At 41.6% G+C, this 67276-nt stretch overlaps 3 protein-coding genes across 5 annotated transcripts; 1 reads left to right on the top strand and 2 right to left on the bottom strand.

Moving 5' to 3' along the window:
* Nucleotides 1-1318: 1318 nt before the first annotated feature.
* LOC136453110 (probable glutathione S-transferase GSTF1) lies at nucleotides 1319-3082 on the top strand. Its single transcript, XM_066453683.1, has 3 exons — nucleotides 1319-1498; nucleotides 1604-1652; nucleotides 2547-3082. Exons 1-3 carry the CDS (start codon nucleotides 1352-1354, stop codon nucleotides 2993-2995), a joined length of 645 nt encoding a protein of 214 aa, XP_066309780.1. The 5' UTR covers nucleotides 1319-1351; the 3' UTR covers nucleotides 2996-3082.
* A 25045-nt stretch (nucleotides 3083-28127) lies between these two features.
* LOC136450507 (NAC domain-containing protein 68-like) lies at nucleotides 28128-29760 on the bottom strand. Its single transcript, XM_066450971.1, has 3 exons — nucleotides 29376-29760; nucleotides 28889-29172; nucleotides 28128-28800 (listed from the first exon to the last, which is right to left on the bottom strand). Exons 1-3 carry the CDS (start codon nucleotides 29572-29574, stop codon nucleotides 28363-28365), a joined length of 921 nt encoding a protein of 306 aa, XP_066307068.1. The 5' UTR covers nucleotides 29575-29760; the 3' UTR covers nucleotides 28128-28362.
* Nucleotides 29761-38520: 8760 nt separating this feature from the next.
* On the bottom strand, nucleotides 38521-58152 carry LOC136450506 (protein MOR1-like). 3 transcript variants are annotated; one of them, XM_066450969.1, is made up of 53 exons: nucleotides 57777-58152; nucleotides 57517-57622; nucleotides 57306-57429; nucleotides 55777-55856; nucleotides 55521-55698; nucleotides 55376-55440; nucleotides 54512-54594; nucleotides 54334-54419; nucleotides 54131-54244; nucleotides 53756-53875; nucleotides 53522-53624; nucleotides 52956-53092; nucleotides 52806-52871; nucleotides 52594-52708; nucleotides 52463-52503; nucleotides 51879-51950; nucleotides 51679-51783; nucleotides 50991-51096; nucleotides 50587-50699; nucleotides 50419-50506; nucleotides 47410-47510; nucleotides 47091-47198; nucleotides 46877-46982; nucleotides 46711-46790; nucleotides 46475-46624; nucleotides 46306-46381; nucleotides 46095-46219; nucleotides 45750-46010; nucleotides 45587-45661; nucleotides 45417-45498; nucleotides 45051-45172; nucleotides 44885-44977; nucleotides 44735-44812; nucleotides 43412-43507; nucleotides 43208-43309; nucleotides 43000-43101; nucleotides 42735-42917; nucleotides 42543-42654; nucleotides 42138-42214; nucleotides 41958-42037; nucleotides 41800-41865; nucleotides 41585-41708; nucleotides 41301-41420; nucleotides 41157-41234; nucleotides 40919-41077; nucleotides 40689-40847; nucleotides 40477-40574; nucleotides 40245-40401; nucleotides 40043-40159; nucleotides 39840-39935; nucleotides 39480-39551; nucleotides 39163-39388; nucleotides 38521-39060 (listed from the first exon to the last, which is right to left on the bottom strand). In XM_066450969.1, exons 1-53 carry the CDS (start codon nucleotides 57937-57939, stop codon nucleotides 38819-38821), a joined length of 5988 nt encoding a protein of 1995 aa, XP_066307066.1. In that variant the 5' UTR covers nucleotides 57940-58152; the 3' UTR covers nucleotides 38521-38818. The 3 variants fall into 3 exon arrangements, with proteins under 3 accessions (XP_066307066.1, XP_066307067.1, XP_066307065.1); XM_066450970.1 differs by having other exon boundaries at nucleotides 38521-39063; nucleotides 51885-51950; XM_066450968.1 differs by having other exon boundaries at nucleotides 38521-39063; nucleotides 57777-58151.
* Between the last annotated feature and the right edge of the window lie 9124 nt (nucleotides 58153-67276).

Below are 67276 nucleotides of genomic sequence, written 5' to 3'. Positions count from 1 at the left end.
ATGATTACTTGATAAACTAGGTTAGCACTTAGGGTTTCATCAATTCATCAAAACCAAACTAGAGCTTTCAGTAACGTAGCTCGGCAACTTGGTAGTTGATTCTAGATCAGGGTATTGTCAAATTGTTTTACAGTATTCTCAGTTGTATAGATGGATGTGTTTGCCAATTTGGCACCGGTAGCTGAGTAATGGAATTTTCCACTTAAAAAAAGCTAGAATTTTAATGCCATCTATAATTCCTCCTTTATGAATGTGTTTTATTTTGATACTCACGTGCGTGTCGCAGAACGGGTGCGTGTATTCTAACAGATTTGTGCTTAGCCGTTTTTAGTTTGTGTTTTGCGTGGATTCTATCCCGGCTCAACCCAGCCTTTCCCCGTCACCCAAACCCGGAAAAACAAGAATCTTTTCCCTGTGTTCTCTGTATGCTATTATAAAAATTTCAAATTACATGCGTGTCATTAAAAAAGTTGAGCGGACACAGGTGCCATTGATTCAAACTTTTTTGCCCTCCACATTACTCCGTCCACTTTTACCTCTAACGGTATCAAGTTGTGGTGAAAAAAAGTCTAAATGCCTAGATGATGTGCAAAAGTTCATTGCTGGTACAAGTGAAAAGTTCATTGTTGGTACAAGTGTATGTGGTCTTTTAATCTTGGCCACCGCTCTAGAGATGAACGGTGGAGGTTTATTACTAGTATAAGTGTATTTTAAGTATTTTGAAATTATTTTTCTAAAGGAAAATGATCGTACAAGGTTTGAGCATGACCTCACGGTGAGGTCATCAAGCTAGATTGGTTTCACCATTGTTGCAGGAGTGACATATCTTGTGGTGCAGAAACATACGGCTTGATTGGTTTCTGTCTCGTCCCGGCCTACTGTAGTTCGTATCTGAGAGCCTGACCCACGCTGTACTGGCTCAAAGAATACAAACGCGTACTTAAACCAAACTTCCAACACTTCGTAGCTCATGCAGGGACATGGGCTTATGGACTGGTATACATAATCAGTACGTATTGGGCAGCCCTTTTGCTTCTTATCTTATTAATTAGAAACTGTTGAGATGAGTCACCACGAACCACCACCACCAGTGACACGCAATGCTAAAAACTATCTCTATTCATTATGTTGACGTTGACTTCAATGAGAGTAGGTACATTGGCCCCGAAGTTTTCCATATGATGATCTGATCCGTGTCCACAAGAGTTTCTTTAGTTAACGCAAACCCCAAGGAGTTGACTCATACAATGCATAGCTCAAATCTCTATTAAGCAAGGCTTCGTTTCCAGTAAGAGGTGCCATCGATCCACAGCAGGCTCCTACATTCATCTCACACTGCCAAGACGAAATAATGGCAATGAAGGTGTATGGGCCAGCAATGTCGACGAACGTGGCACGCGTTCTTGTCTGCCTGGAGGAGGTCGGCGCCGAATACGAGGTAGTCCCCGTCGACATGACCACCGGCGAGCACAAGAGCCCGGCGCATGATGCCCGCAACGTACTCCGTCCAACTCTTCTCTATTATCTCCCTGATCCTCCCGATTAATGATATCTGGTGGCCGTTTCTCATATATTGTTACTCTTTCTTTACTTGATTTTGCAGCCCTTCGGTCAGGTCCCAGCTTTCCAGGATGGCGATCTGATTCTTTACGGTGAGATTGTAACAAACAATGCTCGTTTCGTGCTTGGTTTGATCCAATATTATTGAAATAGATTCTCTCTTTTTTTTTCCAAAGAAAAAATGATAGATAGATTTTCCTTTTACCTGTGTCATTGCTTTGCATTATATAAAAGTTTTTTTCTGGCAAAAAAATATAAAGTTTTTTAAGGAAAATTACGATATGCATAACGTAAGAGCATCTCTAAGAGTCTTTCCAAATCTCACTCTCTAAATTATTATTTGAAGAGTCATTTGCATAAAATCGTTTTTTATATCTTCTCACTCTCCAACAGCTTTTCTACATCTCATGAGCCCTCTAAAGAGTCATTCCCGTCTTCTATTTTTGGCTAGCGAGAAATCCGGAAAATAAGATGACTATATTTGGATATCCATTTAGACGAGCTGTTGGAGGATACCTTTTCACCAAAATCTCTATTCCTCATATTTAGGAAGGATTTAGAGAGTTTCTTGGAATTACTCGAAGCAGCGGAAATCACATCGAATGCAATGCCTTCTCTACCGCGTGTTGATAAAAACAATTGTATTTAGCGCGCCTCAAGCCTTCTTCCTCGGGACCTACCCTCACCATCCTTTGAGAATCATAAGGACTCATTCCGGTAGTGCGAAATCTGTTGCACTGTCTTCACTGCCATGCTCTAGTAATAGAAAATAAAATCAACTATCTAATTGAGCATCAATCCTAAGTAATGGAGCGAGGTAGCTATGTTTAAAGAACGATGTGGTGAGGAAGTCAAGAAAGGCTGCTGTGCTGTGGTTAAACAAGCTCGTTGCATTCTTCCCTTTATACGTATCTATATAATATATAATAATTGCACACATATGACAATTTACTAGTACATACTTATACGTACGTATATCTTAACAGAGTCCCGTGCAATTTCAAAGTACATCCTTCGCAAAGGCGGGTCGGATCTCCTTCGAGAAAGCAACCTCGCTGAGTCAGCAATGGTGGACGTTTGGCTGGAAGTCGAGTCGGGGCACTTCAGCAGCACCATGTCGCCTATCATCTTCCAGTGCTTGGTCGTCCCCTTCCTAGGTGGCGAAACAGACACGAAAATCGTCCAGGAGAATCTGGAGAAGCTCAAGACGGCCCTAGGGGTTTACGAGGCACGTCTGTCCAGGTTCAAGTACTTAGCCGGAGACTTTGTTAGCTTGGCGGATATCAGCCATTTCCCAGCGGCTTACTACCTGCTTGGCGGGTCCCACGCGTCAGTGCTTGATGCATATCCACATGTCAAGGCTTGGCTCGCTGAGGTAATGGACAGGCCGAGCGTGAGGAAGGTCGTGGAGCTTATGAAGCTGCCATCAGCCTGACGCCCAGACCGCATGAAGCAATACTGCTTGGGTGTGTGTTCAGAGTCTACGTGATGTATTTGCGTTTCTCGTTTATCATCTTGCAAATCGCCGCGGTGTCCAGAACATTAGTGTCAGTTGAATAAATGAACAACATGTTTACACTATGTAAAGAAAAACACATCACAGATCCGCGTTTAGGCACATCACGTCTATAATAAGGGCTTGTTACAGACGCGCAAAAGCGCATTTGTAATAAGCATGTACTATAGACACGTATTGCTAACACGCGACTGTGACATACAAATACCAGTGGGAGTAAAGACACCTATGTAGTAACCCCTTCCCAGAGATGCGTGTTACGAACACGCATGTAGTAACCCCTTACAAGAGACGCGTGTTACAAACACACGTCTATGATAAGGTTAACACGTTTGTAGAAACTTTATGCTATAGACACGTGTTTTTATCACGCGTCTGTAGTAAGAATCATACTACAGACGGTATTTATAAATACGTCTATCGTAAGAACCATACTGTAGAATCATACTACAGACGTGTTTATATGAAGCACACTCATGTTCTTAATACGCGTATGTAGTAAGAAGCACACTACAGACGCCTCTAGTCTACACGCGTATGTAGTATTTTCCTTACTACCTAGAGATCTCACAAATATAACACAAATGACATCAGATCACTTCACAAATGACATATATACACATCTGTCATACTACATTGTTCATCACACAAACACAGATCAATAGTACTTTATTTGTTCATCAACACAGATCACATGTGTAGCTCCAAACTCACACAGCTCCAAACTTACACAGCACATGTGTTAAGCAGCAGTGTACCTCATCGCACAGCATGAACATGTATGCTTCCAATGCATCTAATCTTATTCATCACTAGTGGATATGCACATGTGGCACGCACGTGGAGGAGTACCAATAAAATTTCAAGGATATTTCTAAAATGCATGATGATACAATTACATTGCCCAAATATTAGCTTTGGAGATAGTTCGTTATTTATTGACATATATATATGGAGAGAGTGCAATTTCTCCATCATCCTCACTTGTCCCCCCCCCCCCCCCCCCCCCCCCCCCTCCCGCCAACTGGGTCTTCCGACCTGCAAGACAACCAGATGACATATATTTCAAACTAAAAAGCTAGATGAGTCTAATTAACTATTCTCAATAAATACTTGAGACATTTCTTCCATGTAAGATGTTTGTGCGCAATTGTGTTGTATACAATGGCAAATTTTTCTCAGTCCCAGCAATAGTATACAAAGAATTGTTTCATATACTGTTCAATTTAGAGAAAACAGAGATCCCACCTCAATTTCATTGTCATTAACGAATCACTTCACACCAAGAAAATGCAGAGAAATTGTATTCATGTGGTTAAGTTAGCAAAGCAAAAGCATGATTAGAAACTATAAGATGCACTGCTAGTGCTAGAAATACCTCTGGAAGATGAGACAACAGAAAAAGGCAGTACAAGAGGGTCGGGAAGGTTGTATCATCGACCTAATAAATACATTAATACATAATTGAGCTAGGCCTAAATACGTTTATTACAAGTGTGACCCCCATATCATAACATTTTACACAGAAAAAGAGACAACAGGAACGAGAACATCAACATACTGGAACTCCCCGAATGCCTGTGTGATGCAAAGTGTTTCAATCCCTCCATCAAGAATTTTAAAATGTCCATCTATTAGACTAATATGATGGCATGACTGATCACACAACAGATATATTACCGCCAAGCAGCTCATCAAGTGCCTGGCTCCTGGTTGTAATCCGAACAACAGAGTTCCACTTCAAATAAGCTAAAATAAATCAAACAGCCTTAAAGGACAATGCATATGAGAAGTAATTAAAAGTGCTCGACCAGATTCAGTAACTAATCAACATTTGTCAGTTAGTTTACATACTACAAGAAGTCAAGCATTGGTTATCACTCATCAGACACACCAAACCGATTTTCTTACCTTAAGGAGATCATTTCATGTCATTTAAGATATTACGATTTTCATGCTTAGATCATGAAATGTATGTTCTCAAATTAATTGATATTCATCAATGATTTTTTTTAATAAACAAGTGCGTGCTGCACATGCATGTCTATTATCATATATAAATTATTATGAACCTTGCCAATAGAAATTAGGAATATTTTATATGATATAGGAATACAGTTGCTAAACATTACTCATCCATCTTCATATATTTCTTTTATAGACACGTGGAGAAGACAGCGGAGACTGGTGATTCACGTGAAAGTCATACTCTGGCGGTGATGTCCGGTGGATGAACCCTTTCAGCGCGATCAACAATGAGGCTCCAGAAAATGACCATGCAACTATGCAAGCACTACAACAGAAAATGATTCAACTTTCAGAATTCTACATACCAAACAAACAGTGACCATATCCTGCGTGATGACCTCAAAAGGGTTCCTGTTTGAATTCTGATCAACTCCTTCACTGTGATAAAATTTGTCATCATGTTTATTTTCCTGACACTAAAATGCAGAAGATGAAAATAAATTAACAGACAAGGCACCCAAAACAATCACTATTTATATAGTAAATAAGGTTTCAGTGTTCATAGTTGTGCTTACCAAACAAGAACTAACCATATCGTGCGTGGCACCATGGTTCAAAATCAGAAGAAATGAACAGAAGGCACCTACAAGTCGCATTAAGGTTTCAGTTTCAACAATGTCGCATAGCAAACAAACACTAAGCAGATCGTGTATGGCGACCTCGACTGGATCTCAGTACACAAATAGCATTAAAGTTTCAGTTTCAACAATGTTGCATAGCAAACAAACACTAACCAGATCGTGTATGGCGACCTCAACAGGATTTCTGTCTAAATTTTCATCAATTTTCTCTTCATGTTTTCCTCAAAAAAAAATCTCTCCAGGTTTGGTTTGTGGTTCTGAAACCCTTTTTTTTTTTGCCCAAATCAAGCCATCTAAATAATCACCGTGCATGCAGAATACAATATTAATGTATATGTCGGTTCATAGCAATTCATTATTATCCCCAAGAACCTGTCAGACCTTCAGCTTCTACTAGCCCTGACGGGTGGCGCGCCACAGCCGCGCCACAGTCAGCGACCAGCGGGCCGGGACGTTGCCACGTACGCACCCCTACCGCGCCGCCATGCATGGCGCAGCAGCGTTGTTTCGCCGCGCCCTGAAAATATGCGTGGCCAAAAGTGTTACTTTTGAAGAAAAAAAACAAACAGTGTTAGAATTAAAAATAGTTTAAAGAAGTGTTAAAAATAAAAAGATACTCGTACTCAGAGCCGCCGGCCCCCACCTCTATATATAGCACAGTGTGACAGGGGCCCTCCAGCCATAGTGGGTTGGGCGCCCCCGATCAAAACACGGATCAAAGGCCCAACTGGGCCGCTGGGCTCAGTTTGAGATTAGAGATCAATCTAACAATCTCTCCCTTAATCTCCTACCATCTTTCAATTTCATATCATTTACTTCTGTTCATTCCATTACAGATTAGCGCATAGGGCATGTTTCATCGTCATAGTCAATTGTCGATAGATTTAACAACTATAACACACCACTTTGTTCTGAAATAGATACTTAACTTTGGGCCTTCTTTTATCTAGGAATTATAGGTTTTCCCTTAAACATATGTCGGCTACATGTTCTCTGAACACGTTGGGTGGTAAGCCTTTTGTAAGCGGATCCGCGAGCATCTTTCACAACATAATACTTTATGTCAATGTGTTTGGCAGCACCATTTGACTTATTATTGTGAGCATACTGTACTACTGAATTATTATCGCAGTATAACTTAAGTGGTCTATAGATAGCATCAACCACCTTTAAACCGGGTATGAACTTCTTTAGTCAGTTCACCTGCCCCGTTACCTCATAACACGCTACAAACTCGGCATACATTGTGGACGATGTAGTGACGGTTTGCTTTGAGATTTTCCATGAAATAGCTCCTCCTGCAAGAGTGAATACATATCCAGACGTGGATTTTCTATCATCTCCCGCATAATCAGAATCTGAATATCCCACTATATGGAGTGAATCTGATCTTCTATATGTCATCATGATGCTTTTCGTTTCTTGCAAATAACACAAGACTTTCTTTACTAATTTCCAGTGTTCTATTTTAGGATTGCTCTAGAATCTGCCAAGTAACCCGGTAACAAATGCCAAGTCAGGGCGCGTACATACTTGAGCAAATTGTAAGCTTCCGACAGCTGAAGCATATGGAACCGTTTTTATTTGATCGATCTCATACTGATTCATGAGGCATTGAAAATCCACATATCTGTCGCCCTTGACTATAGCAGTAGGTGAGGGACTACATTTGTGCATATTGAATTTCTTTAAGATCTTTTCTATGTATGCCTTTTGTGACAGTCCTAATACCCCTTTACTTCTATCTCGATGAATCTCGATACCTAGAACAAACAAAGCTTCACCAAGATCTTTCATATTAAATTTTGAGGACAAAAACTTCTTTGTCTCCAGTAGTAGACTGACATCACTACTAGTAAGTAAAATATCATCCACATATAGGACAAGGAAAATAAACTTCATATTCTTAAACTTTGCATAAACACAATTGTCCTCTACATTCTCTTTAAACCCAAAATTCCTTATTGTCTAATCAAACTTCAAGTACCACTGTCTTGAAGCTTGTTTTAATCCATAAATGGATTTCTTTTGTAACACCCTAGGTGTTTGCCACCAATTAAGCAATGGGTTTGAGCTCAAACATGGTATATTAAGTAATGATGAAGATGTCAAGGTCAAACCTATGGAAAGGAGCCACCACTTAAACTTGGACCACGCACCATTGCTTGCATGCTGCCCTTTCTTAAAGGTATGTTTGAGTAATGATGGATGTACTCATTTCATGTGTCTCGCATCAATATCCATCTATATTGATCCATGGAAAAGTTTCGTGAAGTTTAGAATCAAGAAGTCACATGAAATGACAAGTTATGTCCTTGCTTGGATCGTTTTATAAAGTGAATGGAATTCTAGATTGTTCACCAAACCTTGCAACCTTACCAAAATAACTCTAGATGAACTCTACAACAAAAGTCATGAAAGGTTCATGTTGGGCAAATGCCAAGAAAATGCTCTAATGGATCAAAAAGGATAATTTAAGCTTCATTGTGATCCTACTTTGGTCAAAGTAGAACAGTAGGTTCTATACCAGTTTTGAGGTTGGACCTTAAATAAAAGTTGTAGTACATATCATGTAGAACAAACTTTGTTTTTGGACCAAGAGCTAGATCAACTTGGAAATAAGTCAAACAGAGGCTCGAAGTTGGAACCTGCTGCTGATTTCAACACTTAGAATTATTCTAAGTCAGTTTCGCTAAGCAACGACGTTGGCATTCCGCGTTCTCCGAAATTCATTAAGCAACTTGAGTTGGTCCAAAAAGAGAAGTTGAAGGTTATACTATGGAGAAGAGCATGCAAAAAGTTGCACTGAGTTTGACCGAGTTTTGACCTCCGAAAGTGAATTTCCGTGACCGTTATCAAGGCGCTGACACTGATAGTTTGTGGCCTAATTATCCGCTGTTGAAGAGCTCTAATGACCTTGGTCTCTAAATGAAAAATGAAGAGCAGTTCGTGGGCTTCAAACTTCGTTTTAGGCCCAAAGTCTAATTCGGACCCGAGCTAGCCCAAAACGGCATCCCACCTTGTCCACCTCGCTGCACGCCACGTGCTCGACGTTTTGCCTTCGTGGCAACCATGCCGCTGAGCGCGCCCCACCATTGCCGAGCTTTGCTGCCGCGTGCATCCACGCCCCTGTGTCCCTATTCCGCCATAACTGAGCGCCTGAGGCTCCCCCTTCCACTCCCGCTCACTCCCTCTAGCTCCCCCTCGCCCTTTTTGCTCCAACCGCGCGCCTGCGCGCGTGCCAGCGCGCGGCAGCCATGGCCGTCGTGGCCGAACTCCATTACCGCCGCTGCTCCTTCTCCTGCTGCCCTCCAGCGCCACCACCAAGTACGCCTACGGCTCCGCGACCGACTCCCCAGCTGCGCAACCCTTCTCCACCGCCGTTCGCCGCTGGCTCGTCGCTACTGCCGGCGCGGCCACCGCTAGGTCGCCCGCGCATGTGGCCAGGAGGCCATGGGCCGTCACTGGCCACGCTAAGACCTTCTACGGGTGCGCCCTATCACCGCGCCTCCACAGCGCCTCTCCCTGGCCGCAGACGTCCTCCACCGCCGTCGGCACGGGCTGGAGCCCGACGTGCCCTGCTGCCGTCCTGAGGAAGAAGAAGATGGACCACGCGCGTGAATAGAGTGTCTTCCAGGGGGTTAAGTGATGAAGTGGTGACTCATATGAATAGCGCCGTTAAGGATCTGTTCGTTCGGGTTTTATTTGTGGAAACTACAGGGACCCTTATGCAAGTTTACATTCCTTTTCTTTTGCTTTTTACAGATTTGAATGATGAACTTTGAAAATTCGTATTAATTAGTAGAAAAATCATAAAATAGAAAATGAGGACTTTTTGGAATCCTTGTGAAATTCTCTATGTACTAGATCAATAATATTACCTGCTTTAGTTTAAAGGTTTAGCTGTAAAAATAGATTTAAGCAGTTAGGTTCTCAATGCTAGTCATGTCTTGTTCTTTTTATAACTGCAGTTATTTTACTCAAATAAATGTGAAATTTTTATGGAGTGTTACTGATGTGATTAGTGATGTCTGGTAAAAATTTCAGTATTTTAGGCTTGATAGTTTAAGATCTATAAAAATAACAAATTGCCTGTATTGCCTTACCCTTATTCTGAATAGGCCTGCAAGATTAAATTAATTGGCCTAGTTAGGTTATGAATCATGACTTTGTGATAATACATGAGTTGTAGTACTTTTATTAAGCTTTTCAAAAAGCTAAATATCATGATTTTTGGTTAAGTAGATCTTGAGTTATACTTGCTTAAATATCAGTGGTTGTTTCTGCCCAAACTCTGACAGGGTTACCTTGTTGGTATTGTGGGGCCTTCTTAATAGTAGAATTTGCTTTAGGTGTTTACAACAAAGTTGTTTAGAATTTGATAATATTTCTAAAAAGTCTAGAACCACATTTATTGGATATGTATAACTCCATTTATAGCTGTTTAAAGTGGCATGTCAGTTTCTGTCTATGTTTTGGACAGAGATGCAATTATTGGATTAATTGACCCTTCTAACTGTAGAATCATCTTAAGATGATAATAAGAAAGTTGTAGATAACTCACCTAACTAGCTTGTGTTAAATTTTCATGGCATGTGGCCAAGTAGTTTGTGAGTTATGACTGTTCTAAGTTGGTCTTCAGAAATTGTAGCTTTCTGGAATTTGCTGGACCAGCTTTGATAAATGTGCCTGTTTAACCTGGTTAACTTTGGAATCATGCTGATAGGTTTAAATATGAATTGTAGACAATTTCATAATATTTCCATAATGTCTTCTTGCAAGTCATTTGGATTTATGTAACTCCAGTTATAGCTAAATCTTGTAGCTGCTGTTTGCATGTCCAGAAATTGGCAGATTCCAATTATAGTGCTTGCTTGTATATTGTTAAGTGTGACGTATGCCTTGAATGATGACTGAGTTAGAGCATTTGAGATCTTGGGAAACTTGTGTCATGATTGGTGTTGTCATCTTCTTTGCCATCTTAGCATGATAGATTGTGTGATGTTTAAGTTAAGCATCGCAAAGTACTTAAGTGTGTTAGTGTAAACTATGCTTGTCTTGCTTGCTATTTTGTGATGTGTCTCATGGTACTATTCTTCATATTTATGTACTTGCATATTGCATCTCATCTAGGTGCGCTAGATGAACCACGTGAAGAATATGATGTTGGAGCCAAACCCGAAGACGGTGTATGGAGGATCTATCCCGAAGATGAAAGGACTAAGCAAGTGTTAGGACCTGTGATGTCACCAGGACGGTGCAAGCTAACTGAACTGACTTGTGGCGGATCCCAGGCAAGCCCCGGAGCATTATAAGTCTCCTAATTTATAAAAGCAATTCTTTCTATATATATGAGTTTATCTATATTGTTGCATTAAGTTGTAGGAGTTGATTGAAACCGTTGATGCATTTATTACTATCCTTGCCTACCTTACTACCTTGTTACCCTGTTAGGTCAGGATCGAATAACTGCTTAGCCTTGCTTAGACCGGTAGCGATCGGTGATATCCGGTCACCTACATTATAGGTGGTTACTGGAAGAATTTAGCTATGGAAAGAATGATATCCTGGAATTAACCATGTGTGATGGATAATTGGAGACCGGACGGAAAAAGTTGGAGGCAACCAGACAGGGTTCTGGGGTGCTGTTAGTTTCTGTCTGTGTCGATTAAGGACCGACCGTTGTTGGCCCTCGAGTCATGTTGAACGCATGCCTTACATTTAGCTGGCCGGATAAAGTACCTTCCGACCGCGAAGCTGGGAGATTTTTCGGGCCGAGTAGATTGCCCGCAGCGCACTGTGCCGGAGCAGGTGTGGTAGGACACGGGGGCGAGATGATAAAACCAAAGTGCAGTCGGTCGGCCCCCGGGTACATGTGGTTCCTGGCAAACTCGAGATTCCTGGAAAGTTGACTCGGTGATCAATATCTCACTTTAGCGGGTGAGTGAGGTTTGTGTAAGGAATAAATCACCAGCTGGTTAGGAATCGATTCGAATCGCCATCGCTCCTGGATAGTGAGCACTTGACTCGAGTTACTTCATCGTAGTAATTATTATGGGACAATGATGGTTATCTGGATGATATGGGATATGCTAAATCTAAATTGGTAACTGGATGTTATTGGTTAATCAAGTGATTGCTATAGTACAGGTGCTTACCTAGATGGATAGGTCATAATAAAGATGATGCAAAGTACTTAAAAAAATGGTTTCTTCATGATAGCTTATGCTTTTCGCAAATAAGTCAGCTAGCCCACTAAAGAAAGCCATGCATAATCCTTGGTGTCATTTATTTTGGTTTCCGACGGGTAAGTCTGGCTAAGTACATTCGAGTACTCAGGGTTTATCCCACCTTGTTGCAGGTGATGTTCTCGACCTGTTGATGATGGTGGCTAACCACCGGTGGGCTCGGTGATTCTATACTTACTTCTCATCTATATGCTTTTGTCGGATGATGTCACTTATGCTAGCACTATATTTGGAACTTATATTAATGTAATCATTTGAAAGCTATATTGTTTTCACTAAGCGGTTTTGAAACCCAAACTTGTACTATTAGTTGTTAACCCCTTTGTAATATTATTTCCGCTGCAACTCGATGTATGTGATGTGTATTTGTTTAATCACACGATCTTGGTTGTGATGTTGATTTACCGAGGTCTTTCGGGACACTCGGCGGACTACCGGGTTTATATGAGTGAAAGTATGGGTGTGTCAACGTGTTAGCGGGGACAACCGTACTTGATCTTGTATAAATTGGGCGGTTCTGTCACAGCTGGTATCAGAGCGAGATTAAGCATAATACTGTCAGGTACATAGTTTTAAAAGCTAAGTTTTGGTTTTAAAAGGTCTATTTTAACTAAAACTTTAGCTACAGGCAAATTTGTCAAAACTTATTTGCTAAACTATGCTAGCGACATCTTCCTTTATGCCCAGTTAAGGACTATTAGGTGACTATCTAAGTACTAACTTTGGGGATGTACTTTATTGAAATTTTTACTTTCGTCGTCCATACGGCGTGCTATTGTATGGATGCCATTCGCTTGAATGGTAATGTATGGATCAATTGCCTCTACGCCCAGGTAAGTGTGAGTTGTGAGAGCATGACCGCCCAACTGTCGGTCTAGGGGAAAGTTAGCTATGGTTACTGGAATATTTACATGTTACACCCATGTATATATGAAGGTACTTAATTGCGGGTATGTTTATCGGGTAGCTATGGATATCGAAGTATATACATCTAGGGATGTATATATGGAGAGTATCTTAGTTTACTGTTTTCATTGTGCGCTTATTTATCTCTTGTGGGGATGGGCTGCAATGAATTTGCCTACAGGTACGCTAACCACGAATGCGTAGATTGAATGTAGCTGACGACTAGCTATATATCGAGAGAGTACGTGTTATGCCACCGACATAGAACATGATTGCCACCTTAGGCTGGCAATTTCGTGAGGACGAATAGGACGAGCATGCATCATGATTGTGCTTGTGCATCAATATGCTTCCCTTCCTTTGTTCTAAGTACTAAGTAACTTGTGGTCGATGTATTGCACTATCTTCCTTGTGTGGAGTTAAACAAGAATGCCGTGTTCCATGTTGTTTGAATAGGAAGTGCTTGAGAAAAGTGTGTGCTTAGCCTTGCTAGAAATAATTGTGGTTACATGCTTAACCTATAATGTCCTCTAGTTTAGCCAAGTGGTGGGTATGTATGCTTGTGATCTAATTAGTGCCATAGTTATCACCCCTTTTGTCCTCGGTAAGCATACGAGTGTTGAAGAGCGCTATCCTAGGACCACGTCCAAGTTTTGGTAATCACTTGGTGGACACAAGACATATATGGAAATTTGGCAAGAAGTCCCCTGCTCAGTTGTCTTTGACAATTAAGCTATGCTCTCTTGCGTTGTGTTTTGATTTTCGGATCCCCTGCTTGTTGACTCCTAACCTTGTGACTACCTTTGTTTGCTATCCCTCCTTCACATAGTGCTTGCTCCTATGCAACCCAATTTGTGCCATGTGAGATTTCTTGTAGGTTATATGTTCAGTAATGGTGCCACGATTAGCGATCTATGGTGCCGCGACGAAACCGAGAGCCTCCTATGGGCGCGCACACAAGGTGGTGCTGCTCGGCACGCGCTGGTATCGAGGTTTCTAGTCATGATCCATTGCAGAACTGCACCGATATGTTATTCTCACTTGAGCTCTCCCTTGGTTATCTCTCCTTATTATGTCAAGAGATATATATGTCGAACTAGATGCAATAGGACTTCCTTGTGAAGTCGTCCAATGGTTAACCTTTGAAGAACAGGTCACTAACAGGAACATAAACAGACTGCAAGAGGGTAGACCAGTGACTCTGCTCGATGTGGCTGTCCCTATAATGACATCAGTCATCTAGTGAGCAACTTATGTCATTTTCATTGGATCAGAAAGGTGCACCACACTTAAGGTTGAACAAGTTATCAGTCGGATGATAAATGGACCAGGAGATTATGTGCTGTAATAGGTCACCTGGTATATATGAGATTCCTGTCCAAGTTTTCAATCTTTAGGTGCATAAGGATGACGTAGACGAACCGACCTCCTTTGGTGTGACCCTTTCTACTGACTTCAATGGCGACCATCTGTAGGCTTCGACTAAAATTTTTATTATCAAGAGTGAAGATTTGGAACCTTTTTAGTGTTGAGGGGCAACTGATTTGTTACCAGTAGGAAAGTTAGTCTTCAGTTAGGTAACGACTAATTGGTAACTATGAAGGCCAGATCTCATAGAACAATGTTGATCAAGGAAACAGCAGACCTGGCCCCACGATGCAAGTGCTACTTCTTCTCCAAATGTGCTATCAAGTCAATTCCATCTTGGACAATCACGTAGATAGTACAAGACGTGGTATTGGCTAGGTAGGAGCTAATGAAAGCACGTCCCTGATTTTAGTTAGCTTCTTTATGCCCCAAGGTGCCAATTACACATGTGTCCGGACTCTATTGGATGAAGTGCCGAAGGATATATAGGAATGGTTCCTTGTTAATGTAGAAATGCCCTACATATGGAATAATGTTTTGTGCCCTGTAAAAACAGCCCACAAGTCCAATGCTTGTGCATAGTCAAGTTGGTATCTAGATCAATGGCGGAAAATTGTTACCTGAGAAGCATGTGAGGAAAACCCTAGCCTCCATCCTCAGCGAGAAAGCTACCGCGGTTATAAAGGAAGAACGAGAAATCTGTTCAGATTTTGTGACACTAAACCGGTTATCTTCAAGTCGGCGATTAGTGACTCAAACGAAGTTGGATTGACCCCAAACTTGGTGATCTCATTCTTTGCTTAGGACCCTTCAATATCCTAAGTTGGTTTGAGTATTGGTTGAGTAAAACATCGGATTTGAGAGATACCTTGTCGGCTCGGTTGCTGCCATTTCAGAACACAACAGTTTTGGTAGATGAATTGTTTGGATGGACAAACGGTGTCCGTTTGAGTTGAATTTTGGTGAGTAGTTAGAAGACCCATGGATCTACATGCCCACCAAAATTTGTGCATATTGGATCAGTAGTTTGTGAGATATGAATATAAAACAAAAGGGTACAGAATCTGCAAGTTCGCGGCGACTGCGATCATCCTTCACATGAGAAAGTTGTGTTTGCAATTGATGCCAAGATTAGCAACACGATCATTGTATTGCCATTAGATAATCCTTTATATGCCCTAGAGAAGACTCCTTGCACCCATGTTTGTGCCGTACCTTTGTCCTCTCGTATCAATAATAGTTGAGCAGTCAAGATGTTCTACAAGTCAACTTGTGCCGTTGCAAGTCAAAAATAGATTGGAAGAGTGCCAAATCGTAGATTTCAGGTCATGGATTGGAGATATTGATTGACCCTAGAATGGAAGCCTCGATGTCAAATATAGTTTAAGAAGGCTGGTTTTACTACAATGCAAGTCAACCCAACTTGCAGTGCAACTACACCACGAAGGCAAATTGTACTTAACCTGCTTGATAGTGAACTAGTCCCTAGTTTTGTGAATTACTTGCAACTTGTGTTGTCCTCCAAGCCTTGCTAACATTCTTCTGCGTCAATGGTTCTCCAATGCTGATATGCCTTTAGTACCTTATATGTGTGTTTACCCAAGAGGTTGCATCAGATTCAACCCAGATCACTGTTGCAACTTGGATACGAAGGCTCCATAAGGAATGATCGTCGAGAACGTTGAGCCGACAGAGTCAACTATTACGTTTACCACTCACTCGACAGACTCAGACCATACAATATTGTTATCAGAGAAAGAGAACTGCACACATGGAACCCTTGCAACGAGTATCCTTCAGAAGATTATGATCTAGTGCAAAGTCCATATGGTATGTGCTGTATCCACTAGGGAAGTAGATGCTACAAGTATTTAATCTATGTTTGTAACGCTCTTCGTACATCGGGGACGAAGTACGTAGGACATTGCTATCTTGAATTCCTCCCAAAGTAACAATACATCGGGAAGGCCAACGAAGGAAATTCTTCAGACAAAACTTACTACAAAGGACAAGTATCAGAAAGTGTCTTGACCAAATTAGCCTCCCTTATGCTTGAAGCGATGTAGCCTAAATCTGTTGCTGATATTGGAAACTGGTAGCATGTCTCTCTTCCATAAAAGTCTTTCGTCCTGAATCTCGGGACGCGATTCTTTTAAGGGGGGAGGGCTGTAACACCCTAGGTGTTTGCCACCAATTAAGCAATGGGTTTGAGCTCAAACATGGTATATTAAGTAATGATGAAGATGTCAAGGTCAAACCTATGGAAAGGAGCCACCACTTAAACTTGGACCACGCACCATTGCTTGCATGCTGCCCTTTCTTAAAGGTATGTTTGAGTAATGATGGATGTACTCATTTCATGTGTCTCGCATCAATATCCATCTATATTGATCCATGGAAAAGTTTCGTGAAGTTTGGAATCAAGAAGTCACATGAAATGACAAGTTATGTCCTTGCTTGGATCGTTTTATAAAGTGAATGGAATTCTAGATTGTTCACCAAACCTTGCAACCTTACCAAAATGACTCTAGATGAACTCTACAACAAAAGTCATGAAAGGTTCATGTTGGGCAAATGCCAAGAAAATGCTCTAATGGATCAAAAAGGATAATTTAAGCTTCATTGTGATCCTACTTTGGTCAAAGTAGAACAGTAGGTTCTATACCAGTTTTGAGGTTGGACCTTAAATAAAAGTTGTAGTACATATCATGTAGAACAAACTTTGTTTTTGGACCAAGAGCTAGATCAACTTGGAAATAAGTCAAACAGAGGCTCGAAGTTGGAACCTGCTGCTGATTTCAACACTTAGAATTATTCTAAGTCAGTTTCGCTAAGCAACGACGTTGGCATTCCGCGTTCTCCGAAATTCATTAAGCAACTTGAGTTGGTCCAAAAAGAGAAGTTGAAGGTTATACTATGGAGAAGAGCATGCAAAAAGTTGCACTGAGTTTGACCGAGTTTTGACCTCCGAAAGTGAATTTCCGTGACCGTTATCAAGGCGCTGACACTGATAGTTTGTGGCCTAATTATCCGCTGTTGAAGAGCTCTAATGACCTTGGTCTCTAAATGAAAAATGAAGAGCAGTTCGTGGGCTTCAAACTTCGTTTTAGGCCCAAAGTCTAATTCGGACCCGAGCTAGCCCAAAACGGCATCCCACCTTGTCCACCTCGCTGCACGCCACGTGCTCGACGTTTTGCCTTCGTGGCAACCATGCCGCCGAGCGCGCCCCACCATTGCCGAGCTTTGCTGCCGTGTGCATCCACGCCCCTGCGTCCCTGTTCTGCCATAACTGAGCGCCTGAGGCTCCCCCTTCCACTCCCGCTCACTCCCTCTGGCTCCCCCTCGCCCTTTTTGCTCCAACCGCGCGCCTGCGCGCGTGCCAGCGCGCGGCAGCCATGGCCGTCGTGGCCGAACTCCATTACCGCCGCCGCTCCTTCTCCTGCTGCCCTCCAGCGCCACCACCAAGTACACCTACGGCTCCGCGACCGACTCCCCAGCTGCGCAACCCTTCTCCACCGCCGTTCGCCGCTGGCTCGTCGCTACTGCCGGCGCGGCCACCGCTAGGTCGCCCGCGCATGTGGCCAGGAGGCCATGGGCCGTCACCGGCCACGCTAAGACCTTCTACGGGTGCGCCCTATCACCGCGCCTCCACAGCGCCTCTCCCTGGCCGCAGACGTCCTCCACCGCCGTCGGCACGGGCTGGAGCCCGACGTGCCCTGCTGCCGTCCTGAGGAAGAAGAAGATGGACCACGCGCGTGAATAGAGTGTCTTCCAGGGGGTTAAGTGATGAAGTGGTGACTCATATGAATAGCGCCGTTAAGGATCTGTTCGTTCGGGTTTTATTTGTGGAAACTACAGGGACCCTTATGCAAGTTTACATTCCTTTTCTTTTGCTTTTTACAGATTTGAATGATGAACTTTGAAAATTCGTATTAATTAGTAGAAAAATCATAAAATATAAAATGAGGACTTTTTGGAATCCTTGTGAAATTCTCTATGTACTAGATCAATAATATTACCTGCTTTAGTTTAAAGGTTTAGCTGTAAAAATAGATTTAAGCAGTTAGGTTCTCAATGCTAGTCATGTCTTGTTCTTTTTATAACTGCAGTTATTTTACTCAAATAAATGTGAAATTTTTATGGAGTGTTACTGATATGATTAGTGATGTCTGGTAAAAATTTCAGTATTTTAGGCTTGATAGTTTAAGATCTATAAAAATAACAAATTGCCTGTATTGCCTTACCCTTATTCTGAATAGGCCTGCAAGATTAAATTAATTGGCCTAGTTAGGTTATGAATCATGACTTTGTGATAATACATGAGTTGTAGTACTTTTATTAAGCTTTTCAAAAAGCTAAATATCATGATTTTTGGTTAAGTAGATCTTGAGTTATACTTGCTTAAATATCAGTGGTTGTTTCTGCCCAAACTCTGACAGGGTTACCTTGTTGGTATTGTGGGGCCTTCTTAATAGTAGAATTTGCTTTAGGTGTTTACAACAAAGTTGTTTAGAATTTGATAATATTTCTAAAAAGTCTAGAACCACATTTATTGGATATGTATAACTCCATTTATAGTTGTTTAAAGTGGCATGTCAGTTTCTGTCTATGTTTTGGACAGAGATGCAATTATTGGATTAATTGACCCTTCTAACTGTAGAATCATCTTAAGATGATAATAAGAAAGTTGTAGATAACTCACCTAACTAGCTTGTGTTAAATTTTCATGGCATGTGGCCAAGTAGTTTGTGAGTTATGACTGTTCTAAGTTGGTCTTCAGAAATTGTAGCTTTCTGGAATTTGCTGGACCAGCTTTGATAAATGTGCCTGTTTAACCTGGTTAACTTTGGAATCATGCTGATAGGTTTAAATATGAATTGTAGACAATTTCATAATATTTCCATAATGTCTTCTTGCAAGTCATTTGGATTTATGTAACTCCAGTTATAGCTAAATCTTGTAGCTGCTGTTTGCATGTCCAGAAATTGGCAGATTCCAATTATAGTGCTTGCTTGTATATTGTTAAGTGTGACGTATGCCTTGAATGATGACTGAGTTAGAGCATTTGAGATCTTGGGAAACTTGTGTCATGATTGCTGTTGTCATCTTCTTTGCCATCTTAGCATGATAGATTGTGTGATGTTTAAGTTAAGCATCGCAAAGTACTTAAGTGTGTTAGTGTAAACTATGCTTGTCTTGCTTGCTATTTTGTGATGTGTCTCATGGTACTATTCTTCATATTTATGTACTTGCATATTGCATCTCATCTAGGTGCGCTAGATGAACCACGTGAAGAATATGATGTTGGAGCCAAACCCGAAGACGGTGTATGGAGGATCTATCCCGAAGATGAAAGGACTAAGCAAGTGTTAGGACCTGTGATGTCACCAGGACGGTGCAAGCTAACTGAACTGACTTGTGGCGGATCCCAGGCAAGCCCCGGAGCATTATAAGTCTCCTAATTTATAAAAGCAATTCTTTCTATATATATGAGTTTATCTATATTGTTGCATTAAGTTGTAGGAGTTGATTGAAACCGTTGATGCATTTATTACTATCCTTGCCTACCTTACTACCTTGTTACCCTGTTAGGTCAGGATCGAATAACTGCTTAGCCTTGCTTAGACCGGTAGCGATCGGTGATATCCGGTCACCTACATTATAGGTGGTTACTGGAAGAATTTAGCTATGGAAAGAATGATATCCTGGAATTAACCATGTGTGATGGATAATTGGAGACCGGACGGAAAAAGTTGGAGGCAACCAGACAGGGTTCTGGGGTGCTGTTAGTTTCTGTCTGTGTCGATTAAGGACCGACCGTTGTTGGCCCTCGAGTCATGTTGAACGCATGCCTTACATTTAGCTGGCCGGATAAAGTACCTTCCGACCGCGAAGCTGGGAGATTTTTCGGGCCGAGTAGATTGCCCGCAGCGCACTGTGCCGGAGCAGGTGTGGTAGGACACGGGGGCGAGATGATAAGACCAAAGTGCAGTCGGTCGGCCCCCGGGTACATGTGGTTCCTGGCAAACTCGAGATTCCTGGAAAGTTGACTCGGTGATCAATATCTCACTTTAGCGGGTGAGTGAGGTTTGTGTAAGGAATAAATCACCAGCTGGTTAGGAATCGATTCGAATCGCCATCGCTCCTGGATAGTGAGCACTTGACTCGAGTTACTTCATCGTAGTAATTATTATGGAATAATGATGGTTATCTGGATGATATGGGATATGCTAAATCTAAATTGGTAACTGGATGTTATTGGTTAATCAAGTGATTGCTATAGTACAGGTGCTTACCTAGATGGATAGGTCATAATAAAGATGATGCAAAGTACTTAAAAAATGGTTTCTTCATGATAGCTTATGCTTTTCGCAAATAAGTCAGCTAGCCCACTAAAGAAAGCCATGCATAATCCTTGGTGTCATTTATTTTGGTTTCCGACGGGTAAGTCTGGCTGAGTACATTCGAGTACTCAGGGTTTATCCCACCTTATTGCAGGTGATGTTCTCGACCTGTTGATGATGGTGGCTAACCACCGGTGGGCTCGGTGATTCTATACTTACTTCTCATCTATATGCTTTTGTCGGATGATGTCACTTATGCTAGCACTATATTTGGAACTTATATTAATGTAATCATTTGAAAGCTATGTTGTTTTCACTAAGCGGTTTTGAAACCCAAACTTGTACTATTAGTTGTTAACCCCTTTGTAATATTATTTCCGCTGCAACTCGATGTATGTGATGTGTATTTGTTTAATCACACGATCTTGGTTGTGATGTTGATTTACCGAGGTCTTTCGGGACACTCGGCGGACTACCGGATTTATATGAGTGAAAGTATGGGTGTGTCAACGTGTTAGCGGGGACAACCGTACTTGATCTTGTATAAATTGGGCGGTTCTATCACATCTTTAGGCGGCATCCCATTCGTTCTTTTCCTTCTATGATAAAACCTTTTGGTTGTGCCATGTAAACATTTTCCTCCAAGTCCCCGTTGAGAAATGCCATCTTTATATCCATCTGATGTAATTCTAAATCGTAATGTGCCACTAATGCCATTATGATTCTGAAGGAATCCTTACATGAGACTGGAGAAAAGGTCTCATTATAATCAATCCCTTCTCTTTACGTAAAGCCTTTTGACACAAGTCGCGTTTTATGTCTCTCTATATTCCCTTGAGAGTCAAATTTTATTTTGTAGACCCATTTACAACCTACTGTTTTGGCTCCTTTAGAAATTATTTTCAAGTCCCAAACTTTATTGGCATTCATAGATTTTATTTCATCTTTCATGGCCTCAAGCCACTTTGATGAATGATCATTTCTCATGGCTTCTTCAAATGAGGTGGGATCATCCTTTATTTGAAATTTCTCAGTGTTGTATACTTCATAGTCAGTAGGAATAGTTGATTTTCTAACTCTTTGAGACCTTCTAGGGGCCTCCACATTTGGCACATCTTCTGTTTGAGGCTGTTGTTGCTCCCTCTCATGTGTGGCAATAGGTTCTGCAGGATCCTGAAGAACAGGTTCCTCATCGTCATTCATTGTTGCCACAGGCGGAATAACAATTGGTGCTGGCGCCACAGTATCTTGCACTATTGGTGCAGCGACAGCTGGTAGTGAGAAAAATGGCCCATGAATCATCGGAGTGGGCGCATACACCCGTTTCTCTTCAAGGTCAATTTCTCGAGCTACCATGCTCACTCTCATCATTTCATCCTCTAGGAAGACAGCGTGTCTCGTTTCCACAAACTTTTTATGTCTGTCTAGACAGTAGAAATGAAAACCTTTTGACTTTTTCGTGTAGCCAATGAAATGGTAACTTACTGTTTTGGGATCTAACTTCCCAATGTTTGAGTTAAATGCTTTATTGATGGTACTCTTCCTGTCCACATAAGTGGTTTAGTGAGGGTACTCTTCCTGTCCATATCTCATATGATATTTTTGGCACTGACTTACTTGGTACTCTATTGAGAATATGAATGGCGGGTTTTAACGCCTCCATCCACATGCTCAACGGTAAGATGGAGTAACTTATCATACTAGGCATCATATCTATCAGGGTACGATTGCGTCTTTCAGCTACTCCATTCTGCTGAGGTTCGCTCGGTGTAGAATACTAGGCTACTATGACATTCTCCTATAAGAACCTTGCAAAAGGTCTAGGAACTTGGTCATATGGGGTATGCCGACCATAGTACTCCCCCCACGGTCAGACCTAACTATCTTAATCTTTAAATTGTGTTGGTTTTCAACTTTTGTCTTAAATATCTTAAATTTATCCAATGCTTCTGTTCTTTCTTTGATTGGATAAATGTAGCCATAACGGGAGTAATCATCTGTGAATGTTATGAACGAATCATAACCATCCACACTCTTTATAGGAAACGGACCACAGATGTCTGTGTGAATAATCTGTAAAATTCCTGCGCTTTGTTTGGCATCTTTCCTAATTTTCTTTACATACTTTTCTTTTATGCATTCTCTGCATTGTTCTAAGAGAACTCTAATGGAGGAAGAATATCATTCTTAACGAGTCTTTCTATCCCCCCCTCAAAATATGGCCTAAACGACAGTGACATAATTTCGACGACGTATCGTGAGCTCTCTTTCATTTTTTGTTTACATCCACAGACGAGGATACATTCTCATTGTCGCACGCAATGCTCCCATCATTGCATACAACATTCACATCATCATGTAGTGATAACAAATAAAGCTCATTTTGTAAGATAGCAAGACCAACACATATATTATTAAATGTTATCTTACATTTGCTATTTCTAAAACGGTAATCATATCCATCATTGTCCAAGCATGAAACACTAATCAAGTTTCTCTGTAAAGAGGGAACATAAAGTACATCTCTAAGTAAAAGTGTGAAACCATCAGCAAGCTTTAGAGAAAGATCACCAATGGCTTCAACATCTGCTCAGACTCCATTTGCAACTTTAACGTGTCTTTCTCTTCTTTGCGTAGTCCTCGTCGAACGGAATCCCTATAAGGAATTAGCAACATGAACAGTTGCACCTGAGTCAATCCACCAAATAGATTTTGAATACTGTACATACAGGGATTTATTTATAAATGTAATAATATTCTCATCTTTCTTTGCCATGATCATCTTTAAGTAACCGGGACAATCTTTCTTATAATGTATTGTTTTCTTGCAATAGAGACATTGGTCTTTCTCTACTGTGAACTTGTTCTGCTGAGGCTGATGCATCATGAGACCCTTTCTCTTTGACTTTGAGGAGGAGTTAGCATTATTATTCTTTTTCTTATTGTCTTTCACATATTTGATAGTGCCACCATTGGCAGCTTTCATTCTCTCCTCTTGCACACACATAGCCATGAGCCTCTCTAAGTCCCACTTCTCGGGTTGTATGTTGTAGTTGACAACAAAAGTGTCAAATTCCTTTGGCAAGGAAGCAAAAATCAGATGGATAAGGAACTCTTCCTTGAGAGCCAGATTCATTGGTTTTAGCTTAGATGTTAAATTGCTCATCCTTAGTATGTGCTCTCTTATGCCATCATTTTCAGAGTGCCTCTCTATCACTAGCTACTTTATCAGCTAGGTAGCATATGTCTTTGAAGAGATAGTGAACTGACTCTTTATTCTATCGAGGTACTCGGTGATCGTGTCACACTCTAGGATTGAGCCCATAATTACAGGCTCAATCGTGTTCTTTATCACAGCTAAATATTTCTTATTGGCAGTGACCCACTTTCTATGCTCAAGGTCATAGGACATCTTTTGGGATTCAAAATCCCTCTCTCTAGTTGCCCAAGCGGCATCAGCCTCATTTGTCTCCCTCATCAATGCCACAGGCTCAGTGGGACACGGTGAGGTGACTACCCAGTCCACCTCAGCCAAGATGAAGGTCAAGTCAATCTTTTTCTTCCACTCCATGTAGTTGTTATCTTTGAGAGTGGGGATCTCTTTGATACAACCCATCAAGTTGTATCCGCCTAAAAACACAGTTCATATAGAGTGAGAACATAAATAATAACAACAATTGCAAGCCTTGATTCTAACGTTGGTCAAAATTAAAACATACAACTGTTTATACATTAAATCTACATCACCGTTGGGCAGAAATAAAAATAATGCATAAAATCATTAAAATTACGATATTGTTATTAACAACGTTGATCAGAAAATAACAACATCATAATCATGTCAAAATCTCTTTTTCTCCAATTAAATATCACATTGGTTCAAAATAACTAGAGAATAAACTATTTCTTTAGCAACAGAAACTTACACATAATTTGTGAATTTTTACCCACAGGTAAACTCATCTTTGCTATTTTCTTTGGAGCCATTAATCTGTTTCTAGGAAATAAACAAAATTCTCTGGAAAAAAGAAAAAAAATGGCTCAATTCGTTCCTGTTCATTCGACCTGGCCTTAATTCAGCCCGGCCCAGCTCGTGCGCGCCCGCAACCCCTTCCCAGACCGCAAACTGGGCCTGGGCTGACAAAGCGGCCTGGCGCTCTAGCCCGCCTGGGCCAAATTCGGGTCCAGTTGGTTTGCGCCGTTCGATGGAGATCGACGGCTGCGCGTGCTCTTCGGCCAAACAAAAACAGCGACGACGCCGCTCCCCTGAAAACCCTAGCTCACTCTTCACTCTCTGCCTCTCTCTCTTCGCTCTCTCACGCCGTCGTCAGCGGTGGCAGCCACGGTGGCCTTCGACGCCAGTAAGGAAGACAGCCACCGGACCAAGTCCGACTCCCCTTCCTCCTCTTCCTTTCTCTTCCCTTTCCCCTTCTCTTTCTCGGCGCCGCAGTCAGAGAGGACCACGACGCGACGGCAGCTCGTGGCGGCTCGAGCAAAAGAAGGTAGTGGTGCTGCTGCAGGGCCCCTTGCCGGTGAGCGCGCTCGCCCAAAGCTGAGCGCGTCGCCGTTGAGCGGCCTTGCGTTGGTGCCCTGAGCGCGCGCGCGGCGCAGCGGAACGCCGACGAGCCGGCGCGGCTCGGGTGGATTCTGCGCGGTGGCGGGGTCACCTTCCCACACAACGGCGGTGGCAACGACGACGAGAGAAACCCAGGTAGGTCCCCTCCCCGGTCTCTTTTCATTTTCTTTTACCCGGTTAGGGTTAGAAATTTCGGATCAAAACTAGGGTTAGGGATTCGATTTCACTGTGTTTTTCGTTCACCCGATCTAGATCTAAAAGCCCTAGAAGATCTGGCTCTGATACCATTGTTGAGATCAAAAAGATCATCTAGGGTTAGGTCTAGCGGGTTCTCTTTACTGTGAATGCGATATCGAGAGTAGAGAGACATAGAGGAATAGAAGAAGAACGTGTCGAACCTGACACCGTAGAGGGAGATGATCCAAAAGCCGCCATCTTGTTCGTCGGTGAAGTCTGCGTACGGGCAGCGACGTTCGGGGAAGAGGTCAATGAAGTCGTCGACGTTAGTGGAGCGGGGCGACGCGGCTAGTGGCTTCCCATCACTGGTTGTGCCCCTCTCTGATCGGGATTAGGGTTTAGGTTTCGGTGGGGAGCTCGGTTCACGGTAAACCTCGTACTCAGAGCTGCCGGCCCCCACCTCTATATATAGCGCAGTGTGACAGGGGCCCTCCAGCCATAGTGGGCTGGACGCCCCCGATCAAGACGCGGATCAAAGGCTCAACTGGGCCGTTGGGTCTAGTTTAAGATTAGAGATCAATCTAAGAAGACATGCCCGCGACGTGGAGCTAGAGGCTGAGCTGCGAAGGCGGCCGTCAGGACAAGAACCTGAAGGTGCAAGTACTACACCATGCAAGCAATGTCAAGATGCAAACAAGGCCAAGACAGGCCTGGCTGCCAGGAGCGTGGCGCCGTGATGATGCATCTACCACGACGGGCACAAGTCTTCATCAACTTCTACAAGTACAACCCCAAGTGATCAAGTTACACGACGTGCCACGACCATGCTGCCGAAGAAGTCCGAGGCGATCCAAGCTACACCAACCATGCAAGTGCGACAGTGATGACACAATGCGGCGTTCAACACCGACAAGGCGAACGACACAGGCAGGTATGGCTGATATTCCAATCATGTTGTACCGGCTCATGGACCGACGAGGCCCTCACGCCGACGCCATCCACATCTACACTAACACCATGCATGGAGACGTGAAGCGAAGATTGAAGACGATGACCACATCAGCTTAATCGAAGGTGCTCTGTGAGCTTGACTCGCAGGGGTAATTAACTGAGAGCTTTCCGATGTCCCAGGAACCATGAAGACCACATCGCCCAACCCAGGGGATAATACCGAAACGAAACAATCATTTCCTTTTTTCTGGTCATCGCCTAAGTCAGATCGCCGCCAACAGGCTAGCGGGGAGGGACCTTTATTTGTATTTCCTTTAAATATAAATAAAGTGTGTTCCCTCCATTTTCTTTTATTTATGTACTCGGTACACCGGCGCGTCCGTGTATTTATTTTCATTGTGGCAGAGAAATATGATATTTTTTCTGTCCAAACATTATTTTATGAACAATGATTAGTGTCTGATCCGTTTATCTCTCTCCCCATGTATAGTACAGGGAGCGCGGTGCGTGCGTAGAGTGTTAGGGAGACATCGTGTGGTTTTGCTTCTGCGTCACCAGAGAAGGGAGCCATTCTCAACGCGTGTCAGCAAGGGAATAGTGAGGAAGCACGGCGTGTAAAATCAGTAGGTGCTGCTGACCAATCGAGGGCTGGCACGGATTCATTCCGTCCCGGTGCCACTGCCATGCCATATAAGCACTTCATGAACGTTGATCTCGTTACAGATGCAGAATTTTGTGCTATGTTTTCCTCTGGATGATGCATCATGCACCACTGCATATTTCTTTTCTTTTGTTTCACGTTTATTGCAACCGATTTAGACATAGCAGGACAGCAACCTTTCTGGTAGTGTATTTCACGTTTATTGCAACCGATTTAGACATAGCAGGACAGCAACCTTTCTGGTAGTGTATTACTACTTTGCATGTGCACATGAAGAATCTAACGACAATAACACGTTGGATTTGAAGCTGGGACTGGCTGCCGGCAGCCTGCTACTATTAATCAAAATGGTGATTATTAATCGGTTTGTTCTGACAATAACTCACCTGATATCTGAAGGACTGAACCTAAACCTAATCAAATCTATCAAACACTCTTTTGGTTGGCACCTTGTCGCTATCCTGTGGCTAGCTTCAATAATAATGCCTTCAGCCTGTTCGGCTCGTGCTGATACGATCGTATACGATTGTGAATTATTACTGCTGGCTGGTTTAGTGTGAGAGAAAAATACTGTTCTGACTGGAAATTTACGATCGTTTACGACCAAGCGAACAGGCTGCTTGCTGATAACATGGTCTAAGTCAACGAGCTTATCCTCGTACGGTCTGAAGACAATTGTACCATATTCTTAGATATATGCCGATGCTAATTGCAAGTGGCTCGTTGAAGTATATCTTCTCATACGCCTGAACTTTTCTGATATATACAACTGCAGAATTTGGCGTTATCTTGCAACCAGATGCAAGTTGATTTAAACCGTGCAGATGATAGATATAGATACAGACGCATTTTCTGGTGGAAAACGATACTCGATACCACTTCCTGTGTGCGAGTGGCAGGCATACGTCAGTGTTTGTATTCATGTCATTTTCATGGTACGAATCTAATCTACCAGGCATATGGGTCATGACGTGGTGAGAATCGATAAGGCTAGCGTTTTTCATTTGAGGAACGTAACAGTCCAGACTTGAGAAATAGATTTGGTTGGTTCACAATATCACTTCATCCCATTGTAGAAATGATACGTACGATTTTAGCTACCCATCCACTTGATGTTACCTACCATTTTATCATCTTTGAAAACTGTACGAATATATCAGAGAAAGATCAAATGTCCTAGATCAATTGCGGTTCAGACCGACCATATAAGATATGAGAACTGAAATTTTGTATCAAGTAGTCCAAAGGGAGATGCAATTTTTTTTGGTATATTACCAAACACATCTAACAATCTAACAAATGAATAAACGTTACAAAGCCTACAGCAACAGTTGCAGAATTCATACCCTTCCAAATTTTAAACTTGCTGTTTCTAGTCCAGTCAAACGACTCCTATGCCCCCTTATTTACAAGAGCATATCTCTTCCCCTTCCATCTCAACAACTCTCAGAACGGTGGCAGGATTGTCTGCCACATCTTCATCGACGGCGAGCTCATGGACTGCAGGTAGCCATGGCCTTGCCCAGCCACCAGGTTCACCGTCTGGACCGGGTTCGGACTCACCATATGTGCCATGTTGTAGGACGCCTGCAGATCATCCAGATTCAGGTCGGTGAACCAGTCGTTGTCCTCCTTCACCGTCACGGTGCCAATGCCGTTCCTCGTGGTCATGGCCTGCCCCTGCACCATGTCACCGAAGCTGTTCTGCATCATGCCGGAGGCGTTGTCGATGTCCGAGTCGTGCGTCTGGAAGCTGTCAGACATGGAATCCTCCGCCGCGCTCTGCCGGTGCTGGTGCGCCGCCGCCGCTTCCGGCTCCTCCACCTTCACCTTCTCCCAGTTGTTCTTCTTGTTGTACAGCCGGCACAGCACCCACTCGTCCAGCTGCAAGAACAACGCAAAGAGACATGAGCACCATGGCTCGCCATGGAATGCAACCGGCGGGATGGAACGGCCACACACACGCACACACCTTCTGCGAGCCCTTCTTGCCCGGTGCTCGGTCCGCGTCGGCGATGCGGTACTCGTGCATGATCCAGTCTGTCTTGACGCCCCTGGGCGCCTTGCCGCAGTAGAACACGAGCGCCTTCTTGATCCCCGCCACCCTGCCGCTGCCCTTGGGCGCGATCGGCTTGTCGGCCCCCGTCGCCTTCCAGTACCCCCTCCCGGCGGCGCGGTTGGGGCGCGAGCCGTTCGGGTACTTGCGGTCCCGCGGCGTGAAGAAGTACCATTCCTTGCGGCCGAACAGCGCCTTCTCTGAAGGATCAGAGCAGCACAGAACCGAGGTCAAAAATGCCATCCAGGATTTGGATTTGGATGAATGGATCCACGACAGAATTAAAGATTGTCTTTTTAGTAAAAAAGAAGAAGATATTTTGTTGATAAATAAATAAAAGAGGGAAAGAACAGAGGAAAGCAGAGCAAGAAGACGCCGGAACAGGGGAAGAAGGGGCACGCACCGGGCAGATCCCACGGATCGACCTTGTAAAGATCGACCTCGGCGATGATGGGCACGGGCAGCTGCTGCCGCGCCACCTTCCTGCAGAGGTAGTACACCACGAGCTCCTCGTCGGTGGGGTGGAACCGGAACCCCGGCGGCAGGTTGAGCTCCGCCTCGGCGTCCCTGCGCCCGCTCCCCTCGGCCGCCACCATTGCCATCCTCTTCCTCTTGACAGAAATTCCCAACGGCTGGATAGATGGGGTTGCTCGCTCGAACCAGGTTCCAGAGACCGCGTCTGCTCCCTCGTGCTCGGTTTGGTTCGAAAGGCGGCTGGCTGGCAGGCAGCCGCTAGGAGATAATTAATCCTCGTTGCCCGTGAGCTGTTTCCTTGGCGACCAAGACGGTTCGGCGCGTTTATATGGGCTGCGCCCTGCGCAGCGCAGCCCAGCTCGTGCCGCCTCGCGTGGGCCCGGCGTGTCCCCGCCCCCGCCTCGTGCCTTCGTGGGCTCGCTCCGGATGAGGATGGGCGACGCTGCCGCGAAGGTTCCAGCGTGGAAAAGGCTCTGACCCTGTTCACCGTTGGGTGGCCTGGACGACGACGGCCGCAGCCCACGCGACGCCCAACTCCGCAACAAGCGTCAAAAGCACTAGCGAGGGATCTCGCCAGTTTCCATCCGGAAATGTACTAAAAATCCGAGAGATCTCGGCGAAAGGGGCGCCCCGGTCGCCGTGAAAGCTTCGTGGTTTTGACTGCGCTGGCGGCAGTTGGCACGGCGCGCGCGAACGAAGGGGCCGGTGGCGCCACGTGCGGATTGTGCCGCTGCTGCTGTTTAGTGCAGGCGTTCACGAAGGCCCTGCGACGTGGTGATGGATCTGTGGCTGTGTGTGAGGGGCTTTTTCCAAGGATCGTTTTGAGCTGCAGATTTGGTTGGTGCTCGACATTTCTGCGTCCGGTCTATGGAAGAGAAGGAAAGTGTCTTGATTTGAATTGAAAATTCGTATCACGCTCGAAGGGTACAGCACAAGTGTGTGAAATTCTCAGTAGGAATTACGCACAAGTTTCCGGTCCGGAACGTGACGATGATGCGACATCTTCCGATCCGATGGATGGACAGCTAGCTAGCTAAAATTCAATGTGCTGTGAGCGATGTAAGCCGCGTGTTTCATTCGGTATCGATGCGATTACGATTGATGCTACTCTCTCGTCCATGAACTGTTGGTTTTCTCAGGCGCAGGCTCCTCTGCCTGTCGACAACAAAGGATATGCTTGGAATATTTAAAAGTTCAGACGCCATCATATAAATGAAAAAAATCTACATAACCATCAACTATTCAAGATGGACTACTTCATCCTCAACTATAAAACTGGATTTCTACTCCCTGGATTTTTCAAAACCAGCCAAATAACCCCCCTGGTGGTTTTGAACGGTGGTTTTGCTACGGTGACGGTGGTTTTGTCTTTTTTTCTTTTTTATTTATTTTCGTTGAATCTTTAAAAAATCATAGTAAATCACAGAAAAATTATAAAATAGAAATTTAATTTTGTTGAACTCCACATGAGTAGATCTACACAGTGAACATATAATATGGTATGCTTTAGTACAAAGTTTTTGTTGTAGCTTTAGATCTATATTTTTCTGTAATTAATTTAAATAATCCATAGCTGCAGCTTCTATGATATAATTGTGGTGAAATTTTATGGTGGACTAATAATTGTATACTTGAACTATAGTAAAATTTTCATACTCATTGGATCATGTATAACTTAGTTATATATTTATTTAGGATATAATTAAGTTATACATGATCCAATGAGTATGAAATTTTCACTATAGTTCAAGCATACAATAATTAGCACATCATAAAAATTTCACCACAATTGGACCATATAAGTTGCAGCTATGAATTATTCCAATTAGTTACAGAAAAACATAGATCTAAAGTTACAATAAAAACTTTGTACTAAAGAATACTATATTATATATTCACTATGTAGATCTACTCACGTGGAGTCCAACAAAATTAGTTTTTCTATTTTATGATTTTTCTGTGATTTACTATGATTTTTTAAAAATTCAACGAAAATAAATAATAAATAAAAAAGACAAAACCACCGTCACTGTAGCAAAACCACAGTTCGAAACCGGCTTTGAGGTTATTTGACCGATTTTGAAAAGTTTAGAGGTAAAAAATTTGGTTTTATAGTTTGGGGAGCAAAGTAGTTCGCCCTAAATAGTTGTAAGTTAAAGTAGACTTTTTTTCTCATATAAATAGGAGTGCTGCTTTCCAATCTAAGCTTGGACCGTTCGTTCGTACGAGAATGGTCCCATGCGTCCACTTAATTAATAAATAAACAGCTTACAGACAGGCGGCCAGACAGCTTTAGTAGACAGTACGAGTACAAGGTAGGTTCATCTCCTCTTCTGTAAAATACTTAGGCATTCAGCACGTGCCCGATGAATCAGCTCGCTGCTTGCCTGCCGCTGCCGCCGCCGAGCGCCGATACCTGCACTGGTCCTGGATGCATGCTATCCTGTTCCTATCCACATGCGTTGAACCTTGCCCGGGTGCCGGGTGCGGTGCGCGCGAGCCGCAACGGTGGCGGCGACCAAATGCGGCGGGGGTTGGTAGGCCCGCCGCCCGCTCTGGTCGTCGACATCTCATGCGTTTTCCTTTCATTCCTCCTGTGGTGGACTATTATATATGTGCTATGAACTACATGTCTGTATATGTAGGTGAAAAAGACGGGCTGCTCGCAGGAAAAACGGGGTCGGAAAGCGATCTTTTTTCCACTATGTTTGTCTGTTCCTTTAAGGAAAAAGGAGAACATTGTGTTTGGCTGTAGTTTCACTTAGCTAAGTTTTCGTTCTAAATTATAGTTCGTTTGACTTTTTTTACTCTAAGTTTGACCACCCGTTTTATTTAAAAAAAATTTGTGTCAACATAGTCAAATTTAAGTCATTTTTGAAGAACTTTTGTTAATAAAACAAGCCGCAACAAAAGAAGTGATATTTTGCACAAATTTTTGAATAAAATAAGTGGTCAAATTTGAGGTAAAAAAAAAAAAAGGCAAACGAACAGTTTTAAGTGCCCCGCAGCTGGATGTTCACTGAGCTTTTCCTTCTTCTCTTTTTTAATGGAAAACTGAGCTTTTCCTGATCAGACTGTATGTACGGTATGAAGAAATTTACAGCTTTGTGTGCCGTGATGCCCTGACTGGCCAGTTTATTGGAGTTGTTACTACTTCCTCCATAAAGCAAGTACTTAGGGTCTGTTTAGATTCCAAAAAATTTTATGCAGTACTCGTCACATCGAATCTTACGGCACATGCATGGAGTACTAAATGTAGACGAAAAAAAAACTAATTGCACAGTTAGGTGAGAAATCACGAGACGAAACTTTTGAACCTAATTAGTCCATAATTAGACACTAATTGCCAAATACAAACGAAAGTGCTACAGTAGCCAAAATCCAAAAAATTTTGGATCTAAACGGAGCCTTAGTTTATTGGAGTTGTTATTACTTCCTCCACAATAAATTGTAGTGTACTTTAGTTTTATCTCAAATCAAAGTTCTCTAGTTTTGATCGAGTTTTTTAGAAAATGTATTAACATCTAAAGTTTAAATGAATACACTATCAAGACATCTTTCATAGAGAATGTAATGGAGCTAATTTGATGTTGTGTATATTAACGTTTTTTTTACAAACTTGGTAGACTAGACAAATTTGACTTATGACAAATCTATATTGAAGAACGGTGAGAGTAGTTGTTATATGGTAATCTATTTTAGATTTGACTATGGTACATGCACACTCACGCATATAAATACATATGCTAACACAAATACACACAACTTACATCATGAATGCCTTTGAAAGAGCTGATAGATCTTGAGATCGATGAAGTCATCACACGCACCTTGTTGTCTACGGGTTGCTCATATTAGATACCGCGGGAAGAAGAATAGTACTTCCTCCATTCTAAATTATAAGTCATTCTAGCTTTTCTAGATACATAACTTTTATCATATATCTAGACATAGGCTATATCTAGGTGCATAGTAAAAACAATATACTTAGAAAAGCCTAAACGACTTATAATTGAAAATGGAGCGAGTAGTAAATACTAGCACCCATGGTAGTCGTAGAATCAGGCAGGTTCCACCTCATGAATGTAACCAATTATGCCATACCCAATTAACTCACCTCGCAGTCTTACTGCTACTAATTGGAGCCTCCAAGTTAATCATTGGGACCTACATTAGGGAATAAAAGTAGAGAAACCCTGGAAATTGTCACAAAAATCAGAAACGTTGTCCATGGATTCAGTAGGTTCAAACATCATTAACAACAAATTGTCCATATCTATAATTACGAAATGCTACAAAGTTCATAGCTAAAGATTATTACAAATGGACAAATATAGGAAAGTATCTATATAAGTGATGTGTTTAATATGAACAAATTAGAGAGAGAAAATATAAGTAATTTTGGTTAGTTATGGACAATAAGTTTATTAATCAATTCATATAAAATTATTTCTCTTAATATCAAGGGTAAAGTCTTTTTCAAACCTCCAACTTGCATGGTATTATGAATTTCAGCCCTAAACTATGGAATCACGCTAGACATACCTCAACTGTTGAAAAGCAGATAAATTTGGTCCTCTAGTTGGTTTCAAAGATAGTTTTTTATTTTATAAAAAATAAAAAATGTTTTCATCTCCAAATTTCATAACTAATATATTAATTAAAATAATAAATATGGAAATAGAACTATTTTTTTAAAAAATGTTATCTATCTAGTGCTTTGCTTTTGTATTGATTGCCTATTTAGGTGTTATAGGTTTCAGACAAAGGCATGCCTCAAACATTGTGCAACTTGTCATGCCATTGACATAAAGTAGAGCTCAAAAGATAATTTAAATATTCCCTCCATACTCAAAAATGAAGTCATTTTGGACAGCGATACGGTCTCCAAAGCATAACTTTGACTACTTATTTTTATAAAGATATTTATCAAAAAGTGGTGGTGGGGGGGGGCAGACCCAGTGTCGGAGGCTCCCACATGAGTGGGGTCTGGGGAAGGAAAAAACCGAGGCAAGCCTTTCCCCCGTAAAATCTACGGAGAGGCTACTTCGAACCCGCGACCTGGTGACTCAGTGAGACAGCTCTCACCACTGCACTAGGCCTGCCCTTCATATTTATCAAAAAGTGATATATGTAATTTTTTGTCAAAATATTTTTCAAGATAAATCTATACATATGGTTTTCACATTTACAAACTCAACAACTTAAAAGTTATTCATGATTTATATTCTCAATGTTTGATCCAAGCCTTGTCCAAAACGACTTCATTTTTTTAGTATGGAGGGAGTAAATAACATGCATGACTACACAAGCAATGGAACACTAGAAACATGAATAAATAAGGTCCAAATAACTCAACATAAAGCACCAACAGATAGATTAGAACAATTTTTTTTTAAGATGATAGAAAACCCCGTGTGTGTGTTTTTATAGTCCAGTGATGAAAAGTGTGCTGCCGTGTAAGTTGAAGGTTGGAAAAAAAAACTTTACCGATTTCATGTGTTAATGGAAAAGCTTTACCCATAGCATGTCCATAGCATGTGTTAATGGAAAAGCTGGGAGGTATCCATCTTATGACACTTGTCCATATGAAACCATTCTCTCTTTTGTTCCCTCAAAGACTTCAAATGGAGTCACAGAGAGTACAGCACAATCCCGTATTTCAAAAGGCAGATTTCTAATTGTAGAGTTTCTTAATTGTCAATTGTGGACACAGAATAATAGGAGCTATGTGGTGGCTACAGTGAGACTTGTCTATGGGACGGATACCCATTTCATTACTAATAATCCAGGACGACCCCCGTTGCCGTTGTGTGATATATGCTCAGAATTTCACAATCGATCACATTGTCAAACCAAAAGAAATTGGACTAAACAAAGGTGGACTTTTAAGTTCTACAGGTTCTCAAGAAGCAGCACAAAGGTCGACGACGACATAAGCTGCCGATGAGGGTCTCGGTCAGAGAGGTAGGCCGTAGGCATATCCAAGAGGAGGTCGACGGCGAGTGACGCCAGTGCTGACGCAAACACAGGCACACTGACAGCCGCGGTGTTTTGTCCTGCTTCCTTTAGCATGAAGGCGTCAGCCACGGCCGCCGTGCATGCGTGCTCGTGTTTGTGCCGTGGCGGGTGGCCTTGACTGGACCAAATCCCTGCAGCCTGTGCAGGATCATCGTCACCACTCATCCAATCCGACGACCTACCCCATCTCGCTAGATGCTAACCAACCGATCCGTACGTGCGCTGACCGGGTCATAGTCTCACGTGCGCCGCTTCGCAATTACCTGCGACTCCTGATGTGTCCATCGGCGAAGCTTTGTCCCGTCCCGTGACTGTGTGTGTGGTTCCGGGCTTGCGGCGCCGGCGGGACATTTGTCTATTCTTGTTTAGCTACTTTCGTAGAGTTTACTTCCTATTTATTAGATGTTTGTACATATACATAGAGTATTAAATATAGACTAAAAAATAATTAATTATGTAGATTGTGATTAATTTAGAAGATGAATTTTTAAGTCTAATTAATTCATGATTTGACAACGTGGTGCTACCGCAAATATGTGCTAATAACGAATAAATTCGTCTCGCGGATTACTGAGAACTTCTTTAATTTATTTTATTATTATAATCTAAATATTTTCATATAACGTTTCGATGTGACACCCGATGTAATATCCCTAGACTTTACTCGCTGAATTTAAACACCATTGAATGATGATGTGTCTGGAAGTGGAACTGTGATGCCTGTGGGCTCGTTATGTTGGATGCGAGGTGCGGCAACCGTAGGTTTGTTTGAAGGATAAAAAAATGAAAGAATTGGGGTTTGAGATCACGTATGGTTAATCAATTGATTAATTACGGTACCACCGGAACGAGAAGTAGTAGACGCAAACAAGATGGCAGATATATCACAGATTCACAGTTAAATTATAGAGTAATGAGCGTCAATCATGATTAACACGCGTAAACCAAAGGATATTTATAAAGCACTTTCTATATTTCAGGTGCATGAATTTTAAGATTTCAGACAATACTCTTATAGAACCAACTAGTTAAAAAGTTACTTTTATGATTTGTTATTTGTCTTTGTATCACAAAATATTATTTTTTTTGTTCTTGACTAACTATAAAAACAATCTTTGTGCCAATGCGGATCAAATTTTGTCAGATTTGTGGTTTTGTTTAATGGGTTTTTATTCTCGAAACCGAAAACTGCTGATTATACCTACAAAATAAATTGCAATGAACTAAAACTGTCATTTTAAGTATAAAATATCTGCAATATCGTTTGAAAGAAAGCTAAAATTCAGACACCTGAATTTTAACAAGTCCCTTATAAAAGACGTGCCAACGTGTTACAACAAGAGGTGAACTCATTCCTTTCTAAACTATACTTCAATTTTGACATTAACTTTATACTACCTAACAGTTGTGTACTCCGTATTTGATTGACAAGGTTTAGGCATGAGAAGACATTGATAACGCAAGCTGAAATTTGTTACAAGAAGATGACAACAGAATACATATTATGGAACAACTCTTCATCCAAGCCAAGATGCATTACAGGGAGTACAAAAAGGTCTACAGAAAGACCAGCATGTATGCTACATAATTGGAGAAAGGATTACACAAAGATGGAGAACAATTATTCAAAGTCACAACAAACTGTTGGACTTCAATGCTTGCTGAAAGATGCATCAAATGTCACGAGCCATGCACACTAACCTATGAAGATCCGGGTTGCATATTATAAATTGATGAAAAGTTTATCAAGTCTATTTTTCAAGGCAACCAAACGTTGCATCATTTGGACTTCCAACAAGGAGTTATAACCATATTAGTGTAGACGGCTTTGGAGGCCGACAATCGTGCTTAGATTTCCGAGAATTCATCTCGTGGAGACCTTTCACCTAACTTATCTTCGTAAACTACAAGACCAATTCATACCCAACCAATAGGGTTGTTTCTTAATAAATACATCTCTTTGTATCCAAGCAAAGCAAGATTTTTGATAATCGATATACAAACCCCTCTATTTAGTTGTGTGCTAACAAACTTCAGAGAGTGATATCTACCTCTTTGCTCTTGTGGTTTCCTTCATGGGACTTACAAAAGTGGACGTGTCATTGTCACCCAATCTGTGCTTATGTTCCGTTGATTCCAGGTTGCGTCGGTTGGTTCTTTGAGAGTGTGGTTGGACGAGTCCTTTGTTCAGGCTGCTATATAGAGCCGGTGGTTGGCTTCTTGTGCGTGTCATTAGGTTGCACTAGGTATTTGTTGCTTGCAACAAGTTATCTTGGCTATTTTAGAACTAGTTATCATGTTCGTGATCCTACTCCGTGAAGATCGGGAGTGAGTCTTCATCACTAGTGGTAACCACCACCACCACCACCGTTAGACCACTAAAAGTTGACTTCATGCTTATTTTAGATGTATTCCTTAATATCATCCCTAATCAGGCTTTAGCTAGTATTTTTTCGCAAAGGGAGGATTTTAATACTTCAAAATCATTATATGGAGTTTATATAATATCCGTAAATCCATAGCCTAAAAACAACAAAAGGAGAGCCTGGTGCTTTAATGATAGTCAATTCTTAGACTACATCATCATCCATGTACCAGGGAGAACACCGTAGCCACTTGCAACAATTCACCGCAAAATGAAAACATGATCCTTGCATTTTCCATGTTTTTTTGTGTTATGACAAGGTAGTGTGGTAGTACAAGTCTCTAAAGACTAAAACAAAGTTATGCTTTATGAAAGTGTTTTCACGACATGTTGTAATGCTAATCTTCTGTTTTCAGTTTGTAAAATATAGATTTTTTTAGAATAAAATATAGATATTATTGAATATTGATCAAAGTTGGAAAATAGTTGACTTGAAACAAAATAGGCTTTCTTTTACAGTTGGATGGTATCTCAAATAAAACAAAACAAAGGGTGTCAAACTTAATAGCTTTTTTTCCAATCCATACACCATTTCATAATCCAAACACTCCCATAATTTTTCCACCACACCAACGAAACCACGAATATGCATTCTGAAAACCGTACATTTCACAAGTAACATTTGCAGTTACTTTAGAATGAAAAATTCTATTGCTGTACACCACAGGAAAACCAATACAGTACGGCAAAATATGTCAACACTAATTAGCCCTTCATGGAGTAGCTACAAGGAAAACATCTGGCTAGCTCTTATCTAAAACTGCACCCAAAGGCTCGGCAAGAATGGCTTGACCTGGCACAGGGGTTACGAAATGTCGGCCCGTGCCATGTAGTTCTTCCGACATTCAAATACCTATCTACAAACAACAGCATCACTATGCCTCAAATTTACAATGAATTACAATGGTTGGCATTTCTCTTCGTATCTATAGTGATTCCATAGACCCACTCTTTAGCCTCTCCATTCGTGCTTGCAGCCCAGATAGAGCTCGTTCATCCATGGGTGGAATATTGCTTTGTTGTTGGGGTTCACCATCCAATCGTGTTCCCCCATGCAGCATATTACTTCCGTTCATACTTGCCAACGGCCGAGCCTGAGCTCCGTCAAAATGACCAATAGCTGCAGCTTGAATGCTTTTCATCCTTTCCCTAAGAGCATCCAATGTCCCTGCTGGTAAAGAAATAATGATTCCAATAATCAGATCACATAAACATTGATAGCATATATAATTATGCACGCAACTGCATTGAGGCAGTGTAGGATGGGGACCTGAGGTCTGGTATCTCTCAGTCTGTTGGTCGGTAGCGTCACCTTGACCTCTGAAGGGTAGTGTCTCACCACTGGCATTATCTTCGTTATAATCCGTTTTGCTATCAATTGTTTTTGTGTGAACAGGGGATGGTGCAAACTTTGGAGAGGGTATTGCTGCTATTGGGGGCGGTGTGGATAATGGAAGACTAGAGGGTGTTCTTCCAGCTGCTGAGTTCTTCTCCACCTACATTGTAAACAATGTAATTAAATTCAATCGTACCTCAAACGACATTAACATAGCAAACTCAAACCCCTCCATGACTGAGGTTTCAAACCTGAGCTAGCCCATCTCTGATATAGGTTCTAAATGCTTCACTAGCATTCTGAAGCTGAGCAAATATATCAACCTGAGATAATGATGGCAGATCAGATTACGAACAGAAATATGGAAGCTGAATGCTCAATAGAAGATACACTTTCAAAGGAAATATGCACAGCACATTATTAAAATCCTCAATGTAGACTAAACCAGTTTACAAATAGTTCCCCAAGGAATAAGCAGTGCTAAAGTGGAAGTACACTAATATTCTCTTTGATCATGTCAACTAAATGACTAATCCATCAGGCCTCAGCTTGACAAGTGACATGCCAGATATTTAACATGCCATCAGATAATACAACACTAGGAATAATACCTTTGGGTAGAGCTGAGTTATCCGATACAGTTCATAAAGGCCAATAGTACATGTTTGCTTGTCACCAATTTTCTTGAAGACAGCAGCAAGCTCTTGCTGTTCATAGCCACATAAGAGGAAAAAAACATGTGAAATCACTGCCTTAAATCTTAAGCATTTGTGTCACAAGCAAGCACGACTAAAAAAAGAGAAGACAGTTGCACCTTCAATTGCGCGTCAGCTGAGTGACTAGATGGATTTGGATTGTTTGACGCAGCATCACCCCAGTGAGTTTGACCCATAGGTCCTGATGGCGTCAGCATTCTAGCAGCTGCAAGGGTCTACAACGACCGAACAATGTTGCTTAGCAAGAAAAAAAGGTTGCACGAATAAGCTTGTTGGTAACGGTAGTTTAGCAAGTTCTACCTGGAGATTAAGATCAATGTATGCTAGAATTATTGGCTGAGGTTCAGCATCTATAGGAACCATTGAAAGGTGACCCTTTATTGCTGTCCCTCGAAGCTTCACAAGTTCATGCAATACGGTTTTGACCATTCTTAATGGCTTATCATCAGCACCAGCCCTACAGATTATACAGAATATCTATTTAAACCAAAATTCAAGAAAATAGTTAAAGAGCCATCCAAGGGAGGCAGACCTTCTCCGTATTTCTTCCATTCCCAGTTCTTGTAAATAAATGTGGATGCTCTGAAGAATTCGATCGAGGTCAACTTCATACATTGTACTCTGAAGAACCTGAAAGATGGAATGCAGAGTGTCAGAAGTACTGTAAAGTTTAAATTCAGGAAAGCATCAGATGTAATGTCATGAAGAGATTCAGGAACATGTGTCAAGCAGATAATAATGTACCTTTGTCAACTTAATTAAACATTTGACAACTAAGTCCGAAAACTTCTGATTTTTTACAGCAAGAGACTCTGCTGGTGTAGGCGATGGCCATCTTGAAGGATCCAAAGGCCTCAGCAAATTAATTAGCACAACAAACGAGGATGTTCTCTCAGCATTATCCTGTTTCAAACAGGGCCATTAAAGAAAACACAGGTAGAGCAAAGGAGAGCATGAAATAGAAATTTACATACCAGGATTTTAAGCATTAAAACATTAAGTGCTTTGAGTAATTGGCTGCCATCATCCATAAGAGGAACCCTTTCATCTAAAAGCCAAAGAAGTAACTCCGTAATAAGGTTGTCAAGGGTACCCTCCTTCACAGCATGAGCAAGACGTTTGATCTGAAATGTCTGTTAAAATAGCCCAAGATTTCAGATAAACAAAATCTGCCATAAAGAAGGTAAAGGGCCAAACACAAACATGTCAAACCTGCATGAGTGTGTTTAAAACATATTTGCAAGACCTTGAAGAGGCCCCAGATAAGCTAAAATTGAAGGTTTTTGGAACCTGCAAGATCCATGATCAAAATAAGACTTATGAAAACAGAACATGAATAACACAACAAATACTAACCATAACAGCCAAGCATGACACTAATCTGTCAGCTTCCTTAATAAGATCTTCAAGCACCGTGCTTTCAGGGTCAGTTGCCTGCGTTAGCTCATGGCATATAACTTTCATACCTTCCACAGACTGCAGAAAACTAAAAGCATATATCAGACCAATGTTTCTGTTTAAAGAGTGAATGTAAAATCTTGATATGTAGAAATATAATATAAAAAATAAAGAACACAGCCTCAAGGAGATGGGATAGGTGGGAGAACTATGGGAAGTGATAGACAGGCAGACAGCATGACCTGCTCAGGCAAACCCAATGCAACTATCTTGAGAGCTTCACGCCAGTCCGCAGGACCAGTTGCAGCTGGAATCTGCCTAGGTACCATGTGCCTATCCATATGAGCATCCGCATATCCGAAGTCCCTATTGATAGTCAAGCATAGACAGGTAGCGTTATGTAATGGTATATAAGAACATACAAAGAGCACAATAAGACAACTGGAGCCTGGAGCACCTTGAGATCATTGATCCTGTCACTGAACGGGAGACTACTTCTCCGCTTTGTTCTGCTATATCAGACCTACATCCATGAAATGAAAGCACGGACAATTAAACAAACAGCCATCACAATAGGAATAAATAAATGGCAAGATTCAGAGACAAAGAACAAACCCATTCTCCCTAAGTGAACGCCTCAAAGCTGCTCGAGCATCACCAGGCCTTCCTTCTCTCCTTTTATCCATTTCCCTTGCCTAACATACCATCAGGCAGAATATAGTACATTCTTAGTCGTAAAGTGATTGCAGTACCTTTTTGTAAAATATTATCATATGTTTGATTATAGAAACAAACCTTCCATTTAAACCTATCATCGAGCATGCTTCTTTGGGCATCTGAGAGTTTTCCAACATATCGCCATACATCATCCCCTGTTTTGTCAAACAAAGTATACTAGGCTCATGCAAATCAATTCAATAGTATAAAATATTGCAAAAGGAGACATCCTGCTAAATTGAGTATATGCAATGATTTATTTCTTCTGCAAATACACAAGAACAAATGTCAAATAAATCAAATAAACTGTTCAAGACAATCGATACGGAAAATATTCGATTTTTTGGTAGACTGGGCATATGGAAAGGCTCAAATGTTGAGTTTGAGAACCAGAAGGGTTTGATTGATTATGCACCAAAAGAAGCTACAAATGTAAATGAAATATCATCTGCTCAAAAGGGAAGAAAAGGGTGGGGTGCATACCAAGGTTCTTGTAGGCTGTTGCAAGCGTATTAAGGGCAGCTTTCCTAATCTCACCATCACGCTCTGCTGTCAGTGCTGCAACAGATGGCAAGTTTTTCATCAACCCACCAACCTGCATGACAAAAACAAGCATCTCCTATAAGTAAAGCAAGACCACCTAACTGGCAAATGGGTGAAGATAGCAATTCAGACCTCAGTCCCATGATGGTCAATGAAGTATCCAATAATATCAACACATTCTATCCTTGTCCGGTTATTCTTGGAGCGGAGCCCCTCAAGAACATAAGGAAGTAGTTTGGGAAGAGAATAAATGTTGACCATTTGCTTTATCAGCTCCCCCATTTTTTCCCTGACTTTTTCAATGTTATGACCAGACTGCAGAACAACAGTAATTTGGTCATGATTGTAATATGAAATATGATAACACATCCAATATGCACTTTTGTACTAATCATACCTTCTCTATGAGGCAAGGAAGAAAAATTGCAGCTTCAGCTTCTGTCAACATGTAAGACTGGTCTTTTAGAATATCAAAAAGCTCAGGAAGAAAGTCAAGGACCTACAAGTGAAAGTAGTACACAGTACAGGAAACAAATTAGTTTATTGTGCCGCAACAAAAAGAAATAAGGCCAGCATGATTCTTGACAAGAGTGCTTTGCATTCACCTTCAACAAACATGTTGTGTTAGATTCACAAAAGCGTAAGACAAACCATCTTAATAGTATGTCAAGAAGTTCAATCACTTCTTTCCCACTCGAAGGAAGTGCCTGCACAGTTGCAACAGCATCAAAACAAGAAAATTCACAGGAACAAACTATGTTAAATCACTCTAATAAAGAGATTAAGTAATATTGTGATCAACTTCCAACCTTTTGTAGCAATTCAATACCATCTATTTGCCTCTTAAAGTCTGAGTTCCATAATCGCAAGCTTACATCTTCTCGGAAATGCTTAAACAAATCAATCTGCACATAAAATGTTATTCCAAGGAAATTAGATGTTAGGTATATGTTCACACAGTAGTAACTCATATACTAGATCAGGCAAAAGGAAGGTAGACACTAAATCCAAACACACTAAAGATCAGAAATGCTTAAGCAAATCAATCTGCACATAAAATGTTATTCCAAGGAGATTTAGCTGATATGTTCACATAGTAGTAAACTGCATCGGGCAAAAGGAAGGCAGACTATCAGCAGAAGCAGATTTCTGAGACACTATGAATTCACAACCAACATTAACTTAGAGAAAACTGAAGATGTTTCACTCGAATTATTACAAGTGTCCGCACAAAGAAACCAGCCGGTAAGACGGTAACCTCTCTTGCATCATTTCTCAGTAATCATTGGTCACTTGTAACTTCTCTAGAGACTGGTTCTTTTATTGGGGACCCACATACAAAGATGACTATTATAAACCCACTATATTTCATCCTCTGTTTTAATATCAAGTTCATCTACACCAATTTAACATATCTACTTGGTGAACATCCAACTTTTTAAGGATTACATATTTGAATTCAGATATTTGAAGCTATAAAAAATCTGGGTGATCATTTCTAATACCAGTCAGACAAAGGATTTTCTTTTCATTCTAAGGGGCCAATCATTGCAACACCATCGTTTAATACCACATATCCAGGCTATAGGTCTTTGCTTTGTATTAATGTAAATGTAAACTGATTAAAAAGTTCAAATTTCCGCTTCTTGTTACATAACTTCATAGCACCTACTACCATGAATTTTGATCGAGTTGTGTCTGACTGTAACCATAGGATTTTGCATGCAAGCACAAAAGTATAACATCCGTTGTAACAGCTTAGTTCTCATTGTTATCATTGAGGGCAACACCATCATTTAATACCACATATCCAGGCTATAGATCTTTGCTTTGTATTAATGTAAATGTAAACTGATTAAAAAGTTCAGATTTCCGCTTCTAGTTACATAACTTCATAGCACCTACCTACCATGAATTTTGATCGAGTTGTGTCCGACTGTAACCATAGGATTTTGCATGCAAGCACGAAAGTATAACATCCGTTTTAACAGCTTAGTTCTCATTGTTATCATTGAGGACATTTGATATATCAAAATATGAGTACTCAGCTGGAAGATTCTAATAAGGAATATAACAGGATGCAAATGTAACAATCTTAAAGCAGTTCCCGTTTATGCAATATACATACAAACCTTTAGTTCATCAATCTGCTCTCGACGCGGTTCTTCGAACTTGAATTTTCTTACCAAAACACGCCTCTCCCGCTCTTCCTGATCAATAGGTAAACTTATATTAGACCTGTGCATAATACAGGGATGTTGCAGGGCCTGATGATTGCTCACCTTGTTTGAGTCCTTTATGTTAAATAATGCCTGGGATTGTGCAGGGTCTTGAGTAGAAACCATAGTAACAGATGCTCTAGCTGGAAGTCCTCTCTGATAGTGTAGTAGTTAGAAAATAGGTATCAATAGCATTATCCACAAAGACAAAGAAAGATGCAACACATACTTGGGACACAGGTTTGCCCACATTAGAACCACGATCATTAGGACCATGCTTATTGTTCTTCAAACCTGCTTTTGATGGCAAACTCATGCTTGTTGTCACCATCTTAACAGATTCAGAAAATCCTGATGAAATAAGCAACAATAGTAAGCCAAGAACAAAAATTTCAACAAGTACATGAAAACAAATACTCCCTCCATTCCAAATTATAAAATGCTTTGGCTTTTTTAGATACATTGCTTTTATTATGTATCTAGACATAGTGTATATCAAAGTGCATAGCAAAAGTTATGTATCTACAAAACCCAAAACGTATTATAATTTAGAATGAATGGAGTACGTTACAATACACAATCTGTAAGACACCACCTTCATGTACAGTAGACAGTTTCAGCCTTTCTGATACAATGGCCAAAGTAGGTGATGGCAAATCTTTCAAGTTCCTTCCAACCTAGACCAAACAATAAATTCAGTTGTAGGGAGAATGCTGCAGCATTAAATGGAAAGATGAATGAATGGAATAGGCGGATGAAACATACCACTTCTTGGCCACAGATCCTGAGAATTTCATTCATAAAGGATTCAGCAACTTTGCGGACTTCAGAAGATTTATCCTTTTCAAAAGAAGGGTATAGCCATTGAACAACAACATTGCTATAAATCAAACAAAAAAACAATAAAAAAATCAGTTTAGACTAATACCATCAAAGAAGATGCAGATGGCTTCAACAAAGGCAAAGCCTCAGATGGATCACCCATTTTTGAAACATGCTTAGACAACCAATCAAAGAGATCTTTTCGCCCTTCTGAACCTGTTTTCTGATCACCCAAAGACACTATAATATATGGAACCATCTTGTCAAGTTGGGCTGCAGCAACCCACGAATCTAGAGCAGTCAAAGTGCATTCTCGCATATGCTTCTTATTGTCACCAAGACACTTCAGCACATCTGCCAAAATACCCTTCATAACAAACAAACAGTTGTCAGTTATTGTAGCGACCAAAATAAACATGCAGAAGTAGAGAAATCAAGCTTAGTTCCAAACCTTGCTTGACTTTTCAACAGAAGGTCCCATAGCAGATGCAAGGCTACCAATAGTGGACAAGGTTGCCATTACTAAATTTTTGTTGCTGTCATAAAGACGGCCTCTAAGCGCACTGAACAGGTCAGCTGCAGTGATAAGATGGCCAAGACAATTTACTACCAAGTTGAATGAATACATTTATAGTCGCTTGGGATGAATATAATCAGTGGACCTGTTCCTGTAGGCTGGATACGTTTATTAGCCTCCTCCACAATTTTGGTGACTGCATCTATGGACTCCAGTCGTACCTGTGAATTCACGTATAAGCATAATATCAAATATCACAAATAAAATCCAAGAAACTTACAGAATAAATCAAATAATTTAAAAGAGACCAGTACCTTCCAGTCCGGACTGCCTAGATTTTTTAGTAAAGTAGGTGTAATCTTAGCACTAATGTCTTCCCGTGGCAGCCCATCAGACGAGCCGGCAGATGCGGAAGCTGCAGTATCCAGAACTCGAACTGTTCTCTTCGGAGCAGCAGCAGCACCCTAATAATTGAACCAAACTGATGTCGGTGAAAATCAAAGTCACAATAAGTAAGCATTTTCCAAACAGTGACTCTAACACAGCATACCTCAAAAGGATTTTTCTCATATTCAGTATCCAGGGCACTTAGAAGTGCTGGTTTAACATCACTTAAAAAGCCTTTAATATCTGCAGGATGGTTTATTTCAAGAACATGATCTGGCGACTATCATATCATAACATATTAAAAAAATATAAGAGGACAAGAAGATGACCTGGGCCCACAAACTTATGTAGCATCCCAATTAGTTTTATAGTAGCATTTCTTGTTACAGCAGTACTAGACTGAAGGCCGATGTCTTTGCAAAAATCAATCATGTCCTGATTTCAAAAAAAAAATTCAATCATGTCCTGGAACAACAAAGACAGATAAGAACAAGAGTGTGGTAACACTGTAAGTATAGAGCAAACAAGCATAGGAAAGTGCACCTTTAGCTTTAAATTGGAGATCCCAAAGTCTTCCACAGCAGAGACCATCCAAAGAATACCCTCACTAAGGACCTTGGGATTCTTGTGCTCCTTCATTATTTTGTAAAGCTACACAAATAATTACGAGTAATTATAGTAGTTGTCAAACATCATATAAGCAGTGTGCATCTAAAGCACAGAATAATATTGAAAAGATGTTCGACAATGCATACACTGAATTTATTGAAGACCAGCATATAACATCACCTAATTGGGTTAATTAAACAAATGTGGAGGACCTTTTGAACAAAAACAATAATAGTGCAATGGTATCTCTTACCCTATCAAACACAAATCCAGGACCCACTGCCTCACAAAACGCAGTGAGACATTTCATTGCAAAGATCCGTGTTTTTATATCAGCAACCCTTTCACTTATGCCTGAGAAAATAGCAAATCAGGTGTTAACAAATTTACTAAAATCAATATAGCACATGACCAAGAATTGAACAGGAAACATTTCAAATATGTTTAAAAACGGTAAAGTATGACCAATATATAAATAACAATAGGTTATATGCAACCAAACGAAATGCATCTTGTATGCTCAGCAGACAATACTAGAACATCCAAAATTAGATGTGAAAATAAGCACAAAAACAAGCTAGACAGAAACAGGGTACCAAGATGAAGCTCCATGCTACATTATTTATGAATAAACTGTTGCAGAAAATGGCATGGATCCCTCTTATAGCACATCAGAGACAAGTTCCTAAACTAAGGCCCACAGGCAAGTATATTAAACTCAAAATCCATAAATAGAATTTTCTCCTCTGTATCCAAGAAAAAAAAACTGAAGAAGCCCCATCAGCGGATTGATAGTCATTGGTTTAGAAATAAAGATTTGTTGAAATTAAATTATTCAGAAGTTTGTTGAAATTAAATCAAATTAAACTATGAGACCTAAGTTCGAAACCTATCCTAAATTCCAAACCTTGCTTGACTTTTCAACAGAAGAGATTACTGAAGGGATAGTTGTTCGAAGATTGAACAAGTTTATAAAGAAAAGTATTGACATTTGGGAAGTCAAAGAAGTATAAAATACATTTCATAGTGGATCTAATTATGCTCATTTGACACTGTATAAATATGATTACTGAAGGGATAGTTATTCGAAGATTGAACAAGTTTATAAAGAAAAGTATTGACATTTGGGAAGTCAAAGAAGTATAAAATACATTTCATAGTGGATCTAATTATGCTCATTTGACACTGTATAAATGTGAGAATACGGACACAACCTTTCAGTTGGATGACTCTTTTGATGATACCAATAGGCGCTTTGTGCGGAGAATCCAGAAATCTGAGGTCAGAGAGGCGTTGAAAAGGATGAAAGGAGATAAGGCGATGGGACCGGATGGCATCCCAATCGAGGTGTGGAGATGCCTCGAGGACATAGCTATAGTATGGCTAATCAAGCTATTCAACCATATTTTTCGATCGAATAAGATGTCTGATGAGTGGAGGAGAAGTATATTGGTACCGATCTACAAGAATAAAGGGGATATTCAAAGTTGTACTAATTACCTGGGAATTAAGTTGATGAGCCATACTATGAAGCTATGGGAGAGAGTCATCGAGCATCGCTTGAGAGCAATAACGTAGGTCTCTATGAACCAATTTGGTTTCATACCCGGAAGGTCAACCATGGAAGCCATTTTCTTAATAAGACAGGTTATGGAGCGGTATAGGGAGAAGAAGGACCTACACATGGTTTTTATTGACTTGGAGAAGGCTTATGATAAAATACCAAAGAATGTTATGTGGTGGGCTTTGGACAAACATAATGTCCCAACGAAGTACGTCGGGCTCATTAAGGACATGTACAACAATGTTGTGACTAGAGTTCGAACAAGTGATAGAGACACGGATGACTTTCCGATTAGGATAGGACTACATCAAGGGTCAACTTTGAGCCCTTATTTGTTTGCCTTAGTGATGGATGAGGTCACAAGGGACATCCCTTGGTGTATGCTTTTCGCGGACGATGTAGTGCTAGTTGATGAAAGCCGGACAGGAGTGAATCAGAAACTGGAGTTATGGCGGGAGACTTTGGAGTCCAAAGGTTTTAGACTCAGTAGAACTAAAACTGAGTATATGAGATGTGACTTCGGCACTACTACTCGGGAGGAGGAATATATTAGTTTGGAAGGTCAAATAGTGCCTAGGAAGGATACTTTTCGATATTTAGGATCAATGCTACAGAGAGACAGGGATATTGATGAAGATGTTAGCCATAGAATCAAAGCAGGGTGGATGAAGTGGCAGCAAGCATCTGATGTCTTATGTGACAAAAGGGTACCACAGAAGCTAAAAGGCAAGTTTTATAGGACGGCGATTAGGCCTGCTGTGTTGTATGGTGCAGAATGTTGGCCTATGAAAAGACGACATGTTCAACAGATAAGTGTTGCGGAAATGCGTATCTTGCGTTGGATTTGCGGTCATACAAGAAGGGATCGAGTTCGGAACGATGATATACGTGATAGATTAGGGGTAGCACCAATTGAATAAAAGCTTGTCCAACACCGGTTGAGATGGTTTGGACATGTGCAACGGAGACCTCCAGAGGCACCGGTGCGTAGTGGAATCCTAAGCCAGGATATTAACGTGAAGAGAGGCAAAGGAAGACCGAAGTTGACTTGGGTAGAGGCAATAAAAGGAGACCTGAAAGGATGGAATATACCCAAAGACTTAGCCTTAGATAGGAGTGCTTGGAAGACAGCTATTCACGTGCCTGAACATTGATTGCTTCTGCTGGGTTTCAACTCTAGCCTACCCCAACTTGTTTGGGACTTAAAGGCTTTGTTGTTGTTGTTGTTGTTGTTGACACTGTATAAATATTATTCTTCATTTCTATAATAATGGTCAAACTTAGGATAGTTTAGGATAAGCACAGAAATCTTTATATTTTGGGACACATTAAGTAGAACATTATGCCTAATTTAAGTAGGCAGCTGAAGGGCACCTATACAGTGAATCTAAACATTCATAAACAAGGTCTTAAGCCCGGACCCTGGGTGTAAGTCAATAGCCTGTGCTTATGAGCCCATCAACCAAACTAAGGCAGGAAACTAACTTAGGTTCAACCAGCAGTCTAGAACCCAGTTTCTGTGAGAGTAACTATTTATACTTACTGTCACCAAAGCTCAGAAAATCGTGGTTTTAATCTGTCGACAAGTTTGCTAAGATTAGGTGGGTAATTTGATGAAAGCAAACTCAATCTTATTTTTGGGTGCAAGATATACATATTACATAGAAAAAGTACGTGGAGAAGTAGAGGGGCCCATACCAAGAAGGCATAGAACCACACATCGCTTTGGAAATTTGTTTACAGTTGAGGCAATATAGGTGATGACCTCTATAACTTGTTGTTGTACCTGTTTCATGTAAATGGCATTACTTCCGTAGCAAAGGGATATTTCACTCAACAAAAAAATAGTTACCAAACAGTAAGAACCTGAACATTCTTTTCGCTCCATCCAGGCACAGCACACAACAAACGAATCAGAAGTTCAGCGGACTTATCAAGTTCCGTAAGACTTTCCACCTCTTGCTTGAGTATGCCAATAGCTGCCACACAGAGTAATGTTATATTCTCACTGTAGATGTTTCTTCTTTCTTAAAGCTTCACAGCAGAAAATAGGAGCGACATTTAGCATACAAATAAAACTGTCACGATAAGATTGCTTCCTGTTTTGTGGTCTCAACCAAGTGTGAGAATTATGAGTTATTCTAATAAGCTGATGAAAACAATTGCCGGGCACAGAACAGTACAAACAAAACAAGCGATTCAAGTTAATTCTTTGAAACCAAGCAAATAGACAATAACTACAGGATAGACAACACAGGGATATCGGCAACCTTCAAGGCGCTCTTTCCAGACAGAGCTCTTTAGCTGGGAAATTGTCTCAGCTTTCACAACAGACCTTAACCTCTCTTCTATTTCCTCCAAACTCATTTCTGCCGGCTGCAAAAGATCAAACCAATAAATATCATACATGAGTTGTATGTACTATCAGTACTAATGATTTTTATCTAGTATCCACTACTTGAGAAGAAGAAAAAAAATCCAACACCAAGTAGCCCTTTAAACATCTAGATGACATAAAAGGGGAATAAAAGTTCATCTAAATCCATTGTTTTAGTATCTTTGGGCCAAAATAAACTACTCTACTGCCTAAAACATTTGTGTTCTCTACTCTTTTACAATATTCAAATACTTGTCCTGCAACTTCTAGACATCTTCAGACAGCAATTTCCAGTCTTGCCCTTCCGTAATTTGCAAATTTAACTAACTTTTTTCTCATGCACGAACACTTTGAGTGTAAGATGGTCGTTTTATCTAGCTCCTTAGTAGTGCCCAACTCTAAAACAACAAACATTGTGGATACGAGTATTCATAAGGACTATAAAATTTTTCAGAAAAAGGAAATGATAAAATGGAAGTCCTAAATTAACAAACAATGCTTCTTTAGTAAAGGCACAGTCATGCACATCACAAAGGCCTTATCAGAACAAGGAAATGGTGTGATTCCAACAAACAAATCACCTCAACGTCTTCAATCTCAGGAGCAGCTGATGTCTTAGACTGTGATCCACCATCTGTCTTTTTTGCTGCAGTGGATTTTGATGGTCCAGATTTCTTGGTAGCAGCCTGGAAACAAGGAAAACAATACCCACATAAGAACATGGTGCACAAATTCAAATACTAGAAACTTACACATCAAATATGCATCTAAAAAGACTAACCGCTGCCTGGACAGGCTTCTTTCCACTAAGCATGCTTGCGGCAGATCTCTTCATTGACATGCTATCTGCAACCTGTAAGATACAGAATAATCTTACTTGGGTTGTTAAACATTTGGTCAACAAAACTGAAGGGCGTACCCAGTGCAGAGAGCTCCCGCTCTGTGCGGGGTCTGGGGAAGGGTGTCAGTGGCAAGCCTTACCCTCGCCTGTGCAATGCGAGGAGACCGCGACTCGAACCCGGGACCTTCCGGTCACAGGCGGTAAGACTCTACCGCTTGCACCAGGCCCGCCCTTCATTTGATCAACAAAACTGGTCACAAATAAGCATTGTTCTGATAAACAAAGTCGATATAACTAGTAATCGTTAAGCTTTTGAAAGTCCCTTTTTCTAGTTTTTTACTCGGTGACAACATGAAAGATTTTTTTTAAGCCATAACTAACAAAACCCAATCACAAATGGTGAATTTTCTAACAAGAATTCCTCAACACAGCACAAGAACTGTAAATAGGCACTTGGGAGAGGAAGGCTGACAGGTTGCAAACATCATCATATAATATTGAAATTAGAAGATCAATGAACATACCCCGCGAGCAGATGTGGCTGCTCCTGATGTTGTGATTGGAGCTGGAAAAGTGCGGTTTGTACAGAAATTAGTCCAAAACAGAGACATTTGGTCCATTTAAATACAAGTAAAACTACAAAAGCAAATCTAACCTGTCCCTGAACTCAAAACAGTGTCACTGGAAGAACCTATCATATCTGATAACTTCTTTTTCCTCACATCATCTAATTTCTCCAGGGATCGTTCCAATGGTTTCATACCAACCATCTATAGAGAGCAAGAGTAACAAAAAATCCAGGCTTTAAAGCTACATTTTGATACATGTAATGAAGTGAAGAGAAATGCAAGCTCTCAAGAAGGAAACCTTGGCTATGGCAGTTAAAACAGAAAAAGAAGCATCTCGTACTTCTGGAGTACCATCATTCAAGCACTACATATTGAAAAACAGATCAGCACAAATACAAAACAGAACTAAAAACAGAGAAGTCGCTAGAAGTATAAAGTGGTTAGTCACCTCCATGCAGATAGGAACATATTCCTTGTGCAACTTCAGTACAGTTGCTTTATTGCTTGTTTCAATGCAAATTGCAACCCAGGTCAGCGTTGAGGAACGAACAAGGGGCACCTTGTTTTTTACAGCCACCCGAACATCTGCATTACCAAAAGACAGCATTTTCTTGCTCAGATTTTGATCAAAGCTGAAAGGTTCATGTCTTGAGATTCAACAAGAATTGTAAATACTTTTTTTCTGGCCAACCTTTGGTAGCTTTCCCTTAATCACTTATTAAGTTACAAAAGGTCAGCATCTAAAAGTTATCAGTCATCGAATATTTCAAACTAATTCAGATTTAATCTTGCTTTGAAAAGGTTTTGGGAACTTAAATGCGCAATTCTCAGGTTCAGGGAACAAACTATACAAATTTATAGGGACCTATGGTGCATTTTAGTGAAAGGAATGTGGTTACACAATAATATGCTTTAGAGGAAATCAAAATATGTTTCAGACCAAAAAACAACCACAACCATGAAAATAATGCTACAGACAAACATGTGCAATAAGATTGCTAGAAAATTACAAACCTTCAATCACATCAATAAGTGTAAAACAGCCAGACTTGTGCATTGCTTGAAGTGTTTGATTTAGTGCTTCTGCCATTGTAGGCTTTTTTTCTTTCAATTTTTCCTGTTGAAAAGAATCAAGACAAACAGAAATATGCAAGTTTCAATGGGCATCAAAGTCCATACAGTAAAGCAACAAAAGGATTTAATAGCAAGTTTCCGTTATTCAGGAAAAAGGATCGATGTTCTTCTTACAAGTAAAACCGGAAGGAGCATCCGTGCATTTCCAGAAAAATGGGCTCTTAAACCTCTAGCTAAATTCCCTATTGCCTGAATAGCTTCCACCGCAACAGCCAAATTAACATCTGTGATGAGCTGCAGTACCAAAAACCACCATAAGAATCCAAAAAAAACAAATATTGAATACCTCAACACATAACACTCAAGATTAGATAAAAGTGCTAATTTCTAAGCCAAATGATCCCAAAACTAATTATAAGACTTCAATTCAAAAAAGAAAATAATACAAACACTCAAAAGGGTGGTAGCTGAAGATTTGAACAATTAAACTTATCACAAGGATTTAGAAGATCATGCAATACAGGCGAAAAACAATCTCAGAGACTTGACCTTCTTTAGTGTCCGGCAAATTTCATGAAAATCACCATGAGCAATTTTTTTTGCCGAAGCAAGCTTGGTTAACTCTGCCACAGCATCCCTTCTCTCCGACCATTTAGTTGCTTTCTGGCATCAGACATCAAAAACCAATATAATAACTACTTTTCATATGATAGTGTGACCAATAGAGTGTGCATTCAAGACAGATCACATACCACACCGTCCCAAAATCCAGACTTTTCTAGTGGGGCTAAAATGTCTACAGGATCAACAAGGTCATATTCATCGATCTCCACAGGGGCTGCAAAGTAGAATTGTGCAAGTATTCCCATCATTAGTTTGAACAAACTATCAACAGCAATATTCATATAAATAATTCACAGAAGAATGCACCATCTGCCGCTGCCTCTTCAGAAGTGTTAGCCCCACTTGTCTCTGGCACAGCCTCCTCCTCAAGTTCCTTTTCTTGTTCGGATCTGGAACACAGTGCCAAATCACCACTTTCAATGCATCATGAAACAAGTCAAAGAAAGATCATATTCATAGCAAGCTGTATGCTTCGTTAACATTATGTACATTGTACAGGTGATTTCAAACAGATCTATAGCAGTTCAACAGTACAATCTACACATTCCTTATGACCCACAAATTGCATTAAATACATAGCAGTTCAACAGTACAATCTACACTGACCCACAAATTGCACAAATACAAAAGAAGCTAATGCAGCATTAACACATTTGTTAGGGCCCAAAAACTAACACAGTTTGTTCAGTACAAAAATAATATCAGGAACAAGTTTAAACAAGTTGTGTGTGTTCCACAAAATCTGCCCACTACACCATCCTATAAGAGACAAATTCAATGGCTAAATCTCAAAATTCCTCATAGAGGTCTAAGTAATCCAAGCCTATGTACTCCCTTAAGGTTGTTTATTAGTATTTTGGTTAAAATACACAGATGGCAGTGAAACAATGTGATATATCATAAAGGAGATGCAAAAATTACATAAATTACCATCACGTAACAAAATGGAGTATCAACACATAATCCACAGGCTATCTACCGACTCTCAAGGCAAGCAAATAATTATTCAAATATAAATAGTACTACAGTTAACTTCAGCTGGCGTTTCAAATGGTTGTGTAGAATCACAGTCCTACAATCTGAACCATGAATAGGCCATAAGTGTTTTCATCTAATTGATTAATTACAACAAAAGGAAGAATTGTTTTTAAAAGGCGAAAATAGAAACACCTTATTTTTCGAGTTGGCTTAGCAAGTCCGGACACGTTTGCCAATTCTGCTTCCAACTCCTTTTTCTGTAAACACAACGAATATTGGTTATATTATTGAGTGATAGAACACGATTACACATGTTAAACTTTTAAGAATAACACACCATGGTATCTCTCATCTTCTCGAATAAAATAGACTTTACAGGGTCTTTGCCAATCCACCGACAAAGCTCTAGTGTCAAACCCTTAGAAGAAGCCCGGACATTCTGGTCTGGATGGTCAAACAGCTCAGGAAGCATCTTCAGAATCTTTTTGGGTGGCACTACCTTAGTTCCAAATTCGCTAGCAGAGGAAAGATGTTGGTAAGAGTTGACAAGAACTTGCCAAATCAGGGAGCCAAAGAACCAGCTAGGAACATACCTGAGTGCTTGAAACATCACATCAATAGCAGGTACAACTGCTTTAGCCACTTTGTTCTTCACGGCCTTCTCCATAGATTCCTGACAGCACAACAATATGTAGTTTCTTGAGCAAGTTACCATGCTATACATAGTTATAAGAAGGAACATAGAATTAAACAGACGTGCAATTATGCGTTTTCGGTGAGCAAATAAAACAAAATATGAACAGTGGCTGTTTCATAAGACTTGTGGGGGAAGAGGTTGCTTGCAGATGATGTAACAAAAATACTCAAAATGGTAACAAACTGGGAATTAAAGAAAACGGTCACTACTACTCGGGAGGAGGAAAATGTTAGTTTGGAAGGTCAAGTAGTGCCTAGGAAGGATACCTTTCGATATTTAGGATCAATGCTACAGAGGGACGGGGATATTGATGAAGATGTTAGCCATAGAATCAAAGCAGGGTGGATGAAGTGGCGGCAAGCGTCTGGTGTCCTATGTGACAAAAGGGTACCACAGAAGCTAAAAGGCAAGTTTTATAGGACGGCGATTAGACCTGCTATGTTGTATGGTGTAGAATGTTGGCCTATGAAAAGACGACATGTTCAACAGTTAAGTGTCGCGGAAATGTGTATGTTGCGTTGGATTTGCGGTCATACAAGAAGGGATCGAGTTCGGAACGATGATATACGTGATAGATTAGGGGTAGCACCAATTGAAGAAAAGCTTGTCCAACACCGGTTGAGATGGTTTGGACATGTGCAACAGAGACCTCCAGAGGCACCGGTGCGTAGTGGAATCCTAAGCCAGGATAGTAACGTGAAGAGAGGCAGAGGAAGACCAAAGTTGACTTGGGTAGAGGCAATAAAAGGAGACTTGAAAGGATGGAATATACCCAAAGACTTAGCCTTAGATAGGAGTGCTTGGAAGACAGCTATTCACGTGCCTGAACCTTGATTGCTTCTGATGGGTTTCAACTCTAGCCTACCCCAACTTGTTTGGGACTTAAAGGCTTTGTTGTTGTTGTTGTTGTTGTTGTTGGTTATCGTCACCATAAATCAAATGCACAAATGTTTTTAATGAGAGCAATTAGTTGTCTCGCTCAGAAATAACACCTGGTAGTAGCTACACCCTTTTTAATGGTAGCAATCAATATGTTGCATGCTTTTACTGTTTTACATGATACCCATGACTACAGTGAATCCTGAATGGCAAACAAGAGAAATGACTTTCATGCTTGTCGCATTTATTCAGAAGGAGTACCTAGAAATTGCTAATGTGAACAACTATTTGCTAATTGAAAATGAAAATCATCTGGCAGGAGGAATGCAGCACATAATCCTATGTCATAGGCTCAGCATTTGTAACAATATTGATAGTTGGTGTATTAGACAATGCCAAACTGTCAATACTACCTGCAACTACATGGAACATTTCACCACATGTTGCGAAAGCCAGGTGAACAAAAAAGAACTAGTATTATGTATGCACATGCATTTCACCAACAGCTCACAATCATAACAATCAAGGGATTGATAATCAACTTACAAGGAAGACCTCTGCTGCCTCCAGTTCCACCCATAAGAGGAATGCAGCTTGAGCTTTCTCGACAGTCTTTGGTCGGCCAGTGAGGCACTTGGCCACGATTGCATCACAAACCTCCTTCGCGTATCTGAGAGAAGCCAACTCCATAAATTGTTGAAGATGACAAATAATCAGAAGAATAAAGGGGAATGCCTTGGCAGCTGAAGGCACACACCTTGATGCATCGGCGTCAGCAGCTCGCTGGAACGCGAGGAGGGCGTCTAGCGCCTTCTCCTGTACCGGCGCATTGGAATCTGCAACCGTCTTCTTAAACAACGGCCCTAACCACCGGAGTAGAACATAAAAACACTGGACTTCAGATCTTGCACCCAAAAAATGGTTTGAAATCCGCAAATGGAACCGCACTAATCGAGCATAGCGCAGATCCGAGCGCGAAATGGGGAGGATCGGGAGGCGTAGGGGAGGGTATCTCACCAAATTCGCGGAGGCGGGCGTCCTTAGGGTCGGTGATGGAGTCGCATAGGGCGGCGAGGTCGATGTTTGCGTCATTCCTCACCTTCCAGTTCTTATGCTGCAGCCGCTCGTCCCACGGCAACTTCTTCGCCTCCTTGAGGAGCTTCTCGTCCTCCGTCGACATGGCCGGCTGCCGCCGCCGTCGCGGGAACGGCTCCGCCGAACGAGCGGCACTATAGCCTCACGTGTTCTACAGCGGCCGCCTAGGGTTTCGAATTCGGGTGGCGGCGTTCGTCGGTCGTTTGGATCGGAGAGAGAGTGAGAGAGCGCGGGGGGAGGGAGAACGAGGGGAGATAAAAAGGCAAAAAAATATTTTTCCGGAGGTGAGAAAATGGTGCCGAAATATGGAGTGAGTTTGGAGTCGCGTCGGGAGCGGAGCGGAGCGGACCGGCTCCGGCGGTAGGTTCCCCGTCAGGGTCGGGGGCTAGGCGTTACCCAGTACTCATACAGTCACTTTCTGGTAGGCCAGTCTATGGGGTCCACGCGCCGCTGCATGGGCTATTGGATAGTTTGGTGGTAAGCACCCGTTCGCAACGGAGGGAGTGGGACGGTGCCGGTGCGGTCGGGGTTTTTGAAAGATTTTGAATTTACCGGGGAACTCGCGATGGACTTCGAGGCCACGTGTACGGACGATATTAGCTGTGTACTTTTGAAGGATGACTAGGCCTAAATCGGCAATTGTGGTTTAGATACGGGGTCACCCTACGCAAGTATATCATGGGTGTTTTGCGCTACGGTTGTGTAACACCTTAAATTTGGATTTCAAAAAACAGAAATAATTTCATTATACTAGCATAGTTATTCCTAATGTACAAGGGAAAATAAGGTTTTACAAAAAAAATATATAAGGTAGAAATAATGTATTGTGCATACATGACGCTGCGAATTTTTTATTGTCTGTTTTGGTGTGTTTAGTTCCAAGTGTGAGCCTAGTTTGAATAAGTTTGTAGTTTCAACCTTCTTCTAGAAAATATAAAAGCTTTTCTCTCTTTTTCCTTTTTCCTTCCCAAGTTTTGGCCTGTTTTTGCTTGCCCACAACTCTTTCTTTCAACCTAGCAACATCTTCTTTGGTCCTCTCCAGCCTCGCTAGCGTAGTGCGCCAGTACGCCACGGGCAAATGAAATGGCCTAGCTCGCAACAGCTGCAACGTGGAGCTACCCACGCATGCGTCGAGTCACCGCCAGTGACCTAGCTATAGTGGCACTGCTATCCTCGGGTTGGACTCAAACTTGTGTTGGGTTCCGCCGCCGTCACAGGATCCTTGTGCACATGAACCTAGGTTCTCCACCCTATAAAGGGGTTGGACTCGTGTGGCATGCCACCTATTTCAACCTGAAAGGATCTGAACAATGCCTATAGGGGGTGAACAGGCGTATCTAAAATTTTCTACACAAACTTAAAGTAACTTGTCAGCAACTGTCAGAAGTTCCGACACAAACAGCCGGGAGTTTCGACTCCTACGTGAACTGCTCAATCCAAGCTAAAATGAACTTTGTGAATCCGATAACTTATAACCCCACTTCCTAGTGGTGAGATGAAGCATTGGGGTTACTCTTTTCACGCCAAAAAAACCTTCACTTTGTAGATCGAGTCCAAACCCTAAGATGTGCTTTAGGGGAGAAGAAAACAACCAAGAACAAATATGATAGCACAAATCACAACAACAACAAGCACGCGGGACACAAGGATTTATCCCGAGTTTCGACAACCCCACAAAAGAGCTCCAACGTCCTCATTGTTGAGGTGACCACAAAGGTCGGAGTCTCTTCCACTTTCTTGTCTCTCTCAAGGCAACCACAAAGGTCACTTGAACTTTCCACTAAGAAATTAAGGGCAATACAATCTTCCCAAGGCCTCTTCCACAAGATGGAAGCTCTTGAGCGACACCTAGTAGGCTAGGAGCAAAGCTCTAAGAGTAATAGACGCAAATCCAACTGGCTTGACGAAGAGATCAAGTGCTCAAGCTTGCCAGAGTGATTATCTCACTCAATTCACTCTGCTTTCACTCAAATCCTTAGGGGAATCGAAGTTAGAAACAAAGAGGAGATGAGAGGGGACAAATGAATGCTTGGGAGTTGTTTTGGCTGGAGTTAGGTCGCAATGAATGAGTGAGTAATGATTAGAAGAGAGGAGAGATCTATTTATACGCATAAGCAAATCCAACATTCAGATCTGCGTCAAAAGTCCCGACCCAGATCGCCGGAACTTCTAGCGCCTATAGAAAACATTGTTCAAACCGTAGTCAACTTGGCTGACTCGGCCAGAGTCAGAACTCCCGTCGACTGCTAGGACTTCCGGCTCACGTCAGGACTTTCGATGTTTAGCCGAGCCAGGCAACTAAGTCCCAAGACCCGGGACTTCCGGCGAGAACCGAGACTTTCGGCAGCCGGAACTCCTAGCAAATGTCGGCACTTCTGACGGCCAAAATCCTAAAAACTATATCTAAGCGTTCATGAGGTGTTTGAGTACCTAAACTTGCATTCCTCTTTATAGTATGGCAAACCTAAACCCAAAACAAGAGGTAAAAACTTTGAAGACTGTTTTTGAATACTTTCGCCTTTTGCACTTCAAGAATTGAGGGACACCATTTCATCTAAATCAACTCTTTAAATCTTTCATGGGACTAAAGTTGCAATATATCTCAATAAGATTTCATTAGTCCCTAATTTGGATGTCATTAATACACCAAAACCTACAATGGGAGCAAATGTACTTTCACAACCCCATCACCAACCGCCACCCTACGTCCAAATGCTACATTACCTATGCCGCCACTCAAGCTCGCGCAGCTATAGATCTACATCTCCATTGCCTCCTCACCAGCAAGGAGCCCTCCATGGGCTTCGCAAGAAGGAAGGGAGCCTTTCTAGTGCCCTCCTTTCTCTCTCTCTCTCTCGCATGCACTAACACTTGTCGTAGTAATGTCGATGCCAATGAGTCGCCTTGCCACACGCATCGTCATACCAGCCATCTCCTGCTACAATAAAGTATGGAATTATCTTCCTCCACCTATCAGTCCATCATCCCTCACTCCACTTTTCTTTCGTTACTCTCACTCACTTTGACCCTTCTCACTTTCATTGTCATCCCTCACCCCCACCACCCCTTGCTTCATAATCTCTTAGTTTTAAGCTGCAATTTCTCTCACGCTAGTGATCACCGCAGTCATGCCGATGCCACCAAGCTGCTTTGTTGCACGCATAGTCGCCATCGGCCATCTCCCACCGTGGAGAATAGCCAGCTAAGTCCGTCATGCCACCCTCTCTCTTTCGCTACCAACCGTGTAGCCAATAGGGCCCTAATATTGAAGTGTGGAAATTTCTTCATCCGTCTATCAGTCCATTGTCCCTTACTTCCACCACTCTTCTTTCGTCGCTCTTACTCACTTTGATACTTCTAACTTTTAGGCTCGTCCCTCACTCCAACCCATCTTCTTTCGTTGTGCCACCCTCTCTCTTCTGGTACCAACCGCGTAGCCAATAGGGCCCTAATATTGAAGTGCGAAAATTTCTTCATCCGTATATCGGTCCATTGTCCCTTACTTCCACCACTCTTCTTTCGTCGCTCGCACTCACTTTGACACTTCTAACTTTTAGGGTCATCCCTGACTCCAACTCATCTTCTTTTGTCCTTTGTTTCATAATGCTTCTCTTAGTTTTAAGCCGCAAAACCTTCACCGGCATCGCACCACTCATGTCATGCATGGTCTAGCCGATCGAGTCCAAGCCCATGTGCATCGCAACTTGACATGCATAAGTGTGACTAGCCTTTCATGTTTTCTAATCTCACAACTTATGTAGATAATAGCTAAATTTTTTAGTCGAGTCAATCCCCGATCAATTTTCCATATGGGAATAATCCTTTATTGCAGCTAGCATCCATTATAGGCCTTGGAATTAATTGAAATAAGGTTGGGCCAATTGAAACGGTCCTGATTTTCCATGAAGGGAAAATCCACAAATACAAATTATAATGTGATAGTCCAGGAGATCGAGCCATCACATTATCAAATAGCAGTTGATACCATAGTTCATACATAGCGGAAGTACAAGTTTACAAGGTATTACAACGCTTGGTTACACACCTAAATACATCATTATACTAGCGAAAACGCGCATAAGGCTTCATCAGAGTAGATGTGGTGCATCGGTGGGTGAAGGCTCCTTCTTCATGGACTATCATCAGAGTCGATGTGGAGTGTCGACAGGTGAAGGCACCTCCTTCATGAGCAATCATCAGAGTTGGCGTAGTACAACAGCGGGCAAAGACTTCATCTTCATCTCCTCAACCAAACTTGAGCGCAGGCATGAGACCATCTAATTCTTCTAATATTTGTTGTCATCATCGTAGATGACATCCAAAACCTATCAAATATCTTTCAGTATGATTTGTACTGGCCACTGGTTCCTACCCTATGCTTTGCATATGCTTTTGTGGTAAGTGGAATGCAAGGGTGGAGCAAAAGGCCTATATATGGCTATAGGTTTCCTATGCAAGTTCATCCATATTTTATAATAGTTCATCAAGTTTTAACATATCTCATCCACACGTTCACCCATCCCATCACACATATCTCACCACACTCTCACTCTCTAGGCGGCAAGGACGACTCCCGCTCATACCTTGCCTCAACGGCCCAAGCCGAAAACCAACACCAAACCTAGGGGGAGAAGAAGAAAGGACACCTCTCACTAATCAAGGGAAGCGTAGGTCATAGGAATGTCCATATCTGAGGACGTGGCTATACGTATAGATCGATCAACTATGCAGAGCGTGTACACCTGGAACCACAAGATCACCATCATTGATGGTGGCCACCGTCTAGGCTGATACTGACTGCCTCCCAACCGTCGCCTCGCCTTAATGGCGCCCCAGACGCGCAGGTCGTGCCCCCACTTGCCTCCTTGCGTGCACATGTGGTCTGGTCGCATGTTGCATAGCAAGTGCGTAGGCACGGTCGTGAGTTTGGCCGACCGCTAGCTACTAAGGTGAGGACGGCCAAAGCTCGGACCCATCCCTCTTTCCCTATGCTATCGCCGTCGAAGCCGCGGCAGCACGTTAGACAGTGAGAGGTCATCTCCAATCAATTTCACCCATCTATGGCCTCGCTAGTGGGTTCTCCAGCTGCCCAACCCCACCCAGCCATGAAGCACACATTGCCAAGCTCCAATTTGGAGCTTTCCCCACCGCTAGGTCGATAAAGCCATGATTGATAGGTGCCGATGACAGCCCTCCTATTACCACCCTAAACTAATTCACCTGCACTACTAGCTTCGCCTTGCCTCCCTCTCCACTTTGTGCATGCTAGAGGAACCACTACCGCCTCTCCATCGCCGCTGACGCGATCGTGCCACCATAGTGTGCCACCACATGACTCGGCCTCACGTGGCCACCCCTCCTCCGCCATCCTCCTCCCCAACCGTCACCTCACCCTAGCCTACGGTAGTCTCCTGATGCTCACTCGCTAACCAATTAGGTTCGTAGCAACCCTAGGTCACTGGAGCGGGTGCGCTGCCGCCACGAACGACGGTGCGTCAGTGCAGCTCGGTCCAGCACGTCCCGCCGCCCCACATTGCTGCTTGTTATAGGCGGTTGGACTGTAGTTGAAGGTCGGCCCAATCGACGGGACAACGCGAGCCTCTGGTGGTTGGCGCGGTCGCCCTGTGTCACCGCCCGCTGTGCCACCCAGCACTAAGTCACTAGGGGTACATGTGGGTGAATTAGGGAATGGTCAGGGGGTTAAGTGAGAAGGACTTTGAGAGAGGGAAATAGTGTTAGCACTTAGTTGTGATTTGGAAGAAGATCGAGGCCTATTTTGCATAAAGTGCTAGCGCCCAGGCGCCTCGCGCGTCAGTCGGCCTCGCGTGGGCCGCGAAAGTGGGCCACTATGCGCACGCTGTGTCGCACGGGCCGCGCGTGTGGGCCGTGTGGGAGATTCACTTTTTATTTTCCTAAGGAATTAGAAATAGTTTTCTAATTTAATTTCTGAGCCGATCTTTAGTAATTTATATAAAATCATGTAGGCGTCCAAAAATTATAAAACAAATTTTATTAGGTTCCTAAAATTATGATCTATCTGTTGGTATATTTAGTTCATGTTTATATGTGTTGACACTAGGAGCTATTAAATAGTATGAGAATGCTTAATATTATTAAGTTGATTATTGTAGGAATTTTTGTGGTGAATTGGTGATAGTTTTGATCCTAAAATTTTACAGTAGTTTTATTATATTATTATGTGTTCACTGTAATTTTTGTAGCTTTAGAATAGACTAAGAATTAGGATAGTTAAATGCTCTTTGTTTCAATATACATTAAATCGCTAGTAGAAATAAGGATATATCCTTAAATTGCCAAGCTAAGGGCTTGTTAGTTGAACCCAACACTTTGTTTGATGATGGTAGTTAGCTTAGTACCTTAGTCATTAGAGCTAGCTTAGAAGCTTAATATGCATATTCTTATTTTAAGAGTTGTTGTTACCTAAATGCTAAGTGTTGCATCGTCATCGCATGCATGTAGAGAACGAGTTAGTCGAGATAAAGACCACAGACAATTGCGAGTTTGAGGAGATCATCGAGGAGTACGAGAAGGAGATTCTCGTGTAGGAGGAGGTCTCAGAGCCACCGACGACTGACTCAGCTGACACCGCCCCTGCCCAAGACAAGCCCCGATGCATAACCCTTATTTTTTTATAATAACTGAATATTATATGTGATGTGTATTTACGTTACATGAATTTTATGGAAACCACATGCATAGATATATCTGTCCTATGAGTCTTACTAGTATAGGTTTAAGTAGCTGCTATGCTTAGGTTTTCGATAGCGTGAGTAACCTACCGTTACTAATAATAGGTGATTATTATAATTACTCTCATGATAAAAATGATGAAAGAAAAATAGAGACCTGGCAGGAAAATGGTATGGGTTATGGTGGGTGTGACGAGTTGTGTCCCGTGGCCACGGGGCTTAGCTTGGTTACGCTATTTTCTCTGTCCGTATCGACTGAGGATCGTGCGTTGTTGTGAATGGTAGTCAGGTCATAGACTTATTATTCTGAGCACATACTTGCTTATGGGAGCAGAAAAGCTCATTATGCTGTTGTCATGGGTTCCGACTATTTTTGGACCGACTGATTGGAGGTGGGGAAAGGTGAAGGTCTCACTATATTGAGACCGGGTCTCAAGTATGGAGGCTTGGAGTCCAAGTTTGGACGGGACCTGGACCCCGTGATAGGAGTGGAATGGGTTGGTCTTGTTTGTGCCTGGGGTACAAATGGGGCATGTGTTTTGGGGTACCCAGCTGGGATACATTGGTTTATGAATTGCCGTTTTTGTGAAACGGTATGACTTGGCTATGGTCTAGCACCATAGTAAGAACTAGAATATAAAAAATGGTAAAATGGTTCTCATTGCTCAACCCTTGCTTGAAGGTAGTACAAGTGCTTACCTAGAATGGTTAGCTAATGAAGTAATCATGACTGCTAATTAAACTTGATCTTAAGGACGTACTTCTAGTAATGCTTTTCGTAAATAAAAATAAAACAACAAACCCATATTGCCTATCATACCCCTTGGAGTCGGGAAACTATTCCCACTAGTCGGGTAAGTCTTGCGATTACATTGTGTACTCAGGGTTTATTTTACTCTGTTGCAGGTGCAGCTTGAGGACTAACTCTTGTGTGGAGGATTCTTCTGGTGGGCACAGACAGATCCTTGTATCGTTTCCACTAGATGTTTATTTTTATTCCACTGTTTCAATTATCGCACTCTGAACCCTAGTATTATAATAAATAATTTCTAAGAACTCTTGTTGTATGAAATGGACTAAGTATTGTAAGCTCATACTTGTTATTGGATTTTAGAGGTAAAATGTGGATTGATTCGAGTTCTCCTATGGTGTGTGCTCTACGAAACTGTCCAATGTAACTAACTTTCGGGGTGCTTAGTATCTAGTGGAAGACGAGCACCTCTAAAAGTGTGTTATTTCGTGTGGTTCTGCCACAGGTAGTATTAGAGCCAATAATGAGTCTACGAGTTTAAAAACTCTTTTCAAAACCTAAAATTTGACCAACAAAAACTTTACAAAAAGTATGATGCGATAAATTACGTAAGTAAGTATAAGCCCTAGTAATATGGTCTATCTAGGATAGTGGCACTGGTTTTATCTAATTAATCTTCTACAGATACACTAACTTACGTTGCGTAAGAATCGTTTAACGTATGTGAAGTGAGTGTGCGTTGTGCCAAAAATTATATGTGAATGTCGCTATATTCCGGCTTGAGCATGAAAAGATAAACTTGTTTAAGCTAAACTCCCCTTGACGTATAATTTTTGGGTAGTTAATATGATAGGTTAATAAATAAGAAAAATACTTTAACTCTTAAGGAAAAGTTCTCGCTTTTAACCATTTCTTGGGCCTTGTCATCTCTCTAGCCGTTTGTTTCTAAGTATGGAGGCCTGGTCCCCAACGGTGGTGAAAGCTCTAGTTTGGTTTTGGTGAATTGATGAAACCCTAAGTGCTAACCTAGTTTATTAGTTTATCAAAGTGATTATGAGATAGGTAGCACTACTCCAAGTGGTGAAGCAAATGAAGATTATGACTTGATGATGGTGATGCCATAGTGATGATCAAGTGCTTGAACTTGGAAAAGAAGTAAGAGAAAAATAAAAAGCTCAAGGCAAAGGTGAAATTGATAGAAGCTTTTCGGTTTAGTGATCGAGACACTTAGCAAGTGTGATCACATTTAGGATCGATAGCTGTACTATTAAGAGGGGTGAAACTCGTATCGAAATGCGGTTATTAAAGTGCCACTAGATGTTCTAACTCATTGCAAATGTATTTAGGATATAGTGGAGTGCTAATACCCTTGAAAACATTTTGTGAAAATATGCTAACACATGTGCACAAGGTGATACACTTGGCGGTTAGCACATTTGAGCAAGGGTAAAGAAGATAGAGTTGAAAAGGAGTTGATTGCACTGGTCATGGGGTGACCGGACGCGTCCGACATGCATACTGACGCGTCCGGTACTGTCTCAGACGGCAGTGTTCCTGACATGATCGGACGCGTCCGATATCGATACCGGATGCGTCCGGTATTCTGGTCAGGCACGGGCAGAGTTACCGAGGTGACCGGACTTTGGCTTAGTGGAGTGACCCGACGCTGACGAGTTACTGTTCAGCATTAGGTCAAATTGATATAGCCCGAAGCAGGATTGCATAGAGAGACCGGACGCGTCCGGTCGCCGTTCGGTGTGAACCAGCAAGTCTCGGGTTTTTAGTGCAATAATTGATCGGACATTGGGAGCATCCGGTCTGGTGTGACTGGACGCGTCCAGTTGGCCCAGAGCGCCTTTGGGAGCTCTCTAGACTCAACCGGACGTTGCGTCTCCCGTGTCCGGTCTGATGTGATCGGACATGTCCGGTTGGCCTAGAGCGGCTCTGGGAGCTCTCTGGAC

This window comes from Miscanthus floridulus, chromosome 5, assembly GCF_019320115.1.
Source record: "Miscanthus floridulus cultivar M001 chromosome 5, ASM1932011v1, whole genome shotgun sequence".
Classification (NCBI taxonomy): domain Eukaryota; kingdom Viridiplantae; phylum Streptophyta; class Magnoliopsida; order Poales; family Poaceae; genus Miscanthus; species Miscanthus floridulus.
This window is presented reverse-complemented; position numbering and strand designations above follow the sequence as displayed.

What these genes read in the sequence shown, in the direction of transcription:
- LOC136450506 (XM_066450968.1), bottom strand. Translation starts at nt 57,939, where the DNA reads ATGTCGACGGAGGACGAGAAGCTCCTCAAGGAGGCGAAGAAGTTGCCG. An exon ending in CTGTTGAAAAGTCAAGCAAG is followed by an intron (nt 46,011 to 46,094) that starts GTTTGGAACTAA and finishes TTTGTTATGAAG; the next exon opens with GGTATTTTGGCAGATGTGCT. An exon ending in GGATCTGTGGCCAAGAAGTG is followed by an intron (nt 45,499 to 45,586) that starts GTATGTTTCATC and finishes TGTTTGGTCTAG; the next exon opens with GTTGGAAGGAACTTGAAAGA.
- LOC136450507 (XM_066450971.1), bottom strand. Translation starts at nt 29,574, where the DNA reads ATGGCAATGGTGGCGGCCGAGGGGAGCGGGCGCAGGGACGCCGAGGCG. An exon ending in CGATCCGTGGGATCTGCCCG is followed by an intron (nt 29,173 to 29,375) that starts GTGCGTGCCCCT and finishes CTGATCCTTCAG; the next exon opens with AGAAGGCGCTGTTCGGCCGC. An exon ending in GCAAGAAGGGCTCGCAGAAG is followed by an intron (nt 28,801 to 28,888) that starts GTGTGTGCGTGT and finishes TTGTTCTTGCAG; the next exon opens with CTGGACGAGTGGGTGCTGTG.
- LOC136453110 (XM_066453683.1), top strand. Translation starts at nt 1,352, where the DNA reads ATGGCAATGAAGGTGTATGGGCCAGCAATGTCGACGAACGTGGCACGC. An exon ending in CGGCGCATGATGCCCGCAAC is followed by an intron (nt 1,499 to 1,603) that starts GTACTCCGTCCA and finishes TTGATTTTGCAG; the next exon opens with CCCTTCGGTCAGGTCCCAGC. An exon ending in TGGCGATCTGATTCTTTACG is followed by an intron (nt 1,653 to 2,546) that starts GTGAGATTGTAA and finishes ATATCTTAACAG; the next exon opens with AGTCCCGTGCAATTTCAAAG.